Here is a 66342-nt window from a genome sequence, read left to right as displayed (position 1 = left end):
GTCAGAAGAGGTGGGAGAGCCAGCTGCAGGTGAGATGGCGTTTATCTGATTCTGTAATGCCACAAAAATGTCTTTGATGCCCCCGGCCCCCTCCCCACGAGGGGGGATCAAAGGCCTCGTGGAGAGGAGGGACAGCTCCATTCATCACGCCTAGCCGGCTAGCGGCCCCCACTCTTCCCCGCAGGGCAGAGGCCCCCGACTTGCCCCAGGGATGCCTTGGGACAGGTGGCACGGGCCATTCCGCATCAGGGACCAGTCCCCCTAGCACCACCATCTAGCTCCTCCACCAGCTTTTAAGGGTCTCATAGGAGTGGGGAAGGACAGAGAGACCTCAAGCCCCTGTGGCAGAAACTTAAGGCACAGAGGAGAAGCTCCTGGCTCTTGAGGGGTGGGGAGCAGGGAGAAGAGAACGGGGAGAGCGCCTCTGCCCACAGAGACAAAAGTCCCTGCATGGCGGGGAGAAGGCAGCATCCTGAGTTTCCTAGGCAATGGGTACAAGTGGATCATGATGAGGTTGGGAAATGAGGGGGAGGTAGCAAAAGACCACAGCAGGAGGAGGCAGATGTGGGAAGGACCAGCAAGCAGAGAAATTGTGGAGAAATGTTGCCTAGGTTGGTAAGGAAGCCTCTCGATTTGCTGGGAGCCCCCACCCCAGGGCCCTGGTGTGCAGGTTGCATAGTCCAATCCTGCAGGGTACAGACAGTCTGGTGAGGGGGCTGGGCCCTCAAGAGAGGGGAAAGAACCCTGGGAGGGAGAGGTTTGCATGGGTAGGGAGGAGGGGGAGATAGTGAGGTGGGAGTGGCCCGAGTGCGCCCCATTTTAGCCTATAACAGCATCCCAATGCTAGGTGCAGGCCCCTGCACCTCTTATGTCTATACATAGCTGCTGTTTCTGCAGGGCAGTGTCACCTCTGGACATTTGCACACTCTTAGGCATGCCCATGTTGGACACACACTCAGGCCAGAGGGTCTTCAACAGGCAGCTGGAGGGCACTGGGGGTCCTTGGAGGCTGCAGGTGGCCAGTGAGAAGCCCCCTGGGAGCCACTGCCTACTTCCAAACCCCCTGCTCACCCCTGCCCCCACCCTGCTACTGTTATTGCAGATTATGAAATGCTTTCCCTATCCTGCATTCTTCTCTGAGGCAAGAATTTTAATGTATTTGTCTTTGTCATCAGGGGACCAGGGCTCTGGAACCACCCTGCCTCTGCCTGAGGAGGCAGCACCCCAAATCTAGTCCCTGCTCTGCCTCCATCCCCCCACCCCACTCCACTATGCCCTAGCCCTACCCCTTGCCTCCCCCTCCTCAGACACAGTCTCTCTGTGGGGTGGATAAAGATGATGTTATTGAAACAACAGAATTGGGAGCAGTGGCAGGGAGCAGGGATCAGCTCAGGAAACTGGGGTGTTTGCCAAGAAGCGTTCTCCCCCGCAGGCGGCCTTTCTGCCCCCACCCCCCACCTTTCCTACAAACACACAGCCCGCCCCACTCCTCCTACAGCACTCACTCTGGCCAGATCTTGCAGTCCTCGTGCCCCAACCCCACTCCACCCCACCACAAAGTCCTGCTTCAGGGTTAGTTGGCCCAGCAGTGCCTGCAAAAGCATCAGGCAGGGGAGGGGATCAGCTGGAGTCTGTGGACAGACCTGCCGAAGCCTGAATCCCCAAGGCGTGGGTTCCAGGGGCATACTCTATCACTGCCCACTTCCCACCTAGTTGTTGACTGGCAGCTGGGCAAAGCCAGAGCAATGCTCTACTGGCCTCATGCCCCCACACCTTCAGAGAGATGAGTTTAGACGTTGCTGAAGCTCCAGTCCACCGCTCTCAACTGAGAAGACTTCCCAGGGAGCAGGGCCGGGGCACCAGAGGATACTGAGGATGGCACACAGAGACAGACCAGCTGTCTCACACGGCTGGGCAGGTTTCCAGATAACCTCACAGAAACCACAGGACACCCTTGTCTCTCCCAGTCAGTGGCGGGTGACTTTCACAGGCATGGATGGACACAGAGATGGGCTGGCTCAGGCTGAGACCCATGCCCTTTTCCCTGGAGAGCTCTCTCTCTCTCTCTCTCTCTCTCTCTCTCTCTCTCTCTCTCTCTCCCCCTCTCTCTCTCTCTCTCTCTCTCTCTCTCTCTCTCTCTCTCTCTCTCCTCTCTCTCTCTCTCACATACCCCCTGTGCATGACAGGCGTGGAGGGGACCACCCAGCAGAGACTGGCATGGGAACCCAGCAGCCCGGAAATGGGCCGCGCTATGGAGAAGTGCCAGATTGACCCCACATTCTCTGTCCTTTGGGCACGGCCCACCCCCACCCCCTCCATTTCTCTGTATTCGTCCTGAGAACCTTTTAACTCTGCTTCTAGACAGACAGGGAAGGAGAGATCTGGGTGTCTGGCTGTGGGACTGGGGAGGAGGGAGGGGCAGAGGTGGGGACTGGGAGTGGGGAGGCAGCTGGAAATAGATAACATCAGAATCGCTGCAGGGCGAAAGCAGAGCCTTCTGTCTCTGTCGCATTCTCTCCCTCTGTCTTTCTGTGTGTCTTTTCACGTGTCTACAACCTCCATGATTTCGTCTCTCTCTATTTGTGTCTGACTCTAAATCACTTTCTCCGTTTCTTTGTTTTCCGGAACGACTGAAGCTGCAGGAGCCCAGGAATTCGGGCCTGTGACCCTTCCCCTCCCGGTAACCTCCCCCTCTCCCTCCCTTCCCAATTCCCTTTCTCTCTCCCTCCCTCCCCAGCGATGGGACCTAACTCCCATTCCTTTAGGGTGGTGATAGGGCTTGAGAATTCGTAGGGGCCCTTGGTCTCTGGGTCCCAGGAGAACAGAGAGAGGAAAGGGCAATCTCCCAGAGAGATAGAGGGAGAGAGGGAGAGAGATCACGTCCCTCTTCCTTCTGTTTCCCAGCCAGCTCTAAGCCAGCTTTCCCCCAGGCCACCTGAACTCATGAGAATGTACCCTTCCAGCTAAGGGTGGGAGCTCCAGTGCCTGTTCCCAGCTTTCGGTTTTATCTTGTCTTGCAGCCTGAAACTCCCTCTGTGCCTTTGTCCAAGGGAAACCCCCACCGCAGGCCCTAGGTCCCCACAGAACCCACCTGTCACACATCTTCCACACCTCTCAACCCTATGCACGCCCCCAACCCTCCAACAAGCCCATCAGTCAAAGGGAGAAAGCACTAGGGGTAGGGGGGCTTGAAGGAGGGGGAGGAGCAGGGGCTGAGGAGGGAAGGGGTTGCTGCCAGCCCTCCAGGAATGGGCTGGGGGAAAGCCAGGGAACATTTGTTTCCGTTTAGCTCAGCCCCAGGAGACCCAGCTAGGAATGGTTGGACCCAGGAGCCTCTTCAGCTCAGCCCAGGCTAGGCTCCTGTTTTACTGACTGTAAGGTGGGCAAAAGGGCTGTGGTATATCCTCAGGTGTTCTGGGGAAGGCCAGAGCTCTTGCCTCCACCCTCTCCTCTTTTCACTGCTCTGTTCTTTTCCAGGCCATATCTTCAGTCTTCTACTTTCAGCTCTCATTTCGGGGTGAATGAGTTCTGAATCCAGGTCTTCTGGGCAGCAGCTGGCAAGATTTTAATTGAACACCTACTACATGCCAGGGACCCAGCTAGATCATGGGGAAACATTGGTGAGCAAAAGCAGACAAAAAGCCGTAACCTCCTGGAGCTGACATTCATTAATCATAATATGTCACCACCAAATGGAAAACCACGACTGTGCTAGGTGCTGTGAGAAGAAAGGAGGCGGTGGTGAGAGGCTCTGGTGGGAGAACTGGCCAGGGCAGAGAGGGCAGGGCAGTCTTCTTTCAGGAGACGTTCCAATGAATATATAAAACATCAGTAGGGTTGACTGGGAGATGTAAGGAAGGAAGACTATTTCAAGTAGGAGCAAAAATCTTTGTAAGAGCACTTCGAGAAGTATGGAGAATGGAGGTGGTGTGTGTGTATGCGTGTGTCTGCGTGCATGCGTGGTAACAAGGTTGGCATGGGCTTGAAAGAGTGAAAAGGAGCCTGGTGGAAGGCGAGGCTGAGGATGGGGACCCAGACCCAGGTAAGACCTTATAGGTGTGGGAAGGAATTTTTCGTCCTCTTCAAAGGACAAACATATTGCAAGGAGAATGAGAAAAGAAATAACAAACATAGAAAAAGAGCATTAAAAAAGGGTACAAATAGGTGCACAGGTGGCTCAGTAGTTCAGTGGAAATGTTCGCCTTTCATGTGGGAGACCCGGATTACATTCCCAGATCATGCACCAGCCCCGCCCACCCCGCCAAAAAAAGGTACAAATGAACACACTTGAAACCAACTCCCATGAAAGCAGACAGAACCTTGTCAGCCATTCTGTTCCATGTGAACCTTGTTCCCCACCCCAGAGTCACTGCTACTGTCACCTTGATGCTGAGCATCACTCACTTTTCTTTGTCATCCAGGCATGCGTCTCTAATACTGTAGTATGGCTTTGCCTGTTTTCAAATGTATATGTTTGTTGGGTGTACTTTAATCTGAAGGACACCTTCTGTCCTTTTCTCATTCTCCTTGCAATATATTGGTCATGAAGCACAGTATTTAATGGCTGGGTGAAGGAGGAAGAGGCTGCAAAGGAGAAGGGGCAGGAATTAAAATAGAGCACGGTGGGTTCACAGATGCCAGGGAAAGAGAGCATTTCTGCAAAAGGGAGCATGCCACCATTAACAGCCACTTCTGAGGGGCAAATGAGGAGGGAAGCAAAATGTGTCCATAGGACTCAGGAGGAGAATCACTGAATTAAACTTCAGACTAATTTTCCCAAAGCACCAATCCAGTCCCTTCACTTTCTTGCTGTAAGGCTTCCATTGGCACCTTTTGCTTACAAAATAAAGTTCATATTTCTTAGCTTGGCATTCGAGGCCCCCCAAAGCTTGGCTCCTGTTTGTCCTTCCAGCCTCGTTTCCACTTAGTCCTTACGAGAGCTCCAGCCTCACAGTGGCTCCCCGGTCAGGTCCCACACACTGGCCCCCGTGCCCTGCCTGCTCCCCGCTCACCTGTCCCCCGCCTCCACTCCCCAGCAGACTCTTGAAATTGCTTCTGAGTTTTCAGGCCCAGTTCACATCCCACTTCTAAGATCCCAGAGAGTTGGACACAATCCTTCCATTTCCCGGGAACTCATAGGACTTTGAACCTGTCTTACAGAAAGTTCAACATTTAGAATTTCTTTTGTCTGTATCTTTTTCCTCCACTTGCTTATGAGTTTTTTTGTAGGGTATGGCCATGTCTGGCCTGCAGTGGGCACTTCTTAAACTTGAATTCTGTTGAACTGCAAGAGAGTAAAGATATACTGCAGGGCAGGGCAGGACAAGGCTCAGAAGGCATGGTGGCACCTCTTCAGCAAAACAAGGGCATCTGAACTCAGGTGGGAGGTTGGGGCCATAGAGAGAATATTTAACATCCCTCTGCCTTGCCTGTCTCCACCTTTGACACTAAGGCACCTCCTCTAGGAGCCTGAGCACAGGGTCGCAGCGCCATCTCCTGGCAAGATTGGGACACTTTTCCTCAAGAGAAACCACTTGGGGCAAAGTGGTCTTCATATAGAGAAATGCAATTTAAAAACTGGAACCAGGAAGCACACCAACCTGTAAGATTAACAACAAAATTTTAGAAGGGGTAAAACTCAAAGCCGGCAGAGGTGTGGAGATACCCTTGGGTATTGCTGGTGGTGCTATAAATTTGACCAAGCTTTCTGGAGAGCATGTCAACAGAGCTTATCAGATACTTTGCTTGATTTCATTCATGGGGCGATATCCAAAGGAAGTTAGTCAAAAGGAAGATAAGAGCTTGCTCTGTGCATGCAAGTACACTTTCTGCGTTAGTGAAGAACTAGAAGCATCTGCAATATCTACCTACAGTAAGGTATGATTAAACCAAGTATACTTTGTCCACACGATAGAATATCATGCAGTCATTAAAATGACAAATATGTGATTGTATTGAAAAAGGAACAGTCTCTATAAAATAATGTCAAGTGAGACAAAGAGCATCCATAACGAAGAGTATGAAGTAGGAACACTACAACAATAAAAATCAGAAGAAAATTATAAATCTTTAAATTGTTCATGTTATCAGATGGTAAAGAAGCACTTTGAGTTCTTTTGCTTATTTATTTACGGTTTGGCTGCTCCTTGTTTTTATTGTAGAGACATCAGCATTCAGTGAAAAGAAATCAAATAAGAGGGAAAGTGATTATTGAAAGTTTCCACGGTTCATGGGGCACCAGAGTGTCCCTTGGGGCATCAGGGTCAGACGCCTGTCCCCAGGCATTTCTCCAGAGCCCTTTCTACCTCCTAGCATAAGGTCCGGCATATAATAGGTGCTCAGTAAATTTCCATGGATCCACCAAATGTACATGATGCTACGCCAGACAAGTGTCTCCCTGCTCGCTGCAATTCTTCTCTCAAGCAGCCTTCATCAGTTGCCCTTCTTTACTTGTCCTGGCTCTATGCGGCAGGCAGGCTGCCTCTGACCCAATAGACTGACCTTCCCACCTACTTTCAACGCCTCCACCAAAAAGTGAATCAAGGACTGGCCAGAAGTAAGTCCCAACTAACAAGATAACTCTCCCATTTTGGATTCGTATCTATAATCATTCAATCAAAACTGGTTGCATGTGTCTATTCACGTGGCATATAAAATGGCTATGTCACAGGCTGAGCTCTCTAGAAGCAGATGCTGAGATGGAGTCTGGGGCATAAGAGGTCTATTTGGGGTCAGTGCCTGTGAAAGGAAGAGGAAGGAAGCAGAACTATGTAAAAGAACAGGTCAAACGATGAGGCAGGCCTGACAAAGCCTCCGCTGATCTGGAGTGAGTTTTGCCCATCAGTGTCCCTCACTGGTTTAAACGGTAGGGCCTTTTCACCTTTCCCCTCCCTCAGTTACCAGCTGCTCAGGCCACCCTGGGAAAGGTGTGTTCTCTGTGGCTGAGACCAACCCTGAAGGAGCTGACAGCTGGAGACTGTGGGCTGACTCCATGTCCCATGACTGGGCAGCAAGTCCTGCCTTCAAACCCAGGCTGTGCATATTGCGCTCAGCACAGGACGTTTTACAGATGAAGAAACTGAGGTTCAGAGAATGACCTTGACTTGACTTGCCCAAGGTCATAACCAGGATTCCAGTGTGTGTTTCCAAGCCCTTCTGTTACCCCACAGCAGCCCAGCACTCATGCCACAGGAAGCCCTGGGCAGAGTTGCCCCCCCCAAGATGAGCTATCACGGAGGAATGTTGCTGGATGACACTCAGCAGGGCCAACGGCGTCCCCCAGGGCATCCAACAGGTAGGATCTGGAATGCCCCTTCTTACCCTCCCCTCCCCCACTAGGACAAGGGCTCACATGTTTCCTGACCTCCATAGGCCAGGATATACTGTACTTTCCCACGCCCCTATCACAGCACAGCTCACACTGCTGTAGTTGTGTGTCCACCGTCCACCTCCACCCTGCACTGTGAGTCTTTATGTGACACACTCTGTCCCAGTTGTTATTTCTTAACTGTAGCTTTTCACTTTGCACCATTTTGCTTTTTAAGGTGCTCATACACTGTGATGGTTATTTTTTTCAGTGAAGGATTCAGGGTGAGGATTATGTCTCCCTGCACCCAGCAAAGACAATGAGGACTCATGGGCAGTTTCTGGGGAACCAGATGTATCTGAATCAGCACAAGGAGGAAATATGATGTCTGTCCTTGGGCCTTTAGCTCATTGTCCCTTCTTTTTGCTCCCGTCTGTGTGAGTGTCCCTTTCACTCATGCATCTGTGCCAAAAGTGGGCGAGGCACCCACAGCCCCCACCCCCAGAGCTGCTCCCACCCACCAAAAAAGGGAGAATGTCATTTATCTCCTTGGGTCCTTGGTACAGTGCTTGCACCTGAGCAGGTCTCAGTGATATTTGTTAAATGCATCAGTGTTGTCAAGAGCTGGAAGGGACCTCAGCCATCAACAAATCCAACCCTGTCATTTTACATGTGAAGGAACTGAAGTCTGCCTCCCAGTAGGGCCCTGCCCGATGCAAACCCAAGTATGTGATGAAAGATCTAAGCCTGGAACCCAGGTATCCTGACCCCCAGTGTGGAGCCTTTCCCACAGGAGCTAGAAGGAGGAAGCTAAACTTTCTCTAACCCAGTCATTCTTTGGGGAGGGGACAGAGGGAAGGGAAACCCTTCAAGTGGGAATCTGAGGCATCTATCCAGTGCAGGGACAGCTGGTCTAAGCCAGGGTTTCCCAAAATGGTATATACGTACTACTTGTGCTGCTCAAGATTATTTAGGGTGGTTAAATGATTTTAATAAGCATTTATTTCAATGCATATTAGAAATACTATAACATCTACAATAAGGATATCAAGGTTCCTTTACAAATAAGCTTAAGTTTATTTGTAAAATGACTTAAAGAAAGTTAAGGAAATAATGGTCCGTGTGGTACATGGATATAGCAAAATCTGTGAAGGGGTGTGCAAACAGTGGCGTTTGGAGAAGCAAGACGTGCATAGGGCTTTATTGAATTCTCCATGCCCTGAGGGCATAAATTGAAGCATCACAGAGATGGCAATGGAGAGCCTCACTGAGTGTTCTCTCCTGCCTGCCTAAGAGTCCCTGAGTGCTCCTGGGGTGCGTGGGGAAGGCAGAGTCCACCAGCCCGGGAGTCCAGTCTGGCACCTCCGGTGTCTTCTCTGTTCTTTCTAACGACGGTGTGCTGGGAACTCCGCTGCTCCTAGAAGCTGACTTGCTTTGTGCTCTTGAGTAAGTCACTTCCCCACTTGCTGTCTCAGTCTCTTCATATTACAGTGAGAGAATGGAAATGGATGAGCTCTATAAGTTCAGGGTAGGTCCCACGCTCCTTTAAGGATTGTAAATCCTAGGAGCCACCAGAGGGCGCCAAATCCTAAGGAGCAGATTCGACTCCACCCCGCCTCCCTTCAGCCCCGCCCCTCAGCCCCGCCCCACCACCATCCAGTGGAGAACACGTCTTCAGGCTGAGATCAGGGATACCCATGGGGCTGACTGGAGTAACAAAGCTGTTCAACAATCTGATGGGGCCTCTTTGCTGAAAGCAGTCACGGAGCAGAAGAAAACTGTGGGGATGGGGTGAGCAGGGTTGCCAGGCCTGGCTCCAGACAAGGCACTTCATCTCTGGGCTGATAGCAACTCGAGGCCGTCCTGCCTGCACCCAAAGCAACGTCCCATTCTAGCACCCGGGGTGCTTGGGCGGGTCAGTAGTAGATTGCTCACCTGTCATTCTAGCACCACCTTCCCGTGGGGACTTTCCAGGGGGTTGGGCAGGATTTGAAGAAAAGACTTTCTTCTTTTTCTTTTTTCATTTCTGTTTACAAAAAAATTTAAAAAGTTTTACAATAACCCTTGGGGGAGAAGTCTGGCATCGTGTAAAACAATTGTGTTCTACAGAAGACTCAAATGCATTTTTACTTAATCTAAGTTCAAAATGAATTTGTCATTTCAATATGTTTCATTAGCATTCATTAGGGCATTACTGGTAACAATAAAAAATAGAAACAATCTGAATATCCATCAATAGAGAAATAATTATATTATAGCAAATAACTGCCATGAAATAGAAGCTTTACCGACAGGATCAAGACATGTTGTTCATGAAGAAAATGAAAACAATACATCTGGCATAAATCTGTAAGTGAGTAAATTTCTGGAAAGAAACACAAAAAACTGTTAACAGAGGTTATTTTGAAGACTGTGGGAAAAGGGAGCTTTACTTTTCATTTTCTCTATTGTAGCTTGGAATTTTCCAACAATGTTCATGCATTATTATCTTTAAAATGTCAGCAGGGATTATCAGATAGGAAGATTGTGGACTCTTTTTTTCCTTTGTGCTTAAAATTTTTTTTTGTAACAAAAAATGTTTTTTTTTTTTTTTTTTTGGCTTTTCAAAAGGGGAATCTAATAAGTTGCTAGTTTACAGTTCTAAGGCCGAGATAATGTCCCAATTAAAGCAAGTTTATAGAAATGTCCAATCAAAGGCATCCAGGGAAAGATACCTTGGTTCAAGAAGGCCACTGAAATTCAGGGTTTCTCTCTCAAGTGAGAAGGCACATGGTGAACACAGTCAGGGCTTCTCTCTCAGCTGGAAAGGCATGTGGCGAACATGGTGTCATCTGCTAGCTTCCTCTCCTGGCTTCCTTTCATGAAGCTCCCTGGAAGGCGTTTTCCTTCTTCATTTCCAAAGGTCATTGGCTGGTGGACTCTCTGATTCTGGTGGCTATGTCGTTCTGCTCTCTCCGAATCTCTGGGCTTTCTCTCTTGTCAATCTTTTATAGGACTCCAGTAAACTAATCAAGACCCAGCCAAATGGGTGGAGCTACGCCTCCACCTAATCCAGTTTAACAGCCACTCTTGATTAAGTCACATCTCCAGGGAGATGGACTAATTACAGTTTGAAACTGAGTAAGGATTAGAAGAAACAGCTGCCTTTACAAAATGGGGTTAGGATTAAAACATGGCTTTTCTAGGGTACATACATCATTTCAAACCAGCACGAGCATAGATGATAATGGACTGTAGTGTAATAATTTGAAAGTGGTGAGTATTTAGTATTTTATCATCTTTGTTTGTATATTGTTTCTTCAAATGGATGAAACCAGGGCATATATGACCTTGATTTTATTTTTGTTTTATTTTAAATGTTTTAATTAATGGACGATTTTAATCACCAACAAAGCAGGAAGAATACGTAAGAGTACATCGTTCAGCTGGAATGCCATCAGCTCGCAGCCATTCTTCTCTTATCCGCACCGTCCTCCCACCCTCAGACTCCCCCCACTGTAAGGTTATTTTGAAGCAGATCTGAGATATGTCATTTCATCCATACGTTTCAAGATGTGGCTCTTTAAAATGTCCTTTTAAAAATATATAACCATAATAACACCCTCACAACTACAAAAATTAATGATTCCTTAAATACCAAACACCTAGTTGGAATTATCTCACTCTCTGTTTTTTTTATTAGTGGATTTTTTTTTTCATCAAGATCTAGATAAGGTCCATCGTTGCAGATGATTGACATGTCTCAAGTCTCTTTTTAATCTGTAGGATCTCTTTTTCTATGGTCTGTAATGGAGTTTCCTAAATGCTGCATTTTTCTGAATGAATCCCCATGATGCAATTTAAGATGAGGTTTTTACCTTTATTAGGGAAGTGGTGGATTTAAAGAGCAATTGTACGTAAAATATAGGGTTCCTATACACCACCCCATCACCGATGCTTTGCATTGGTGTGGAGCATTTGTTACAACTGATGGTAGCACATGTTTATAACTATAGTATTAACTAAATACTCCATGGTTTAAGTTAGGGTTCACTGTGTAGTGCAGTTCTATAGATTTTTAAAAATTTTATTCTGTTATCACATGCACAATCTAACATTTTCCCTTTTAACCATATTCAGATATATAGTTCAGTGCTATTAACTGTGTTAGAAATGTTGTGTCACCATCGCCATCATCTGTTACCAAAACATTTCCATCAACCCAAATAGGAGCCCTGTACATTTTAAGTCTTAACTTCCCAGACCCTATCCTCACCCTGCCCCCTGGAAACTTGTATTTCAGATTCTAACCCTGTGAGTTTGTTTATTGTAATTGTTTTAAATCAGTGATATCATACAATATTTGTTCCTTTGTGCGGCTAACTTCACGTAGCATGATGTCTTCAAAGTTCAACCATGTTGTCGTATGTATCAAGACTCCGTTTCTTTTTTTTCCCCTTTTTTTATTACTTTACTTTATTTTATTTTTTTAAATATCAAAAAACCACAAAGCAAATGCAAACATTCCTATTTTGATCATTCTGTTCTACATATATAATCAGTAATGCACAATATCACCACGTAGTTGCATATTCATCATCATAATAATTTCTTGGAACATTTGCATCTATTTAGAAAAAGAAATAAAACGAAAACAGAAAAAAATTTATACATACCATACGCCTTACCCCTCCCTTTCATTGCTCACTAGCATTTCAAACTAAATTTATTTTAACATTTGTTCCCCCTATTTATTTTTATTCCATATGTTCTACTCGTCTGGTGACAAGGTAGATAAAAGGAGCATCAGACACAAGGTTTTCACAATCACACAGTCACATTGTGAAAGCTATATCATTATACAATCATCTTCAAGAAACATGGCTACTGGAACACAGCTCTACATATTCAGGCAGTTCCCTCCAGCCTCTCCATTACATCTTGGATAACAAGGTGATATGTACTTAATGCGTAAGAATAACTTCCAGGATAACCTCTTGACTCTGTTTGGAATCTCTCAGCCATTGACACTTTATCTCATTTCACTCTTCCCCCTTTTGGTCGAGAAGATTTTCTCAATCCCTTGATGCTGAGTCTCAGCTTATTCTAGGGAAGACTCCATTTCTTGTTACGGCTGATTAATATTCCATTGTATGTATATACTACATTTTATTTATCCATTCATCGTTTGATGAACATTTGAGTTACTTCTACCTTTTGGCAATTTTGAATAATCCCACTAGGAACAATAATGTGTAAATCTCTGTTCAAATCTCTGCTTTCAATCCTTTTGGGTATATACCTAGTAGTGGGATTGCTGGGTCACATGTTAGTTCTATATGTAGCTTTCTGAGGAACCACCAAACTGTCTTCCACAACAGCTGAAAGATTTTACATTGCCACCAGCAATGAATGAGTGTTCCTATTCCATACATCCTCTCCAACACTTGGTATTTTCCATTTTTAAAATAGGAGCCATTCTACTGGGTGTGAAAAGGTATTACATTGTGGTTTTGGTTTCCATATACCTGATGGCTAATGATGTCAGGTATCTTTTCATGCGCTTCTTTGGAGAAATGTCTATTTAAGACTCTTGCATGGTTTTTTTTGTTGTTGTGTCATGGGTAGGGAATTGAACCCGGGTCTCCGGCTGCATGTTTTTTTTTAATTGGGTTGTTTGTCTTTTTGTTGTTAAGTTAAACAGTCTCTTTATATATATTTTGTTTATTAAACTTATATTGGATATGTGGTTTCCAAATATTTTCTCCCATTGGGTAGGCTGTTGTTTTATTTTCATGATAAAGTCCTTTGAGGCACAAAAGTTTTATATTTTTATGAGGTCACATTTATCTATATTGTCTTTTGTTGCCTGTGCTTTATTGTTTTGAGTGGGTAATAAATTATAACATCCTGAAACTCAGGGCAATATAACAAAGTATATATTGAGAAGTCGTCATCCCATTTACACCCTACCCCTCAGCCAAATACTGTAGGTAGCCTCTTTTATTATTTCGTTTATCCTTCCAACATTTCTTTGTGCAGAATCAAGCAAAAATAAATGTATATTCTACCCCCTTTTCTTATACAAACCGTGGCACACTGTGCATACCGCTCTGCCCCTTGCTTTTTCCACTTAACATCAAGTCCTGGATAATATGTCTTTCTGTGTCCCCATGCCCCTTCTCATGTAAGCATTTAGTGCTATAAGTTTCCCTCTCAGTCCTGCTTTAGCTGCATCCCACACATTTTAATATGTGGTATTTTCATTTTATTTAGTTCAATATATTTTCTATTTCTCTTGAGTCTTTCTCTTTGACCCTTAGATTATTTAGAAGTGTGCTGTTTAGTTATCAAGTATTTGGAGATTTTTCTGTTATCTATTATCAATTTGTAGTTTGGTTCCACTATAGTCAGAGAACATACTCATATCATTTTAATTTTGTCAAATTTGTTTTATGCTCCAGGATATGATCTACCTTGGTATATATTTTGTGGGTATTTGAAAAGAGCATGCATTCTACCGTTGGGCGTGCTGTTCTTTAAATTCAATTAGAGTCTATTGATTGTTGGTATATTAAGTTTTTCTATAGTCTTGTTGATTTCCTGACTAGTTCTGTCAATTGTTGTGAGAAGGGTGTTGAGGTTTTCAACAATAATTATAGATTTGTCTATTTCTCCTTTCATTTCCCTCAGTTTTTGCTTTAAATGTTACGTCAGCTTTGATGTTTGGTGCATATACATTTAGGATTGCTATGTCTTCTTGGTGGATTAACCCTTTTATCATTATGTGATTACCCTCTTTGTCCCTGATAATTTTCTTTGCTCTGAAGTCTACTATACATGATACTCACATAGCCATTCTTCTTTTCTTTTGATTAATGTTTATATGATATATATTTTTCCATCCATTTACTTTCTTTTTTTCTGTTTTTCACTTTTAGCTCTGTAAAGTTTGTAATAAACTCACAACTGTAAAATTAATGCATTTTAAAACATTTTGATGGCAAAAATATGCAATGATCATGAATATCTACTGTAGATTTTACCAGGGTCAAAAGAATGAAAGACAACACAAAAAAAGTCAATCTTCAGCTATATCCTTAACAAAAACTCTCTCCTAAATAGTAAAATCATCATTTAAGAATATACATCTTTACATACCTGAACACCAGCTGCAACAAAATGGTGGGGGGAGGGTGATTAGATGATGCTCTCTCCAGGTTTTCTAGATAAAGATATGTTGCACCAGGAATTCAGGATTAAACTTTTAAACTGACATTTAAATAAAAAGAAAATGAACATTTCTAACATTTGACAACTGGATCAAACAAACTAAGTTACATTTTCTTTGCTTGATAAGCAATGAGATGGGGCATTTCTTTTTATTTTTAAATTTTTTTCATTGAGAAAAATCTCCATACACATACTTTCTGTACGTGCTGCACAATTAGTGGCTCACAATATCATCACATAGTTGTGTATTCATCACCATGATTATTATTTTAGAACATTTGCATCACTCCAGGAAAAGAAATAGAAAGAAGAAACTCATGCATACCATGCACCTTACCCCTCCCTCTCATTGGCCACTCATGTTTCCATCTACGATGGAGCATTTCCTGACAATAACACCTTAAAAATCATCTAAAAAAACATTGTGGAGATCCACCCCCGCCCCCATCCCTGTCATTAGTAGAAAACAAATATCTTCCATGAAATTTTCTTTCACAGTACTAAAATATGCTCATTTACTTGGGACAAGTAATGCTTGGAATACTTCTAATATTTGTTTTCAGAAGTATGGAATTGCCAGAGCTGAGATTTTTGAAACCATCTATGTATTACCAATATTTCAATCTTTGCAAAGAGTTACTAACCCTTTCACTATTTATTGACTAGATTTCCATAAGCAAATCTGATCTGCTATTATAATAGTGACACTGGTATAATAAGTGATACTCTCAATTTTTTCTTTTTAAAAATATGCAATCCATGTAACATTAAGTAGTAAATAGATTACAATGTACACTTTCTTGACAAGAAATGACTGCTTTCAGGGTCTACTGGGAAAATCAACCAAATAAACTGATAACAGTGTTTACGCCCTGTTTGTTTGTTTTTTTTTAACTTTTTGTATTGTATAGTACAACATATATACAAAGCAAAGAAATAAAAAAGCACTCTTCAACAAGTGGTTACAAATCCCAGAGTTTGTCATGGGCTACCATATGATCGTCTCACATTTTTCCTTCTGGCTGCTCCAGAATATAGAAGGCTAGAGGGCTTAAATATTTTTTTATCATCACAATCGATTTTTTTCCTTCATTTTTTGTGAACAATAACATATATACAAAACTATAGATTTCAAAGCACAGCACCACAATTAGTTGTAGAACATATTTCAGACTTTGACATGGGTTACAATTTCACAGTTTTAGGTTTTTACTTCTAGCTGCTCTAAAATACTGGAGACTAAAAAAGATAACAATGGAATGATTCAGCATTTATATTCATTTGTTAGGTCCTATCTTCTGTGTATAATTCCACCATCACCTTTGATCTTTCCATACCTCTTTTTGGAGTTGTTTGGGCTATGGCAATTCTAAATTTTTGATATTGGAAGGGTCTGTCACTAATATGGGATAGGGAGACAGAACTAGCTGATGTTCTGGAGAGGCTGGTACGCCCTGTTTTATTACCGATAAGCTACAACTAAAATTCAGATGATGGATAGTTTATGCATGTGATATTAAGCAAAAAATAAAAACCATTATAAGTTTACCTGAAGAAGCTAAGGAAAAGATGCGAAGAAGTTAAATGAGCACAACATAGGTCCTAGAGATTATACTATGATTCTCAACAGGATTTTTAATACAAAAGGCATCTACATAAATTTCCATGAGTATTTTTTACATTAAAAAGATGCAATCCAAAGCAAATGTCAGGTAGCCCAGTCCACCTCTGTCAAAATGAATATTCAGATGAAAACAGGTTACATTTGCTAATGTGCATCTGCTGAACGAATCTGCTCTGGCCCCACTACTAAAAGCAGTCCAAGAGGCGGCATTCATTCATGCTCATTCATTCTGGGTTATAAAAGAGTAACAGGGAACAATGGACTTTTTTCTTTTTTACCAGTCATACCACTTTCATTTACATTGTATCTGCTATTGCTATTCAGTATAGAAAAATATCAATACATCCATAGTATTCTCTTAGTTTGGTAATTTCATATTGTCAAATATTGACTGTTTTTATATTGGGTCTCCTTCTTACCCAATTAGAAGAAAAGAGGGAAATGGATCTGGCAAACAATTTCTGTAGTGTTATGTTATTGATATAATAGTGAGATTAATCAAAACACTAATCATAATAGTGATATTAATCATACTTCTTTTTTTAAACCAAGAATCTAAATTTGAATAGACTTCAAATGAAACCAACACTTAGTGGCACAGGGAAATGTTTTAAAACATTAATTCATTCTTCCTCCAAGACAAATTTTGAGGTAGATATCTTAAAAATGCCTCAGTGATCCAAGAGAAAATTTATATTCCTTATAAAAAAGAGTGTTAGTACTGAAAGAAATTCAAGTGGTAGACCCCACCACATCATGGTCTGTATGTACCCAAACAAAGCAAAATAGAGATCATATTAAGAAGTATACTGGAGAAAAGAAAAATCCACACTTAAAATCAGGTTTCTTTTAAAAATCCATGTTACAGATGAAATCAATGATTAGCTCTTGGACACAACACTTTCAATAAATGTGTCAAACTCACAAATCAACGCTACAAAATACAGCATTTCCCATCACTTTTAGTTATAATGCACATTATGTACGGAAAATATGTTACCTATCACACTAAATACAAATGAAATCGCTTGTTGAAAACCATAATTGACAACAATGCCATCTTGACCAAAAGGGGGGAAAGAAGTGGAACAAATAAGGTATCAGTGGCTGAAAGAGTTCAAATAGAGTCCAGAGGCTACCCTGGAGGTCACACTTCCAAAGCTTCAGTTAGACATTGCTATTTATCATAACTTGCCAAACCCCAACCAAAATCATTCTTGCCAATCCTAAAGAATACTTACAACATTATATAAGATCCTGCAAAATACTAGGGTAACTTTCCAGAAACCTACAACCTCCATATGGGTCCCTGGACCAGATAAGTCTTTTTTTTTTTCAATTTATTTATTAATTAAAAAAATAAAGAAACAAAATAAAACAATATGCATAATCAGTAATTTACAATATCATCACTTAGTTGCATATTCATTATTTCTTAGAACATTTGCATTAATTCAGAAAAAGAAATAAAAAGACAGTAGAAAAAGAAATAAAATGAACACAGGGAAAAAAAGAAAAAGAAAAAAAAAAAGATTATACCTACCATACCCCTTACCCCTTGCTTTCATTGATCACTAGCATTTCAAGCTACATTTATTTTAGCATTTGTTCCCCCTATTATTTATTTTTATTCCATATGTTCTACTCATCTGTTGACATGGTAGATAAAAGGGGCATCAGACACAAGGTTTTCACAATCACACAGTCACATTGTGAAAGCTATATCATTATTCAATCATCCTCAAGAAACATGGCTACTGGAACACAGCTTTACATTTTCAGGCAGTTCCCTCCAGCCTCTCCATTACATCTTGAATAACAAGGTAATATCTGCTTGATGCGTAAGAATAACCTCTAGGATAACCTCTCGACTCTGTTTGGAATCTCTCAGCCATTGACACTTTGTCTCATTTCACTCTTCCCCCTTTTGGTCAAGAAGATTTTCTCAATCCCTTGATGCTGAGTCTCCGTTCATTCCAAGATCTCTGTCCCACGTTGCCAGGAAGGTCCACACCCCTGGGAGTCATGTCCCACGTAGAGAGGGGTAGGTTGGTGAGACTGCTCGTTGTGTTGGCTGGAGAGAAAGGCCACATCTGAGCAACAAAAGAGGCTCTCTTGGGGGTGATTCTTAGGCCTAAATTTTAAGTAGACTTGACCCCAGATAAGTCTTGAAATGCAGAAGGCCCAGCCTTTCCAAATCATCAACTAGTTCCATCCCCCTATCCCATATTATTGTCAGCTCCTTCCAACTTGAAAAAGTTTGGATGACCATAGCCCAAACACCTCTAAAGAGTCAGAGAAAGATCAAAGTTGATGGTGGAGTTATACAGAAAAGATTAGGTTTAGCAACTGAGTATGATTGCTGAATCATTAAATTGATAGTTCTTTTAGTCTCCAGTACCTTAGAGTGGCTAGAAATAAAAACCTAAGATTGTGGAATTGTAACCCATACCAAACTCTGAAATCCGTTCTACAACTAACTGTTGCACTATACATTGACATTTATTGCCTTTTTTTGTATATATGCCATTTTTCACAAAAAAGAGAAGGAAGAGTGTAATAAAGAAGATAGGACTTAACGAATGAGTATGACTGCTGAATTAATATATTGATATTTCGTTTGGTCTCCAGAGCCTTGAAATAGCTAGAAGAAAGAAAAAAAAAGAAAAATTGTGGAACTGTAACCCATACCAAACTTTAAAACCTGTTGTATAACTACTTGTTAAAATGTACTTGGAAATGTATTGCTTTTTTGTATATATGTTATATTTCACAATAAAAAAGTTTAAAAAAACATAAATGGGACTTATAAACAGTGAAGAAAATGCAAAAAAAAAAGATGCCTCCTATGATTGCTGCAGCCTGAGAGATTTTTGTGCATTCTTCCTCCATTACTACCGATCCGGTGCATAAACAGAGCCCCACTGTTCCACCCACCTACGCCATAGGGATCCTCTCTGGCTGCCCAAACTATCATGGTTAGTTGAGAGCGATCACCCCTGCTGAGAACATTCTGCTGAGAACGTTCATGTGAGAGCCTGACCAAAGACGGATGAAGTAAAAAGCAACTGCTTTTTCTGAGGTATCGTATTCGTACCCCTTTCAACATCTCCTTGTCCGTTTGAGAATAGGAACAATGGACTTTTTAAAACCAAATATTTTATACAGTGGACTATAGAAAAAAAAAAAACCAACCCTAAAATACCATCTTTTAAAACTCCAGAGGGTAAGATAACCTTATCATTTATAAATACTGAAAATGTAAAGCATCCATAGAAATTAAGAGTTGTATTAAGTTTAGACTTGGACATTTACTCAATGTGCTCATCAGGTCTCTAGGAGAGAAGCAGTTATTTTCCTAATATATTTTGGCAATGGATTCGAAAGCAAAAGTGGCAGGGCTATTGAATTCCATGAAACTTTTTTTCTTTAAAATTAAATTATTCAATATCTTTGTTGTATTGCACTCATATATTGCCCGGAATATATCTACAGCAACCCAGCAACAGTGACTGCAACATAAGTGAGGTAAATTGGTTCACAAAGCATTTGGATTTCTCTTTAGATAAGAAAGTTTTCTTAGCAGAAATGGAAACAGCTGCAATTCAAATCAGATTATATATGCTTACCCATTATTTAACCTTATATAAAATTAAATCGAACCCTTACCAATGTAAATTTATTAAGAATCAGAAAAGGATTTACGGTACGTAAGATCTCTCCCTTGCTGCATCCCACTTTGAAGTCACTCAGATTTAAACAAAAATAGATTTTATAAAAGGGATTCTTTTAAATTACTGAATAGGTTATTTTTGTTACTAAAACAGAAGTATGTTATGCTTTTACCACTACAATTCCCTCTGAAAGAAATAATTTCTCTTTCAACTCCTAACAAATGCTGCATTTTTTTAGACCAAAGGAATTATCAGTAGGCATTCTTTCTTCTTGACTTAAGTTATTTTTCTCTGAAATATATCAAGCAAGCTTTTAAAAATTCAGGGAGAGGCAGCTTCAATTTTTTTTTGTTTCAGAAAATTTTGAGGTGGCTGCTCTGGGTTCATGTCCTCACTGAGATCTTTCTCTTTCTCTTCTTTGTTATCTTTTTCCATTTTTTCAACCTCCTCACTGTCTAGAGGCTCAGGAGGAAGCTGATGGCCCACAAACACCTACGTGTTAATTCTTTGTTTAGCTCTCTTCCCTTTCCTTTATGGTGGAGCCCTTCGCAGCTGTATCCCCTTGGTCTGCATTTCATCATTTATGAAATTTCTAAGTGTGCGATGGATGTAAATAGGTGCCATGTCCTGTAGATTCCTGACAGTGCATGGGGGAGTCCCACTCAATCTGGTCTGCCATTATCATTCTTAGCTGGTTGAACAAGTGGAGCAAATGAAACAGCAAGGATATTTTTACCTTTCCAAGGTCCTGTCCAGTTCGCATAATTTGTGTTAACTGATCCTTTGTAGGCATGACTAGAATACCTCCAACTTTTAGCAGTATTTTCATGGTTTTTCTGCACTTCCACTCCACAATAAATTCAATTATACTGATGGGTGTCAGATGCTAAATGGAGGCAATTACTAACCACAAATGCAGGTGGTTTTCTTTATAGGTGCATGTTGAAATACATTCATCTTAAGACGGGCGGGTGATTTTGTTCACAGCAGGGACCTTTGCCAACTCGCCTATATGATTCTTCTGATAAGCTGCTAGGAGATCAGGTTGACCTAGCCTTGCCCTGTAGCTTCCCTCTTAGATGGATAGTCTAGGTCTAGAAGCTGATTATCAAAGCTGTCACTATTTTTAATGAAGCTCTCCAGTTTTTCCTTGTCATATTCTACCACATCTCAATAAAGCTCAATCCCATGTTTTAATCCAAAGAGACCTCTGGCAGTCGGCCAGTGGGTCAGGCCCAAACTCAGGTCCAAGCACTGGGACTCCACGTATTGGGTGGCAGCTGGCCACCCGCCTCCGCCACCACAACATGGACGCATCCCTGGGGTAGGGATGGGCCTGAGCCATGGGAAAAACCCAATAGTCACAGCCTGAGGGCCTTAGGGGACCTGGGGATGTGCAGACCACTGTAGGCGCCCCATCTGTTTACTTTCAAGCTGCCTGTTCCATTATTTTTTAAGTGAATTTCTTGTAGACAACATAGAGTTGGGTTGTATTTGTTCATTCAACTCTACCAATGTCTGTCTTTTATGTGCTGTATTTAGATCATTTACATTTAATACAATTATTGATATGTCAGGGCTTAAGTCTGCCATTTTATTTTATTTTCTGTTTCCTCTATTTTTTGTTTCTTTGTTTTCCTTTTCCTGCATTCTTGTGTGTTATTTAACATTTTTAGAATTTTATGTTGATTTTTATACTATAGTGTATCTTTTTATATAGCTTTTTTTGGTGGCAACTCTAAACATTGCATTATATATACATAACTTATCACAGTCTACTACTGGTGTCAGCATTGTACCAGTCTGAGTGAAGTGCAGAAACTTTACCTCTTTTTACATCCTGTACCATTACCCATTTAAAATATAGTTGACTTATGTATTTCCTGTACAGACATTGAGAAAACATTAGAAAACTCAAGAGAAGGAGGATTTTTCACTCTTTCTGTTTTACTTTATTACCTCTTGCTGTTCCAAGATTCCTTCTTTTATCATTTCCTTTCTGTCTAGAGAATTCCCCTTAGCCATTATTTTAGATTAGATCTGCTGGTAACAGTTTCTTTTAGTTTTTCTTCATCTGAGAATCTTTATCCTTATTTTTAAGTAATTCTTTTTTATTAGAGAAGTTGTATGTTTACAGAAAAATCACGCATAAAAATAGAGTTCACATATATCTCCCCATTAGTGTGGTACATTAGTCACAATTACTAAAGAGTATTATTATAATTGTACTGTTAACTATAATCCCTAACTTACATTCGAGTTGACTGTTTCTGTGGTACAGTCTTTTAAAAAGAATTTTTTTTTATATACAACTAAAGTTTTCCTTTTTAACCACATTCAGCTGTATAATTCAATGCTGTTAATTACATCCACATGATGTGCTACACACCCATTATTAAAACTTTTCCATTATTCCAAACAGAAATTCTATACAATTTAAGCATTACCTCTCCATTCCCTACCACACCCAAGCCCCTAATAACCTGTGTTCTGGTTTTTGTCTATTAATTTGCTTATGCCAATTATTTCATAACAGTGAGATCATACAATATTTTTCCTTTTTTGTCTAGCTTATTTCATTCAACATTATGCTTTCAAGATTCATCCATGTTGATTCATATATCAGAAATTCATTCCTGTTCATGGCTGAATAATATTCCACTGCATGTATATAGCACATTTTATTTATCCATTCATTGGTTTGATTGATGAACACTTAGGTAGCTTTCATTTATTTTAACATTTGTTCCCCCTATTATTTACTTATTTTTAATCCATATTTTTTACTCCTTTGTCCATCCCATAGATAAAAGGAGCATCAGACACAAGGTTTTCACAATCACACAGTCACTTTGTCAAAGGTACATCATTATACATTCATCTTCAAGAAACATGGCTACTGGAACATAGCTCTACAGCTTCAGGCACTTCCCTCTAGCTTCTCCAATATACCTTAAACTGAAAAGGGGATATCTATATAATGTATAAGAATAACCTCCAGAATAACCTCTTAACTCTGTTTGAAATCTCTTAGCCACTGACACTTTATTTTGTCTCATTTCCCTTTTCCCCCTTTCAGTCAAGAAGGTTTTCTCAATCCCTTGATGCTGAGTCTCAGCTCATTCTAGGATTTCTGTCCCCCGTTGCCAGGGAGGTCCACACCCCTGGGAGTCATGTCCCACGTAGAGAGGGGAAGGGCAGTGAATTTGCTTGTCGTGTTGACTGAGAGAGGCCACATCTGAGCAACAAAAGAGGCTCTCTTGGAGGTGACTCTTAGGCCTAATTTGAAGTAGGTTTAGCCTATCCTTTTTTTGCCCACTTTTAAGTTGGATTGTTGTTCTTTTAGTTGATGAGTTGTAGGTGTTCTTAATATATTCTTGATATTAAATGTTTGTTGGATATGTGGTTTCCAAATATTTTCTCCATTCTATCTATTATCTTTTTATCTTCATAATAAAGTCCTTTGATGCCCAAAAGGTTTGAATTTTTATGAGATCCCATTTATCTATTTTGTCTTTTGTTCCCATGCTCCATGGCAAATGAGATCAAAGAAGGAAGAAAGAGCAAAGAAATGGTTAAAATGTAGATAAATCTAAATGAATACTAACTGCATAAAATGCTTTAAAATTACATTGTCCTGTAGGTTTAAATAATTAAAATACTGACAATGATAATATAAAAATGGAGTTTAAGTGTTTGAAAACCCTTGTACTATTAAGGAAGAAGGAAAAGGTTTTGCTTAACTTTAGATTTTGATATATTAATCATACATACAGTAATGTCTAGGAAAATCACTAAAAGAATGTAAACAGAGTTAGTAAATTCCAATTAACATGATGGGAAAAATGGAATAATAAAAGATAATATAAAAAAAGTTAAGAAATGAAAGAAAAAGAAACAGAACAGATGTGACAAAAAACACACAAAATTGAGAGAATAGATGTGAATCAGAGGGGGGCTTCCCTATCTCCAAGAAGGTATAAAGATCTCTTGATTTTGCAGGGAAGAGTAGAGCCAGATGGGAAGAAAGAGTGAGTAAATGTGAGTCCTGGGAAATAGGGTCTTGCCCCTTGCCCCTTCACTATCATTGGCTTGTGGTTTATTCTATAGAATTTCCTTTATTTTGGTGATGAATTCTCTGTTTTTGTTTGCCACAAAATGCATTTTCCTTTTCTTTTTAAATTTTTTCTTGGTATAGAATTATATGTTGGAATTTATTTCCTTTTAGCACACTATCTACACCTTCTGAATTCGATTTTCTCTTAAGGAGTCAGCTATTAGACTGTCACCTCTTTGAAAGTAACTTGTATTTTTTCTTCAGCTGCTTTCAACTTTTTTTCTTTGTCTTTGGTTTTTCTGTAGTTCTCACTTTGATCTTTCAAGATATGGGTTTCTTTTCAGGTATCCTCCTTGGGATTCATAGGCTTCCTGAATCTAGGAATTATCTTTTATTAATTCTGGAAAATCTCAACATCGTTTCGAATACTGCTTCTGTCCCATTCCCTGTTTTTCTTTGGGATGCTGTTAAATATATATTAGACTTTCCTATACAGCAGCCTCTTACTCTCTTTTATGTGTATTTTATATATTTTTTAACTCTCTGCATTGCACCTAATGGCCAATTCCCTCTTTAGCTATGTCTAATCTGCTGTCAAATTTATTTAATTTTTTACTTCCTTTTATGTATTTCTCATCTCTGGAAGTTTTATTTGGTTCTTTTTCAAATCTGTTATGCTAACTTTTTATACTTTTTCAAGCTTGTGCTACAGTTATTTAAACGTAGTAAATATAATTATATGTTATATAATATAATATATGTATAATTTATATAGCGAGTGTCTGAAGTTTCTATGGGTCTTTTCTGCTGGTTCTTGCTCATGGTTCCTAGTTTTCTTGTGTATCTAATTATCTTCAACTATGTGCTGGGTATTGTGGGGATATCTTGTGGACTTGGAAGAAGGTGATTTTCTCCAGAGAGCATTTGTATTTGTTTCTGACAGGCCTCTGGGTCTGAATTACCCATTCAGCACCACCTTAAACCATCCTGAAGTTTTGACAGTCTCTGGGTCATTTAGATAAGGCCAACCTGCGCTGTAAATCCGTGGAAGAGCTACTTTACGTCTGGACTGACATGTGCCCTGAAGGTGTGATCTTTTGAGATCCCAGCTTTTTATGGAGGGTCCTGGAGACCAGCCCATATGGATCCTAAAGTGAAAGTTTGCTAGTATTGGCAGATGCCTTAGAGGAAAAGCTGCTTCTGTTCTCACTAACTTCACTGTTTGTATTTTCTTTTCACTTGAAGCCTAGAAAGTCCTTACTCTCTTGTCTTTTCAGCACTTTTAAGAGTTCCTTTTTATATTTTATTCAGCATTTTAACTTATTTTTAGTGGAAGAGTTTTTCTGAAAAACTTATCCTGCCAAGATTTCCAAGTCTTTGTCTAAGGTATTCCCTTTCCTTCCAGAAGACCTCATTGTTGTAACTCAAAAGACAGATGATGCTCCTGTTTGCACTGGGGCATTTCTTCCCTGAGGCATTAAACTAAAAAACTTCAAACTTGAAAGGGAAAAGGGCTATGGGGTAGAAAGAAGTAACTTCCCCATTTTGGTTAATATTTCAAAATATTATGCCACCACGTACGTCAACTGCTTAACCCTGTGCCCAGCACGTGGTTAGGACTTGGTAATTGGTTGCTGTTGTCTTGATTCTTTCCATAATCACTCACCTTCTGTAGGAAGCCTTCCTTCATTAACACGCCTTATTTCAATCCTCCTTTTACTCTATCTTCCCCAAGTACCTTTTACTCCCCACTGACACCCTATTGATTTACTCTAATTGCTTTTTCAAATTTGCAGTTTTTCGTGGGAAAATGTAGAGACCTCAACACCACCCCAGAAGCCTTTGATGGTGACTATGCCTTCTTTATTAACTCAAGTATCAGTAAAAACTTTTTCAGCTGTAGGTGATGGAAGACCTAATTCAAGCTTCATTAGACCAGAAAAGATTATATTGGTTCATGGGACTGAAAAGAATTCCAATGGTAGCCCTTCAGCTCCGGTTTGGTCCAGGGCTCAATGAACGTTAGGGGCACCTGGTCTTTCTCATCATAGAGGAGCAGCTGGCCCTCTACTAATGAAGTAACTAAACTTCTAATGAAGTTTTGGCTTCATTCTCGGGCAGGCCCTCTCTACATGATAGCCTCCAGAATCTCCACACTCACATCTTCACAAGCTCCAAATCCAGCAAGAAAGAGCTTCCTTCCCATTAGCTCCAGCAAATAGGGGTTCACTCCTATTGGGCCAGTTTTGTCAGTGCCCCCTGCTGTGGCCAGGGGAATTTGGTGTGCTGATTGGCTAACTCTGAATCAGAGATGTGCTTCCTGGAAACCAGGTGACCCCCTCCAACATTAAGCACGCTGAGATTGGGGGTATTATGGTTCCCTGAAGGAAAACTTGGGGTTTGCCATAAAGGAGTAAATAGATACTGTGTAGACAAAAGCACCATCTGTCCTCTACAATCCCCAACAGCTTGTAGAAAAAAGGCTCAATAATTCCATTAACAAGTAGCTGGCTCTGTACAGGTCCTTGGGATACTGGCACAGATACCACTCTGTTTCAGCCACTACAGATGGGGCAGGAGTCTGGGTAACTGATGTGAAGGCTGATCTCTCAGCCTCCCAACTGCTATTACACAGGGGAGCCCCATTTGTGATTTATCCATCATGGACCTCATCCAGACCATTTCCTTGGCCTCCTCAAGCTGTTTTCCTCCCCATCACATAAAAAATAACATCTAAGCAGGATCTCCAACCCCCTGGGCTAGACCAATCAGCTATTCAGAGATGGCAGCCAAATCCACCCCAAGGTCAGGGTGCAGGGTCCTTATTCGACACCCTGACAAGAGAGAAATAGGGTTTCAAGAAATATGATTCCATGACCAGAGGCTGAAATCAATCACCCAGAGAGTATTTATTACCCCTCCGAAGCCAGTACCTTCCGCTGATTCTCCCTGCCAAAGAGGATGGGTGGGGGCTGTACTGACACCAAGAGATGACACCAAGAGATGGGCAGGGCTGGGGCATGGCAGAATACAACTTCTTCAAAACAGATATTGATCAGTGCTGGGTCTGCCTCCAAGCTGAGACCCCCTGCACCCCACCCTTTATGCCACCAGGAGGGAGTTGACTGCCCTCCAATGCTTGCCAGTTTTCAGGACCTCGGAACTGGAGTCTAGGAGCACTGCAAAACAGGTGGCAACAAAATAATAATTTATAATTACTAGTAACCATTCACTGAGCACGTATCACATTCCAGGCTGGTGCTCTACGTAAAACCTAGTGTTTAGGGGTGTGACCTCTGAAGTCCAGAAACCCTGGGTTTGATTCTCAGCTCCATCTCACTTCCTTGCAGATTTTGATGAAGTTGCTTAATCCCTTTGTGCCTTGGTTGTCTCATCTGTACAACTGTAATAATACAAGTATTTACCACATATGGGTGTGAGGGATTACATGAGATAGTATACATAAGGGTTTTTCACAGTCTAGTCTAGATACTAAGCACTGCATAAACATGAAGTGTCCTTATGCACATATGTAACTCTAATCGTATTCTGAGCCTTCAAGATATATTCATTAGAGCAAGACTTGGCTGCTGTAGCAAAGACGTAAATTATTAGTGGCTTCAAGAAAATGGAAATTATTTCTCTCCAACATAACAGTTCAGAGGTAGGAAGGCCAGCCAGGATTTGGGGAGGTTCTGTGATTTTCAATCTGTATATTCCACTCTTGGGTTCAAATGGCTGCTCCAGCTCCCACCATCGTCTCATAATTCCAGCCAGTAGGAAGGGGAAAACCTGCCCCATCCTTTTGAGGTCACCTTGTGAAAGCTTCACGCAACACTGCTGCTCAGACTTCGTTGGCAGAACTTGGACACAATGTCACACTATCTGCAAAGGAAAATGGAAAATATAATCTTGTATTCAGCTAAAATTGTAGGGACTTACTAGTCAAAGAAAGGAGAATGAAAATTGCTCTGCCAAAGCCCACCTGTCTGGCACTCCACACAAAGAACACATTTGCACCCCCAGAACGGGAGGCAAGTCAAAATGCCATCTGGGAACAGCACCCAGCTCAGGGTCCAGGATCTCTGAGGGATGGGCAGTTCTGCCTGCCAGGTCCAGGTGGGGGTCCTCATGGCTTGGGGACCTAGAAACTCAAAGGCAGGTAATCTAGCCCTCCCAGAAAACAACAGCAAGAACAGTGGATTAGGAGATCAGTTAAAACATCCACTAGGAACAGGAAAGAATGGCAGGCTCCTGGCAGTCACTGGCTTCTAACAATTACTAAATCCATCTGGGCAGGAATTGCAAAGCCCCTTCTGGGCAGTGGAATGAGCTCTTAGTCAGTTCATCTGGCCAACCCTGGTTCTTTTCCACTCTCCCACTTGGCCCTCAGCTTCGCCTCCTGGGGTGTTTTTCTTATCCAATATCCTCTTGGCTGCATTGAACGTGACCTTGTTGTAGCCCTTACAGCTTTTACAATACTCTTCCTGCTGGTACAGATCCAGAGAAGCTGGAGCTCTTTGAGGGTGGAGGGGATGGAGGGTGTTGTCAAACCAGACTTTGCTGATCAGGTTTTTGTTTGTTTTCAATACAGTGTCCTCAAAATCTTAGAGGACTTCTGATTATTTCCATGTTTGAGTAACTACAGCCTATGGTCTTGCACAGACATTATTTTTATACTTGGATATTCTGGACTTGGTGTTCTTCCTATTCTCCTCTTTCTCAAACCTTGAGGCCAGCTCAAAATACATGTTTGGCTGTGAAAGGAGCTTCCTTATTCTGATTTCTGCCCATTGGACCAGCTCCCACTCTCTGCTGAACAGGATGTGCTTGAAAAAGTCTGGAGACCACAGGTGCAGCGTTAGCTGAGGCTACCTCTTCTGAATCGCCTCTTATTACTGAGGCATCTCTCTCATAGGACTTCGCTAGTAGCAGCAAGAAGCAGCCAACACACCAACAGACTGTGTTTTTCCAGTCAGTTCTCTTAGTCACAGGCTGTGTTAGCATCTGATCTGCCTTCCAAAGCACTGCAGATGACAGACTTATCATAAGTTTGCTGGAACATAACAAGGGTCACCAGCTTATCAGTATGCAATATTTTTTTGGTTTTGTTTTGTTTTTGGCATGGGCAGTCTCCGGAAATTGAACCTGGATCTCCAGCATGGCAGGTGAGAATTTTGCCACTGTGCCACCATTGCACTGCCCACAATATTTGTTTTTGCTATCTGCTGTCCAATCTTTAAGCTAATGCCAACTTGTTTTAGGATTTTAATGCAATGCTACTTCCAGATACCAAAATTCTGTATTAGTTACAACACGTTTGGTTGTCATAACAAAGCCTCAGTTTAAGAATGGTTTAAACAAGAAAATGTGTTTCTTCTCACCTAATAGTGTATACATAGACAGACTAAAGCTGATAGGCTGACTCTGCCACCCTCTACAAGCATCTTCCATCTTGGGTACAAACTGGCTGCTCTAGCTCCTGCCATCACAATGCCATTCCAGTCAGTAGATGGGGAAAAAGATAACTCAAGCCCCTTTTCTTTTTTTTGTTGATACTACACAGTCCATCTGAAGTATACAATCAATGGCTAACACTGTCATCACATAGTTGTGTGTTCATTCCCCTGATCATTTTTAGAACATTTACATCACTCCAGAAAAAGAAAGAAGGAAAAAAACATATATCCCACACCCCTCATCCCTCCCTCTCATTGACGACTAGTGTTGCAATCTACCCAATTTTTTTACCCCTAACCCCCCCATTTCTTTATTTATTTTTTGTCCTCATCTGTCCATACCCAGGATAAAGGGAGTGTCAGCCACAAGGTTTTCACAATCACACGTGTACATTGTATGTAGTTATACAACCATCTTCAAGAAGCAGGGCTACTGGAATATAGTTCAACAGTTTTAGTTATTTCCCCCTAGCCACTCCAATATACCATAAATTAAAAAGGGATATCTATATAATATATAGGAATAACCTCCAGGATGACTTCTCAACTCTGTTTGAAGTCTCTCCACAACTGAGACTTTATTTTGTCTCATTTTTTCTTCCCCCTTTTGGTCAAGAAGGCTTTCTCAATCCCATGATGCCAGGTCCCAGCTCATCCCTGGGTGTCAGATCCCACATTGCCAAGGAGTCATGTCCCACTTAGTGGGGAGGGCAGTGAGTTCACCAGCCAAGTTGGCTTAGAGAGAGAGGCCACATCTGAGCAACAAAAGAAGTTCTCTGAGTGTGACTCTTAGGCATAATTATCAGTAGACTTAGCTTCTCCTTTGCAGGAATAAGTTTCATAGGGGCGAGCCCCAAGATCAAGGGCTCAGCCTATTGAATTGATTGCCCCAATGCCTGCAAGAATATCATGAATTCCCCAGATGGGGAAGCTTAATATTTCCTCCTTTCTCCCTAGTCCCCCAAGGGGACTTTGCAAATGCTTTTTTATTCTCTTAACAAGTTTACTCTGGGATGTATCAAGGCATTACACTAACCTGTACAAACCAACAAGATCTCACTCCCTATTCAAGATTCTATGTAATTACAGTGTTTGAATAAACTGACTATACAAGTTATATTAGATAATGTGTCAAGCCTCTTTTCTTTAAGGCCTGACCTGGAAATCACTCACATCACTTTCTACTCTCATCTTATTGGACAGAATTTAGTTACGAGGTCATATTTAGCTGCACCAAGGAAGGCTAGGAGTCTAGGTCTTTATTATGAACAGCCATGCCAGCTAAAATTTAGGTGATACTAAAGGAAGAAGAAAAAAGCAGATATTGGGCAGCAACTGGCAGTCTCTGACACCACACATTTTTATCCACGTTTTACATGGATATAAAAAAAAACAATACTTTGCAAGGTCATATGATTAGCAAACCAGGACATGAATTTTAATCAGGGCAACCTGACCTCCAAGCCCATAGGCTTTTATAACACAGCAAACATATTTTGGTCCTCAAGGTGTCCGCAGTTTAATTGGAGATTAAAAATATTGACATGGGAAATAGTTATTTGAATGTCAGCCCAGTCTACGCTGAGATTTGCCGACTGGATATGCAGTGAGAAGGGTGTGATCAGGAAAAACTTCCTGGACCGGCCCTGCAGGGTGGAACACGCCTGAGGTGGAGGGGAGAAGGGAGCATTCCAGGAGAAAGCAGCGGTGCCAGCTGAGACTGGTTTGTATCTGGCTTCGCTGTAAAGGTGGCTCTGAGCAGACAGGAGCAGGAAGGAGTCAGGGAGGGAAAGGCTTCCTGGCCTCTGCATTGCACCCTTGCAGAGGTGGTCCACTCAGTCTTTTCACCATGTGAGATGTCCCCATTAGTCCTTCTTTAGAAGTTCCATCATCTGGGACCAGAGAGGGACAGGCCACAGGAATATCCATTAAGTCAACCGGGGAAGTAGGAGAGCTACACTCACCCCCTGTCCTGTCCAAGATACACAGGCAAAGACACAGTCCCTGCCCTGCTCTGGTCTCCTCCACCCTCCCCACGGCCGGTCCGGACCCTTTGAGAGATGATGGGAAATTCATTTAACAAATTCAGCATGAAAGGCAGTAATCTACTTCTGAGTGTTCTCTCCAGGGCCAGGGCCTGGGGTGAAAGAGGCTGGAAGGAGAGGAAGGGAGGGGCAGGGCGAGGGGAGCTGGAGCAGCTGGGTCAGCATTTCCAATCTGGACATTGACTCAGGCCCCAAGAATGCCAAGAAGGGGGGGTGGGGGGGGGGTGGGCAGCCGCCAGAGCCCGGCTGGGTTCCTGCTGGCACCAGAGGTTGTAGGGAGAGCATGCACAGCAGGGCGCAGGGAATTGCCTTCCAGGCCCAGGTGGGTGAGCGCAGGCCTGGAGTCTTTTAAGCCCATCTCACACCTTTCAGGGGACCCTCACAGCTAGCCTTCCCACCCCAGCCTGAACGACCCACACCCCTGGGGGCCACCTCCTCTTCCAGAGAGGGGCCAGTCTCCTGGGACTCAATTGGGAACATCTGGATATACATTGGCTGCTTTCCTGGGAGGATCCACAAACTCCTTGCCCTGTCCCCAACCCTGAAGTCACAGCAGCTCGCTCTTCCTAACTCCACACCACCCTCTAACATGGTTTATTCAAGGAAAAAAGTTAAGCTCGACTGCCTCCACTCTTGCTCCCTTCGGGGTCTGACAAAGACAAGTGACACCCTCAGTAGGAACCTAGGACCCCAAGAGCCTACCTCTCTCCAGCCCCCACACCCCCACAGCGCTCCAAGTGGCCTCCCCACGCAGCTTGGTCTGTCCTAATCTGTCCTCAGAGAGCCAGGAGGCAGCTGACTGCCAAGTCCCTGAGACCCCCCAAGGGCGCCCCTTCCCTCTCCTCTCCCCAATCCCATGCCCCCCTCCCCGTCCCCTCCCCCCCAGCCTCCCTCCCAGCTGCCTGGCTGGAGCTGCTGAGCAGGTGGACCCCTCCCTGCCCACGGCCTGACAGCCAATCAGCAGGAAAACAATCCGGGGGAGGCAGGGTGCCAGGCGCCGGCCCAGAATAGCCGGGCCCAGCTACAGTGCACACTTGCTCTCCACTGGTCGGGAGCTGGCGGATGGAGGGCACCGGGATCCCAGGGGCCCAGAGCCGGGGCAGCTGAGGCTGGAGGCTTGAGAGCACACCGTGTGAACTCAGACTGGGTTATCTCCGTGTATGAGTATGTGGGTGTCTGGGAGTATATTTTGTTTGTGAATGTGCTTCTGCGTGTATCTGGAAGGGGTTGGGTACCCTTGTTTCTGCATGTGCATAAGTACTTGAATATGGCTGTGTGTGTTTCCTTCTTTGTGTGTATATAGGTTTGTATATGAGCGTGTGTGTGCATGTGTGGTGGGGAGGGCAGAACCTGTGGCTTGGGAACTGAAGGCATTTTTTCTCACCCCTGCTCCCCACAGACCCCATCCTGGAGAAGCCTTAGGGGACCTGAGCATTAAGGTAGGTGTGGCTGCCCCCGCTTCCCGTGGCCCTAACTTTTCCCACTTCCTTTGTCCCCAACACCTCTGGGATCCCAATTTCCCCCATCTTAATAGCCTGGCCTTTGTCTTTCCCTCCCTTTCCTTCTTTCTTCCTCTTCCCCCTTTCCCCAGTCATTATTCCCCTCACCTCCTCTTTCCTCTTTCCAGAAGAAGTGCAGGAGGTGGGGTTGGGGGAGACACTGGAGCCTGAAAGCTTGGACCTAGCTCTGACTTCACCACTTCCTAGCTGTGTGATTTGTGGCAAATTGCTTAACCTCTCTGAACCTCAATTCCCTCATTGGTAAAACAGGGATGATAATAATGCCCCCTTATAGAACTGCTAGAAGGTTCAAAGAAAACATTTTGGAGAAAACACTGGGAAGCTTGCAAATATTAAATATTGTTTTTATTAGCCAGGGAGTTGTATTGCTCCCTAGTAACCAAACAGGCCCCATACCCCTTCCAGAGATGGACTTCCTAGAGCAAGGAGATAGTGCCTCATGGCCATCATCGGCCATGACCACCAGCTCAGAAAGAATCCATGGGAAACGTGGGGCCAAGGCCTCAAAATGGACAAGGCAGGAGGCCATGGAGGAAGGGGAGCTGCCAGGCCTGGGGGAAGGTGAGAACAATGCCAGTACTGGGGAGATGGGAGAGGGACCAGTGGGAAGTCTCAGGACCTGGGGTGGGGGGCTCTGCCCTGGACCCCTCCATCAAACAGAGTTGGACCCAACCTTCATCATGTCCTTTCATTCTCCCCACGTGGGAGAGGACAACTGCACTGCAGAGCCAGGGGCCCAACATGGCTAACGCAGAAAGTCGGGACAGAGCCACTATCTTGCTTGCCGCTGTCTTGGTTTTCTCACCTGCAAAGTGGGGGGGCGCAGCATCCAGGTCTCCCAAAACTGCCTGAAGATCAACTGAGACAGCCAATGAGAAAGCGCTTTGGAAGATGAAGTTACTGTCCCCGTCCCCCAACAGGTCTCCCGTCCAGGCCAGCTGCTGAGTCCAGCAGGCCGGATGCCACATTCCCCAAAGCCACACCCTTGGCTCAAGCTCCTCCCTTGGCAGCGGCAGGCACCCCACCAGCAGGGTGGGGCTTCCTCCCCACTGACTGTGCCTCTGCAGCTGCGGGCTCCAGCACCGACCATCTGGATCTGGGCCTCGGGATCCCGGCTATAGCAGCTTGGGGGTATGAGCTCGAAGGCCTGGAGGAAGAGAGGCCCGCCCCGTGCCCGTGCCCACAGGCCCCGCTACCCTGGCTGAGCTGGGACGACGAACTGCAGAAGCCGGGGGCCCAGGTCTACATGCATTTCATGCAGGAGCACACCTGCTACGACGCCATGGCGACCAGCTCAAAGCTGGTCATCTTCGACACCACGCTGGAGGTGAGGACGCGGCTGTGCCCCACCTGAGCTCAGTCCCCATTCTCATGGTGCCCACCCCCTCCAGGACACCCCAGAGAGCCGGGCCCCTCTGCCTGCCCCCTACAAGCACCCCTTCTTAACACCAAGGGCACAGGTGCAGAGAGGGAGGGCTTTTACCCTGATTGTCATTCCACCTCTGCCACTTACTCTCTGCGGGACCTTGGGTGGGACCTTTACCTCCCTTGTCTCTAAAACGGGGACAGGAATGCCTACCCTGCCCCCCGGGTTTCAGAGCATTGTTGGCGCTGCCTCGCGCACAGGGGATGGGGCGTGTGAACCGCATGTGAGCCATTGCAGAGTCGCTTAGGAAAAGGACTAGGGGACTCTTGGTAACAGGAAATAGGAGGAGTTGTGGTCCAGGCACTTCCACTAGGGCACGCTGAGAAATGTCCATGATTTTGTCCTTGTCATCCTTCATAGCAGGACAGTGTTTCCCAAAACAGGTGCCACGGTACCCAGCTTCATTCTAGTGGTACCTGAACAATCGTTTTTATTTTAATGTGTGTTAGAAAAATGCAACCAACCTGTTTCAATCTTATTGCTTAGATCGAAGGTTTCAATGAGTTTGATTAAAGTTTATTTAAGAAACACAGTACGTAATTATGTAAATATATAAAGATCATGTAAATAATTATACCTACAGGACTTAGATTAGCAAAAAATGATAATGACTGCACACGTGGTTTGCAAGCAGCGCTGAGTTAGGGTTTCCTACATCCTGCTGTTGTCTGTTGAGGGGTCCCCTCAGTGCCACTGTCACAGAGGCACACTGAACAATGATCAGGTTTAGTGGGTGCCATGACATGAGAGAGGTAGGCAAGCTCGGGTTGAGGGGCGCCCAGGAGAAAGGGCAGAGGGGACAGCTGGCAGGTGGTGGGGACTCACTGGGGCAGTGAGAGAGGAGGGCAGGGGCTTCCTCAACCCTCAGCCCTCTGTGGCTCTTTCCTCACCGTCAGATCAAGAAGGCCTTCCTCGCCCTGGTGGCCAATGGCTTGCGGGCAGCACCCCTGTGGGACAGCAAGAAGCAGAGCTTTGTGGGTGAGAAGGGGCTGGGCAGGCAGGGCTGGGAGGGGACGGGAAGGAGGGACCAGGGCTCTGGGGCCAAATTCGGCTGTAAATCAGGCTGGGCCAAGCCTGGGCCAGTTGGGAGAAAGTCCAGTCCCAGGTCTGGGGGTAGCCAGTGGGGAGACCTTGGGGCTTGATTTCCCTGTCCATGGAACAGGGGTGAACAGCTGATCCCCTCCACTCTGCTAACTGTGGTCCCATCTCCCAACGCCACAAGCTTTAAGAGGGGAAAAGAAAAAGGAAGCGGGAAAAATAAGGTGACTAGAACAGGGCAAGGGGAAAGGAGGGAGGTTGGAGGGGAAAGCATAAAAGGGAGGCCCAGCTCCCAGGCATGGGAAGGGCTCCCATGCTGCTCTCTTTCTGTCCCCCTCACTGGGTGTCAGCACGAGGGCCCCGCTGGGGTGGGGTGGGGGTGGGGTGGGGAGTGCTGGTCCTGCCACCGCCTCCCTCCTAAAGGCCCCGGGCTGACGTTCTCCCCTGTGCCTGCCCCTCCCGCCCTGCAGGGATGCTGACCATCACCGACTTCATCTTGGTGCTGCATCGCTATTATAGGTCCCCCCTGGTGAGGAGCGGGCTGGAGGCCTCGGTGGGGGAGGCTGGGGGAGTCCTGAGGGAAACAGGTGGCCACAGGGCCCACGTCTGACTTCCAGGTCCAGATCTTTGAGATCGAAGAACATAAGATTGAGACCTGGAGGGGTGAGAGGGGACCCAAAAAGGGGCTGAGAGGTGTGGGTGTGGGTGCGGTCAGGAAGGACTAGAGGGAAGGCAGTGGGGGTATCCTGGAGGGGGAGGGGAAGGGCGATGGGGAGTCTCAGGGTGCCCAAGGGAAGGGGAGCCCTCGGGGGGCTGCAGGGCAGGGCAGCTCCTTTGGCCTGATTCCGCTTTTCCTGCAGAGATCTACCTTCAAGGCTGCTTCAAGCCTCTGGTCTCCATCTCTCCCAATGACAGGTGAGCACCCCCACCCCACTCAGCTTGGAACCCCCCCTCTCATCCTAGGAGGCAGGCAGGGCAGACTGGGGTCCGTGTCCTCTCTTTCAGGGGAAGGGATGGAGGGACCTCTCCCCGGGCTGCCCCCGGGCTCACTGCGCTCACCTCCCCCAGTCTGTTCGAAGCGGTCTACGCTCTCATCAAGAACCGGATCCACCGCCTGCCTGTCCTGGACCCCGTCTCCGGCGCGGTGCTCCACATCCTCACGCACAAGCGGCTGCTCAAGTTTCTGCACATCTTTGTGAGCCTGGCCCCGGGGGTGGGGAGGGGAAACGGGAGGGAACAGGGAGCAGCCCAGGGAGGCTTCCCACCCTGGGGACTGGGGAGGGAGGAGCTGGGGGCCCGCTGCTCACTCCTGATGGGCCCCCCCTCCCCACCCCGAGCAGGGCGCCCTGCTGCCCCAGCCCTCCTTCCTCTCCCGCACCATCCAAGATTTGGGCATCGGCACATTCCGAGACTTGGCGGTGGTGCTGGAAACAGCGCCCATCCTGACCGCTCTGGACATCTTTGTGGACCGTCGCGTGTCGGCACTGCCTGTGGTCAACGAATCTGGTACCTGCCCCAGACGGAGAGGCTCTGGCTAGGACAAGGAAGGCTCTGGTGGGAGAACAAGGAGGGGGGATGGGGGCAGGCGTCTCTGCGGCATCAGCTTGGGGACCCAGAGTGTAGTGGAAAGAGCTGGAGTTGGGGTTACAAGTCTACCTGGTTTGAGCTTTGGACCCATTATTTAGCCTCTCTGTGCCTCAGTTTCCTCATTTGTGAAATGAGAATCTTAACAATACCCATCCTTCTGATGTCACAGAATGGCGTGAAGGGTTATGTGCAAAAAAATGAGCACGATGTGGGGAAACAACAGGAGACGAGGTTTTTAGTTTTAGTCCGTCCTGAAATGGTTTGTGGTACTTTGTGCTCCAGCCAGAGCACCATTTCTTGTTCTGAGGTTAAAGGGATTATGAGATCCTTTCTTTGATGGCAAAGTGTTAAAAACCATTCTAATGATTCTAGTTATCAAGAAGTTTCTAAATTATGAAAAAATTAGGAAAATTTCCAAATAAATGAACATGGTAAAGGAAATTGTATAGTGATCTGCACATATCTGGACTAACCACTGTCAACACAATGCCAAAATCTGTTCAATTTTTAATCTAAGTAAATTGCAGACATCATGTCATCTTACTCCCTAAATACTTGAGTTTGCATCTCTTAAAATAAGCATGTTTTCTACATCACCTATCAAAACCAGGAAAAATTTATTAGTATCATCTAATACCCAATCACTCTTGTCACCCTATTCTTTTTTCCCAAGACTTTTAATTTTTTTATAGTTGTTTGCTGAAGCCAGGATCCAATTAAGGTCTATTCTTTGGATGCAGCTCTTTTGTCTTTTTTAATCCAAAACAGTTCCTCCATCCCTCCCCACTTCGCTTTCATAACATCAATGAATTGAAAAGGCTAGGCAGTTGTCCAATAGAATGCCCCAGCTCTGGGATTTGTGTGCTTACTTTCTATAGGTGACCTTTACCTTGTCTTTCTATTCCTGTGGTTCCTAAGAACTGGAAATTAAATCGAAAGGCTTGGTGGGACTCAGGCTACTCACTTGGGGATAGAACATTGCAGAGGCAAGGCCGGGTACTTCATAGCACGTCACTTCAGGAGGCCCAGTGTCAGCTTGTCGCCCCCTCTCAGTTTCTGGACTTGATCTGTGGGGTCCAGGTAACATCAGGGCAGCTTGATGCCTCCTTTTACGATGGTGGGGGTTGTGGAGGAGTCGATCAAGCCTGCCCCTGGCCCCTCTCACCCTCCTGGTTCTGATCTGAGCCTTCTCTTTCTCTCACCCCCTCACCCCACCCTGCCACTCCCTGCAGGTCAGGTCGTGGGCCTCTACTCCCGCTTTGATGTGATTGTAAGTCCTTGGGGAATGGAGAGGAAGTGGGAGTGCGTCAGGGAGGCTGGGGGTACAGAGAACAGGGGACCTTGGCGAGTGCCAGGGGGTGTTATCAAGGGCTGTGGGGTGACACAGAGCGGCCCATCTCTCCCTGCCCCCAGCACCTGGCTGCCCAGAAAACCTACAACCGCCTGGACATGAGTGTGGGAGAAGCACTGAGGCAGAGGACACTGTCTCTGGAGGGAGTCCTTTCCTGCCAGCCCCACGAGAGTTTCGGGGAAATCATCGACAGGATTGCTCGGGAGCAGGCACGCATGCGCAGTGCCCCTCTCGATGGGCAGCTCCAGCCCTCCCTGTGCCTCGGACACCTGCCCTGTCCTCCCCTTTCATGGCCAAGTTCTTGAGGTCCTGAGTGGTCTTCGTCCAGCCCTGCCCATAGGCCCCTTGTGCCAAGGGCTACAACCAGCTGCAGGGTCCCCTGGGATGGTCAGAGCCTAACCAGGTCCTAGGAGACACTCTCTTGCTCCCCCAGCTATGTCAAATTGTCTCCCCTGGTTTTTGGTGCTGTGGCCCCATGCCCTTGCCCTCACTGGGCCTTGTGGACCACAGGTACACCGGCTGGTGCTTGTGGACGAGACCCAGCATCTCTTGGGCGTGGTCTCCCTCTCTGACATCCTTCAGGCCCTGGTACTCAGTCCTGCTGGCATCGATGCCCTCGGTGCCTGAGAATATCGAAGCCCTCCCTTCCACTCCACCTTCAACACCCGGAAAGCCGACGAAGGGAGCTGGGGGACTCAGTCCTCCTCTTCCCCCTACTCCCTTTGACCCCTTCAACTCCTGTTCAGGTAAGCTCTGTCCTGGGGCACTGACCTCAGCACCAGCTTCTCAGTCTTTCTGGGCTCCCAGATCTCAGATTGGGGCACCCTGAGGATGGGAGTGACTTAGCTCATAGCTGAGCAGCCTCATGGAAGCGACAAGCGTAACAAACTCTCCGTGGGCCCTCAGGACCCAAGGCCACTGCTTTGTCACATTCTGAGCTGAGCTCACAGAGGCCCTCAAAAGAAGAGAGGGCAGAGGCTGGGGTAAAAGCAGGGGCAGCAGTGTGATTTCAGGTGCTCCGTGAATAATTGCCTGCTCTCAGATAGTTCAGTTCCCACATGCTGGAAAGTCCACTGGAAGAAAGCAAGTTGATAAACCTCTTTTGAGTGGGATTTCCATCCTCAGTGGGAACACAAATACCTTGGAGGGGCGTGGATCTACCTGAGTGACCATCTCAGTAAACTTTGCATCTCAGACCTTGCTAGGCGTCTGCAGTAGCATGGAGCACAGACTTGCCTATTTGGCAGTGGATAGCAACACTCAGGTTCCCCAGTGGAGAAGCAATTTCTCCTCCCCGTTTGGTTACCATCTTCCCTTCTTTCCCCCACACAGGCTTCTCCAGCCCTCCCCTACCGCTCTTGTCCTGGCTGTGTTCCCAGAAGCCCTTGAGAGTGCCCAGTGCAACATGGGATGATGAAATTAAGGAGAACAGCTGAGTCAAGCCTGGAGGTCCTTGAGCCAGGGCCACTGGGACTATCCCAGGACCAACTGTGTCTTGTGGCCACCCACAGCCCTTTCCCTCCACCTGGGTCATCACTCGCCCCCATGGGGCAATGAGCCCTCAGCCCACAGTTTTTTTCAGGGGCTCTGGGTTCCTTGGCTTTCGTACTCTTGCTCCTGTCTCCAGCTCCTGGGATTCCAGCTGTTCTTCTCTCAAGGGCTCTGACCTTAGTGGTTCCTCACACTGCTCCTACTCCCCTCCTCCTCTCCCGGCATTGGCATTGCAAGATTGCTGAGGGTCGCCATGGAGATTTCAAGCCACTTCTTTGTAAAAGAAGTCTGTTGGAGTGGGGTCCCTCCTCCATTCTTGTCCAGACAACTCCTTAACTCTTACCAGCGAACAGGGTTCTCGACCCCCAGGGACGACCTTTTACTCAGATCACTGAGAAAGAGCAATCAAAAAACTCATAAACCAGAACAATCACCCACTAACTTGGATTTTCGAGGTTTCACTCAGAAAATGCTACAGTCATTTGTCCTGCACTTGCGCCAAGCTCTCTGTGCTTTCTGAATTCAAACAGGAAGGAAGATCTGCGATGGACAAATGCTGCAAATGTCAACAGTTTCTTTTACACATGTAGTGTTATTCTACCCACATTCGTTGTTCATCTTTTATTTATAACAAAAACACGAATAAAATATTAATGATAGTTACTCATATAGTAGATACAATTCAGTTCACTAGTTAATCTGCAGAAAACTTACCTTTCTTCACGTTTTGAAAAAGTGAATGCAATTTCGTCATGGACCCCATTTCACCGGGTGGCAGAAATTAATCCCCCAACCTTTTCCTGGAGCTGAGTGTGGGGTGGGGAAGACTTTAAGCAGTGTAAGACTTTGTTCCTCAGTCTTCCTTATCTATCCATGCCAACATCTGCTAAGACATCCTCATTCCCATCTAGTTGCCAATGGGTTAGTCATTGGTACATGTGGTCACCGCTGGGTACTCTCTCATTTCCTACCCCCAAGCATTTGGGAGCTGGTCGGCTCTTGGGGCAGGACATCAGAGTTCTGGGTCCTGCACCTTCTGGGTTTCCAGAAGCTCTTCAAGGCTACCCAAGTCCATCCCCTGAGATGTACAGCAAATAGCCTCTTCTACTTCAAGGATCCTGATGCTTTCCCAGGCTCTTCTCAGGAGATAGGGGCTCAGGACTCCTCTGCCACCAAAGCCTCCACACTGACCTGGGCTGTCTGTCATGCTCAGCCCACTTCTCAGGGCCCTTTACTCAGACACCCCAGCAATGTCCATCCTTCCTTTCTTTCCCACCAGTCTGTGGGATCTTTGCACAGTAGAGACCAGGACAACTATAATTTTTTTTCTGTAAAATGTAGAGACTTGGGACTAATGCTACATGATGAGAATGAAAGCCTGCTAAGAACTAAGGATGTCTCATTTTCATAATTAGTAAAATCATTTTTTCAAGTTATTGGATCTACTTAGTTATTACCTTGACTAAGAGCGCTGGCTAACAGCAGTGGTACAGCAGAGAAGATATGTGATTTGTTAGCATTCTCACCAATCTTCTCTCAAACATCCTTAAATATAAAAGAATTTAATACAATATAATGGCATGCATATCTATTTTATGATGTGTCGAAGATTTAATTGGACATATATATTAAAACTGGGATCATAAATAATGATGTGGAAATAAACTCCTGTTATCAAGCCAAAAGACACGAAAAGCTAAAATTTTATAGAACATAAATATGTAAACAGCTAGGAAATATTAGGTACCCTGTCTGTGTTTATTGACCAAAGTGCTGCCTGACTGTTTAAGAGGACACCAGTCAAAAATATATATCCTATTTTGGCCACCAAATTCAAATGAGCTGGAACTGGAGTAATAAAGAGAAAAGCCTGCTTTGCTATGTGAACATTCTTTCTAGTCAAAGGTGGATTTACTATGCTAAATCAATGTCTACTTTTGTGCAATTATCCTCAATCCATTACTGTTCAACCCTCTTTGTAGAGGCATGTCGGGTAGGGTAAATCTCACTGTGACATCCCGTCACTCCCACTTTTTGGGGCATCCCAGAGTCCCTGAGACTCTTGGAACTTGGAGGATTGCCCCAACTCTGACCACCACCAGTGGAATTTGTGCCAACTCCCAAAGAAGTGCCGGTGCTTTCCATCCTCCGGAAAAAAGCTCAAAAGGGAAGAAACTTATGCCATTATATCACATCTATTCTAGAGCTATTATATTGAATGAAACACTGTGAAAGAAAGTTATTTCTTTATTTATATTGTCAGCATTTTCCAAGCATTGTAATGAAATATGAACATGGACGCCAATTTCAGCTCCCAAAATAATGAAGTAAATTCATGTACACTTATGGCACATGCAGTTTTTTGTAGATATAATATACTTCAATAAAAATATTTTTTTAAAAACTTCTTTGAAAAAAGGATTTTGCTTTTGGTTTTTCTCTGTTTGGAGTGAGAGCCTTTGCTTCCCTTGCTTCCAGTTTGTATCTGTGAGCTCCCGGGAGCCCCTGGAGATGAGGCTTCTTATTTGTGTTACCTTTTTAGACTTATACCTTGTTGTGCTGTTTTGAAACTGTTATGTACCCCCAGAAAAGAAATGTTCTTTTAATCCTAATCCAATCAGGGACAGGCCCATCATTTGGGTGGGGTCTTTTGATGAGTTTGTTCCCATGGAGATGTGATCCACCCACTTGTGGGGGGGGGATCTTTGATTAGATTATTTCCACAGAGATATGACCCCACCCATTCAAGGTGGTTCTTAATTAGTTTACCAGAGTCCTTAAAAGAGCTCACAGCCAATACAGAGAGCAAAAACCAGGACACAGACATTTTGGAGATGCTAAGCTAAGAGATGAAATCTAGAGTTTGCCCCAGAAAGGCTAAATGAGGACTCAAAGACGCTTAGAGAGAGAAGCTAAATGAGGACCCACGGATGCTTAGAGAGCTGTTTGAAACCAGAAGCTGGGAGAGGACAGCAGAATGTGACAAAGAAGCTCTGTATGCTGGCTGCCTTTCCTCTAAGAAGGTACATCTTTTTGGTGCTTTAATTTGAACATTTTCATGACTTTGGAATTATAACTTGTAACTTAATAAATGTCTGTTATGAAAGCCAATCCATCTCTGGTATATTGCATTCTGGCAGTGTGGTAGTTAGATTCAGGTGTCAACTTGGCTAGGTGAAGGTGCCTAGTTCTATTGCTGTGGACATGAGCCAATGGCATGCAAGCCACAGCTGTGGCCAGCGTCATGGCTGGGACCTCTGGCAGAAGCCCCAGGAAGGCAAGGCCAGGCTCAGCACTGTCTCTGCAGGAAGTGCAGGCCCACTGTTCTAGTTTGCTAGCTGCCAGAATGCAATATACCAGAAACAAGGGGAATTTAATGAGTTGCTAGTTTACACTTCTAAGGCTGAGAAAATGTCCCAATTAAAACAAGTCTATAGAGATGTCCAATCAGAGGCATCTGGGGAAAGATACCTTGGTTCAAGAAGACCGTTGAAGTTCAGGGTTTCTCTCTCATCTGGAAAGGCACATGGCGAACACAGTCACAGTTTCTCCCTCGGCTAGAAGGGCACATGGCGAATACCGCATCATCTGCTAACTTTCTCTCCTGGCTTCCGGTTTCATGAAGCTCCCCAGGAGGCGTCTTCCTTCTTCATCTCCAAAGGTCACTGGCTGGTGGACTCTGCTTCGTAGTGTTGCTCTCTCTGAATCTCTCATTCTCCAAAAATATTTCCTCTTTTATAGGACTTCAGAAACTAATCAAGACCCACTCAAATGGGTGGAGACATGTCATCCCCTAATCCAGTTTAACAACCATTCTTGACTAAATCACATCAACCAGGGAGATGATCTCATTACAGTTTCAAACATACAGTATTGAATAGAGATTATTCTACCTTTACGAAATGGGATTTATATTAAAACATGGCTTTCCTTAGGGGGGATATATCCTTTCAAACCAGCACACCCACCTTCTTGTGGGGAACCAGGGACGATGCGGGCCACACTCTGCAACTCCCCAGTCTCAGGGGACAGGACCACCTCCTACCGCTGGACCAGCTGGGGCAGGGGGAGAACACACAGGGCCGTGAGAGTCTGTGCTCTCCCCCGCTGCTCCCTCTGGGCTCACCTCCCCACCACCTCCAAGTGCTTCACCCTCCTGGGCCCACGCACCCCTCCAGCCTCTGCCTGTCTCACCCTTGCCAGCAGCAGCTGCATCTCCAGCTCAGCAATCCTGCGGCCCAGGCACGCCCAGACCCCATAGCCAAAGGGCACCGAGCCGAATGGGTGGTGGATCCCAAGGGCACCCGACTGGGTCTTCCTCAGCCAACGGTGGGGCTGGAAGCTCTCGGGCTCAGGGAAGGTGTGGGGGTCCCGGGAGACCACGTAGTGGCAAAGCACAAACTGGGTCTGCAGTGGAAGAATAGACAGCAATAAACTGAGGCCATCCTTAGGCCGGGGGTCTCCAGGGAGCGCGGGTTCTCAAGCGCACTCACGTTCTTAGGGAAGAGGAAGCCACCAACTTCAATTTCCTTTTCCACAATCATCCTGGAGTTTGTGGGCACGACGGGATAGAGGCTGCAGGGAGAAGGGAATCCAGGGGGTGGATCCCAGGAGGAGCAGGTGCCCACTCCCTCTGCCCCACCTCTCTGATCCGCCAGGCTCCTCTTCCCATTTCAGCCTGCCTTACCCCAGCCCGCCAACCCCCCCTTCCCCTCCCATCACTGACTTCTCACCCCCTCCCCGGGAAAACACCCTACCGCAGGGTCTCCTTCAGCACAGCCTTGAGCAGGGGCATGTGGGCAAAGTCCTTGTGCTGGGGCACCTGCCCGGTGGGCACCACCCCCACCACCTCCTTGTGCAGAGCCGCCTGCACCGCTGGGCTCCTGGACAGGTGGTACAGGGCCCATGTCAGCGTGTTGGACATCTGGGAGGTAGAGTGGGAGAAGAAGTGAAGGGATTTCTATGAATGGGGCCAACTCAGAAGCAGGAGGGGCTGTGAGTGGGTGTGTGCAGAAGGAGGAGATAACCTAAAGTGCCACCAGAATGATAGAAAAAGTCACAGGATCTGTGGGGACCCTGGCACTAACCATGACTCCACAGTGAAAAAACATCAGAAAGGCACGGACAGGTGGGGGATAGTGGGTAACAAGTTCAGGATGGCAGCTGGGAGCCCCCGGGGTCCACATTGGTCCCCCTCATACACTGAATCCACTCTGGCCAGGAGCAGCTCAGGCAGGCTCCCCATGGCCTCCCGAGGGCTGAGCTGTCTGCTGCTGAGCAGGAAGTGCAGGTAGCTAGACACGTGGACCCCACCTGGCCCTCCTGCCTGCAGCTGGGTCTCCACCTCCTTGACTTTCTCATCGATCAGCTTCTTCCCTGTGGGGCGAAAGAGGGATGGACAGAACAAGGTTCAACTCAGGACGCCATTGGACCAAGAGCCACTCTGGTGCTAGAAACATGAAGGAGAAGGTCTTGGGAGAGATTGCTCACAACCCAACCTCTAGTCTGGGACTACTCACCGAAGGAGACGATGGTGTCCCAGCCATGTAGGTAATGCCTCCAGAAGGGCAGCAGGGGACGGGTCCACTTGGGGAGGAAGGTGTCATAGAGTGAGTTCCGGAACATGGCCCTCAGTGTCTTCAGGGATGGAAGCCGCCAGGGAGCCGACATGTTATTCAAGCAGGATGTAGCAAATAGCTGGACATGCCAGGGGTCAGGAGTTGTGCACCCAGGTCATAGCAGGAGGCAGTGCCATGGCACACAGAGTCCAGGGGCCTTGAGGATGTGAAGCGACCACCCTACTCCTGACCCATTCCCACTCAGCCCTTCTCCCCAGCAAGGATACCTTCTAAGGCAGCATGGTAAAAGAGGTTAGCCATGTCGGGCACCTGATCCCCTGAGGGGCTCTGCACCCGTAGCTGGTCCAATTGAGCTAGAAAGTCATCGGCCACCTCAGAACATCTGTGTAGAGCACAGCCTCATCTGGTTTCAGGAAGCGCTGGTTCAGAGCCTGGCGCAGCCTGAACTAGTTGTGCCCTTCCCTGAAGGGAAATGGAGAAGCAGCACAAATGCAGGCATGAGATGTGTTGGGTAACATGGGCTCCCTCTTGGAATGTGTTACAAACTTCTCTAGGATTCAGTTTCTATGTCCATAAAATGGGGGAATAATACTATCCACTTCATGGACTTCTAGTGAGGGTGAAATGGAATAATAAATGTAAAGAGCTTCTCCGGATGCCTAGCATGTCACAAACACATCATTATTATCATGGTCACTGCTAGGACTGTCACCAGGATCAACTGGAACCCCTTAAGAAGTGACTAAGATGTGGATATCAAGCAACTAGGAAAAAGCGTCATTCATTGTCTTGGAGGTCTGCTGCCCTACTGTAGCAAAAGAAGCCTGGAGTATATCTGTGCCAGTGTGAAAGTATTACATATCTCAGAAAAACCATGTTTTTGTCCTGATCCAATCTTGTAGGGACAGCAGTATCTTTTCATCTCGATTCAATACTGTGGGTTGGAAACTTTTGATTAGATTGTTTCCATGAAATGTGACACATCCGATTGTGGGTGTGAACGTAGACTAGATGGAAATGTGACTCCACCCATTCCATGTGGGCCTTGATTAAGTTCACTGGAATCCTTTAAAAGAGGAAACATTTTGGAGAGAGTCAGAAATGACAAAGCTGACAGAAACTTCAGAGCAGAGCTGGCACAGGTGCCGACACCTGAAGAACAAAGACACGGATGTCTGGAGATGCTTGAAGCCCAGCCGACGTCGCCATGAGATGTGAACAAGCCAGAATCTGGAGAGAACCAAGGGAAGCCAAAAGGTAGAAGCCAGCCCTGGAGAAGTAAAGTGAGGAAACACCACAGAAAAAGAGGCTGAAATCAATGAAGCCCAGGAGCAAGGGACTAGCAGATGCCAGACAGCTGACAGAGGTGTCCCTGACCCATTGGCCTTCCTTGAATGAAGGTATCTTTCCCTGGATACCTTAGTTTGGACATTTTATAGGCTTAGAACTGTAAACCTCTAACCTATTAAATTTCCTTTATAAAAGCCATTCCATTTCTCGTATATAGGATTCTGGCAGCTTGCAAACTAGTACAATACCCAATTTCAATCTGTAGTATTGCGAATGGTGACCCACAGTGATGCCCAGTGACCTACTTCAGTTGGAACATAAGTCAAGTATAACATGCTCAGCCCATCATTCAATTCATCACTGCCAAATAATCTTAACTTTGTTAGGTATACTTCGAGGTTGTAACCTATATCTATCCCCATGTGTGGAGCTGTCCATGAGAGCTACAGTTAAAAGAATTGAACGCGTGATTTAGGAACATTTTTTAATTTAAATTTAACCCTCTCAACTAATATGGTGACGATGTCTTTTCAACTATAGTCACACGTGTTGCACTATGATTTGAGTTTATCTTTTTCAGCCATATAGTAGAATATGGAGCCAGAAAGGGTCTTAGAGATACTCCAATCCCAACTTCCCACATCACAGATGAGAAACATAAGTTTAAGGAAGGGGAAACTACACATTGGCCCAAAGCCACAAGTATGTTAAAGGAAGAGCCAAGGAATGGTGCCTGGGCTTCAGCCCATCCCAATCTCTGCTTTCTAGCCTCAGTATCAGGCCCACTGGACACAGGGAGACTCCCTCCTGTCCACTGTCCATCTGGCCACTCAGATCCCACTGTCCTTGGGCCTGGCCCCCAGCTTCTTGCTCCTGTCCTTTTAGGCCCTGGCTCACATGGTCAAAGCCCATAGGCCAGGCCACGCTGGTCCAGGTGCTCCTTCCATTGCACCACGTCGTACCTCAGAGGGTACTTGCCCTCCTGCCACATCACTTGCTCCAGGAGTGGGGTGCTGGCCAGGTTCATGTGGAGGTGAGGATATCTTCTGGATATTCGCATGGGCCCATACTTGGCCTTGTACAGCACGTGTGGGGTCCAACCAAAACTAAGTAACTGGGACCCAGCCAGGCAGGTACCTGGAGAGAGGAAATAGAATGGGGAAGCATCTAATAACCACGCCTGAGCAAGTAGGCTGGGAAAAAATATACTGCATGGGAGGTGGCACAGGGATGGCTTGTGGATTCAGAGGATATGCAAGGAGTTAGAATGCTGAGGACAGTGAGTATCTGCTGGAACTGAGATTCCTAGAGAAGTGAGATTTAAGAAAGAAATTGTGGATGAGGTATGTTGAGGTGTAGATATTTGGGGTTCAAGATTTTAGGGAAATGATCCTCTTAGTGAGGTATGGGAGAATGAATATGACCCCTTCTACTTCTTAGCACAATAAACTGCAGCTTGTTATCGCTAAGATGAAAGTAATTGACTTTTGTGATCAACAACAGCAAAATGGAACAATTAGAGACTCCAGGGAAAACAAGAAGCTCAATGAGACAATTTCAGGGCCCAAATATGAAGCAGGTGAAATGGTATGATTTGGGGCATGCCATGATTTTGATGGCCTGTAAACTACAGTGAGTCTTGGAAGCCAACATTTATAAGTTTCTGCTGGGAGTCTTAATGACACAGCCTTATTTGGAGGATAATTTTTATAAAACTTATAAATGAATTTACACAGCATGATCCATCCACATGATGAAATAGTATATTCCCTTAGAAAGGAATCAAGAAGTTCCCCATGTACATTAAGGAAAAATATCCAGAACAGATGTTTTAAGTGAAAATATGATTCCTTTTGCATAAAAGGGGAGCAAAATAACAGTATACAGTAATTGTATTTGCTTCTATAAAGAAACATGGGATGATACATAAGAAACATAAAAGCGATCGCCTTTAGGAGATTGGGAGGAAAACATCAGTAGTAAGAAGATTGCTCAATGTATATATTGTTATGTTGTTTTGATTTTTGAACTATGAGAATGCATTACCTATTCAATAATTTTCAATCTAAAGTGAAAATAATTATTGCTCTCTGAAATAAGTCAACCCTCCATTGAGCAGTTAATTCCAGAAGACACAAAAACCTAGTTGAACTTCTGAATTCATATAAGAGAGTCCCAGTCATATTCATTTTTCTATGAGTTTTATTTATTTTCCTTAAAACTTCCATTTTTTGAATACTTCACTTCTAGGTCTATTTTTCTCTATTAAATCCCAGGATAATTATCCTAAAAGTAAGGTTGACAATGTTTCCAGTTTGGTTCACTGAAAATATCAATAATAAGAGTATCAAATATTGACTATCCCAAACCTTTTACTTATATTAGTTCATTCAATCCTCACAACAATGGAGTTAAGTAGTTTAATTCTACTGTAATTTTGCAAATAAGGAAACCAAAGCCCAGAGAAAGGTTGCCCTTTTTGTCGGTAAATGGCAGCCTCAGGATTCAAACTCAGATCACGTGACTGAGGCCATGTACTCAACCCTTATTCCACTGATCCCTGAGAAGCTGTCTCTGCCCTATTAACTGGAAATGAACTTAAGCCCTTTAAATAAAAACACACGCTATTTAAAGCAATCTTAAATATAACAATACCCAGAGTTTCTCAGCCAGGAAACTATTGACTTTAGTGGGGGGTGGCGTCCTGTGCCTGGGAGGGGGGCGGCATCCCTGGCCTCCCCACTAGCACCCCCAGTTGTGACAATCAAAAATCACCCCTCATTGAGAGCTACTGCGATAACCCCAACCTTTCCATCTGTTTCAATTCTTAAATTTGAGGACTCCTCTTAAGAAATAATATCTCCTTTTGAAAGAGCATTTGTCTGAATTTGGTTTCTTTTTCTTCTAAGTTCAATAAAAATATATGTAATGTTTTTATCAATATATGAATAGCAGTTATCTCAGAGATTACTTTCTTCTTTATGCTGTGATGTCTTTTTCAGATTTTCTACAAAGAAGTCAGAATCAGGGGAAAAAAAAAAAAAAAGAAGAAGAAGAAGAAGTAGGTTTGAGAAGACTAGATAAAGAGCTCCAGGCAGCAGATTCTTTCCTGGGATCCAAAGCCTCAGATACCATTTCCCGCTGTCAGTTTGGAGGTTCCTGGGACATTTTCTCTTTGGCCTAGACCAGACTTCTATCCTCTTCCTTCCGACTCCTCTTCCAGTTAGTTTACTTGGGGGAACTTAGTAAGGATCTGCTTATGTAAGAAGTTTATTTTAGAAAGACACTGAATACTCGCTGAGAGCTGTGCTGGGTCTGTAAACCTGCAAGCGATTAGGTTGTAACCTGAGTCAATTACAGCCCAGGTTTTCACATGGGTCCTTCTTTAAGCACCACTCTGCTGATCAGAGGCTCATAAGGATCAATTTCCAGGATGTAGGAGAGGGTTGGCCCCTCCTGGTGCGATCCCAAATGTGTAAATCATTGATTCATTCAACCTCCATTAACTGAGCTCCTGCTCTCTTCCTCCCGCACCGCTCTAAAAAGTGGGGTGCAGCAGTGGATGCCACAAGCCAGGCCAACTCTTAGAGCATGTGGTGGAGAAGTTGATTGCATGAGTTCCTAAGTTGTTCTTTCTTTATCTCATGGGTGTATCTTGTCTCTTGGACTAGACACTGAAAGTTTCCTGAGGGTAGGAACCGTTTCATAATTATCCAGTGCATCACACATTGCTTGACACACAGGTAGGCACAGTCTTGTCCGTTTTTAATCAAGTGAAAAAAAATTAGTCAAAGAGACAGAGAGACAGAGAGAGAGAGAGAGGTGATGGGGAGAAGGATTCACAAGAAACCAAAAACAGCTTCTGCAGTGGTCATTAGAGAGGGGTGGGGGGAATGGATGGAGGACAATGAGGGAAATCTTTGCTTCTTTTGTATTGTTTGAAGGTTTTCCAGGAAGGTATCCATGTCTTAAAATTTGTTCATTTTTAAAGCCCAGCAGAACTTTGTGGTTACATTTTAACTTCTCAGAGCCTCATAAGGAACTGTTGTTGCCAAAACATCACCCCATGGAAAACAGAAATCAGAAAGGCACTGAGGAGTGTTCTCCCTGAAGTCGGACCCTTCCTTGGGCCCAAGGTTTCCTCTTATGTGGATCAAAAAGAAAGACAGTCTGATCAATATTTCCTTTCTCTTCTCAATTCCAAATCCAGGACTAAAGATCAAGCTTTAAGAGGGTGTTTGTTTATTCATTTATTTGCTCTCAGAGGAACTCACTGGTGGAGACAGTCTTTCTACAGTAACTAGAGAGCATCCCCAGACCCACTGCGGCAGCAGAAAGCAGGCAGCGAGAACCTTTAAGAAAAAGCGAAGGGCTTCCTCAGCTTTGGCCCACAGTTAGAATGAGGCTCCAAAAAACAACAGAAACTGCAGGGCTGAGAATGGGTTCAAAGCTCTACAAATGAGCAAAACACCGAGAAAGCCTTACATAAAGTAAATAAGTCATAATCAGTAGAGAGGGAAATACTATTTGTATTTACTGATAGTAAGTCAGTGGATTTGGAGCACAGGCAGTTCTGTTTCTGGACATCAAAGCCTACTTGCATATAAGAGGGAACAGATAAGAAATTATACAAATGCTGTTAAAGCAACTAGTTGATCATTTGTGGGGAAAATATCCTTAGAACCCATCACCGTGGTCATTGCTGGATTAAAGTTGTCCTAAGGAAGTTTTTGAAAAGTACCTGCTCTGGGTGGAAGGGACTCCAGTCAGGCCAGGCCACAGGTCCTGGTAATCAAGGACCTCGCCCCTTGATTTGATCTGATTACATAAAGTTATAAAAACATCAACCCAGAAGTATGTTTGCACTCTGTATAGCAAAGGGTTAATACCCTCCTTATATAAAGAAGGAGTTGAAATCAATATGAAAAAAATATAAAAGCCGCTTAGAAAAATTGACCCAGGAGCAATAACAAGAAATCAAAAAAAACAGTAAATATGAATAAGAATATATGTGGAAAATCAGTTCATTTTCACCAATAAAGGCATGCACTATATATCATAAAGTATACCATTTCAATTGATATTTGCAGAGACTTTGTAGCAATGGCCACTGTTGTGGAAAACCACTGAATTTATAATTTATCTGGAGGACAATTTGTCAATACAAACCAAAGAACTAAACAAGATCCTTTACCACAACAATTCTGGTTTTGAAAGAATGTAAAGTTTATAGTAGTTTTGTTTGTTTGTTTGTTTGTTTGTTTTCCAGAACTTAATCTTTAATGTACTTTTAAAAGTTTGTAATTTTAAGATACTTATGAAAACAAACAGATATTTTTCAAACTCTGATAAAATGAATTTTATGATAACATTTTGAATTGAACAAATATGATTTTATTCTGCTTGGGTATGCCCTCCCTAAATTTATAAAAGCTTACTAATAAAATAAGCTAGTATTATAAGACATTCTCAATATTTCTCTTAAAAATAGGCTAACTAGACAGGGTAGGTTACATGAACTGAGAAGCCAGAAGAGAGGCACGGAGTGGAGTCTCCACTTTAAGAGGAAACATGGCCCTGCTGACACCTTGATTTCAGACTTCTAACCTCCAGTGAGATGAAACAATAAATATCTGTTGTTGAAGCCAACTGGTCTCTGGTACTTTGTTGTAGCAACCCTGGCAAACCAGGACACAGTGGAATTGCTGATTTATATGGTAAGGGTATGTTTAACTTTTTTTTATTGATTAAAAAAAAATTAACAAACAAAACATTTAAATATCATTCCATTCTACATATACAATCAGTAATTCTTAATATCATCACATAGTTACATATTCATCATTTCTTAGTACATTTGCATCGATTTAGAAAAAGAAATAAAAAGACAACAGAAAAAGAAATAAAATGATAATAGGGAAAAAAAAAAACTATATGTACCATACCCCTTACCCCTCGCTTTCATTTACCACTATTTCAAACTGAATTTATTTTAACATTTGTTCCCCCTATTATTTATTTTTATTCCATATGTTCTACTCTTCTGTTGATATAGTAGCTAAAAGGAGCATCAGACATAAGGTTTTCACATTCACAGAGTCTCATTGTGAAAGCTATATCATTGTTCAATCATCATCAAGAAACATGGCTACTGGAACACAGCACTACATTTTCAGGCAGTTCCCTCCAGCCTCTCCACTACATCTTGAACAACAAGGTGATATCTACTTAATGTGTAAGAATAACCTCCAGGATAACCTCTCGACTCTGTTTGGAATCTCTCAGCCATTGACACTTTGTCTCATTTTACTTTTCCCCTTTTGGTCGAGAGGTTCTCTCAATCCCTTGATGTTAATTCTCAGTTCATTCTAGGGTTTTTCTCAGTCCTTTGACGCTGAGTCTCAGCTCATTCCAGGATCTTTGTCCCACATTGCCAGGAAGGTCCACACCCCTGGAAGTCATGTCCCACGCAGACAGGGGGAGGGTGGTGAGACTGCTCATCATATTGGCTGGAGAGAGGCCACATCTGAGCAACAAAAGAGGCTCTCTTGGGGGTGACTCTTAGGCCTAAAATTTAAGTAGACTTGACCTATCCTTTGTGGGGTTAAGTTTCATATGAACAAACCCCAAGACTGGGGGCTCAGCCTATAGCTTTGGTTGTCCACACTGCTTGTGAGAATATCAAGAATTCAACTTGGGGAAGTTGAATTTCTCCCCACTCTCACCATTCCCCGAAGGGGGCTTGCAAATACTTTTCCAGTCACTGATCAAATCATTCTGGGATTCATCAGGGGTATAGTAGTTTTTTGAGACCCCAAGATTTCTGCAGCAGCAAGGAAACCATTCACCTGAAAAAGTGAAAGCAGCCTCGAGGCCAGGGACTTCGTGGGCAGTTTTACAAACAGAAAGAAAGATGTGGGCTAGGTTTAATCAGTGAGGACAAGGGTGGGTTAGTCTTCTAGGGTGGATTGAGTGGAAGCAGGGCTTTATTTTTAACTGGGCTGGGTGGGCTTAACTAGGGATTTAATTGGCTTTTCAGGGTCCAGCGTCTTGAGAAGGACTTTCTGGAGAGGATTTTTCTCACATAATTCTATGTTAGTTTGAGGTATTTAAGTTTTTGGTTGGCTCTGAGCTATTTTTTACTATATTTACCATCATTTTAGGGGTTTATTTAAAGGAAAAAATTGAGGATGTACAGAACATACAGCAACAGATACCTTTAGCAAGTCTTTCTATGCAAAAAGAAAAAAAAATTTAATGTGTAACAATAGAGTTGAGTAAATTGCTGTAACCATACTGTGGAACCCTATTCAATCATTAAAAATATCTTACAGAAGTGTGTTTATGATATAGAAAAATATTCACATTTTTTTTTAGTAATAATGGCAGGTTACAATATAGAATATATGGTATGTTTTATAGTTATATATATATGTATATGATAAATGGGGTAATGTAGAAACCTATTCACAAGATAGGACAATACTTAAAGAAACTGTATATTTATGAATTGCTTCACAAATGCTTATTAAGTACCTATGTGTACAAGGCACTGTGCTATGTGCTAGGTTTTCAGATTATGGGATATTTGAATTTTCTACCTTTTGCTGCTCTTTATTTTCTGATTTCTCTACAATAAACATTAGTTCTGTAAATTATTTCAACTTAGTCTAAATGGCATTTTCTCTTAAATGTGGTAAGAAGTCACAAACATTTGGCATGTAACTCATATTTCTGTGATGTTTTAAACAAAGGTATTTATAGAAAAAAATTGCCCGTCTCCTTGTCTGGTGTGTTTCTATCTCAGATCAGTCATGCACCACTGGTGGTGCCAGCTGAGGGGTCACGGGCCGCTTGCCAGATTTTGTTCTAGCTCCAGCCAGAACACTAACAGGCATTGTCACTTTGTTCCCTGTGGGGAAGCAGCTCTGCCCTGGCACCCTTTGTACCCTGCAGGTGTCCACACAGACAAAGGCTGGAATCTCACCTCCTTGAGTCTGGACAACTGAAACCCATGACATCCCGCGAACACCAGAGGAGGGTCAGCCTAGGCAGCTGCTGCACGCCCACCTCCCCTCGTCTCTCTAGTGCCCCTGGGAGACTGTCATGAGACAGGTTCTCATCATTGCATCCCAGGTTCTGAGAAGCTGTGGAGCTTTCTGCCCTGGCACCCTCCAGACAGAGCTGCAGAATGTAAAACCATGTAGCTGCCTTCTAGAAGCGGCTCCTCAGCGACAGGGTATTCCACAATTTGCAGTGTAGTCACTGGCCCCGTTTATTTACGTGTGTCCTTTTGGTGGGTGGGACAAGGTTAATGGGGAACTGACACCATTGGCTTATTCTTCTCTTCCTATGTGAGTACTAAACTGCCTAAAAGTGGCTCACTGTATCTTTACAAGTGGAATTATTCAGGTTTTGGTAAGTCTTTTCTCGTAAGTCTTGTCCTGATAACTGTTCATCAGTTAAACAAGGAAATTGCATCCCTAGTTTGGTCTCAAATGTGCACTGTGGGTTGCCCATACGTTAAGGGTTGATACCCCAAGGAAGCCGATGGTAGACATTACCAAAATTGCATATAGGCAGGAGGTATGCTGATAGGCTTGAGTTCAACACAGGGGAGCTGAAACTTCACACAATGTGTAACAGTAGACACGCAGATTTAAGACACCTAGATTGGGTGAAACTCTTCAGCTTTGCTGGTGAGAAGTGACATAGTTTTTATATTTTCAAAGGTCTGAAGTACCCCCCACCCCCAGTTTTGGAAGTTCAGCCCTGAGTTACGTGTGTTTTGAAAACTCATAAAGTTGTGCTGGCCCCAAAGTGGAAAGAAACCAAATGTCCATCAACTGGAGAATGGATCATTCTCATTTCATAAATGCTGTCAGAATACAATATACCAGAATCGGAATGGCTTATTTAAAAAGGGGAAGTGAATAAGTTTCAAGTTTACAGTTCTAAGCCTATAAAAATGTCCAAACTAAGGTATCCAGGAAAAGATAATTCATGGAAGGTTGATGGGTCAGGAGCACTTCTGTCAGCTGGGTAGTCACGTGGCTGGCATCTGCAGGTCCCTTGCTCCTAGACTCTGTTGCTTTCAGCCTCTGTTCCTGTGGGGGTTCCTCACTTTGCTTCTCTAGGGCTTGCATTCATCTCCTAGCTTCCCTAGGCTCTCTCCAGGTTCTAGTTTGCTTAACATCTCATGGAGATGTCTGTGGGCTCCAAGCATCTCCAAACATCCGTGTCTCCATTCTCCAAGTGTTGGTATCTGGACAAGCTCTGCTCTGAAGCTTTTGTTGGCTTTGTCATTTCTGACCCTTTCCAAAATGTTTCCTCTTTAAAGAATTCCAGTAAACTAATCAAGACCCACCTGGAAGGTGACACCCATAATTGGGCATGCCACATCTCCATGGACATAATCTAATCCAAAAATTCAAATCTACGGTATGAATCAGGATTAAAAGAAATAGCTGCTCTCACAAGACTGAATCAGGATTAAAGCACGGCTTTTCTAGGGTACATAATATTTTCAAACCAGCACAAGATAAATGTGGTATATCCATACAAGAAGATGTTATTCAGCCAAAAAGGAATGAAGTACAGATTTATGCTATAACAAACATGGATAGATATTGAAAACATCTTTAAGTGAAAGAAGCCAGTCACAAATGACCATATATTTTAAAATTCCATTTATGTGAAATATCCAGAGTAGACAAATGCACATGAATGAAGGAAGATTAACGGTTGCCAGGGGCTGAGGGAGAAAAGGGAATTGGATGGGGGGGAAGTAACCGCTAATACTGGGGTTCTTTTTGCGATACTGAAATATTCTAAAATCCATTGTGGTGATGGTTGCACCACTCTGTGACTATACTGGAAACTATTTAATTGTTAAATGGGTGAATTGTATGATATGTGATTGTATCTCAATAAAGTTATTGGAAAAAAAATAATGAATATCAAAATCCCTCTAAACACCATAAAAATTGATACTACATTTTGATGTTCTATTGTCCCAACCTAATGGTCTGTTTAGCTTACTGATCACAGTCTCCTAAAAAGAAAAGGACCTCTGAATTGACTCAAGGAAACAGTCCTGAGGATAAATCACACTCATAAGCACTAAGTCTTATTTTGCCAGTGTCAACAAACCTACCACTAAAAGTTGACACCCAGCAGCTGGATGGACAGAAGGAGAGATGAGACTTCAGGCACAGGCTGCCCTGCTGACGATGTTGACAGATGTGAGAAGCAAAACCCATTTGGGGTCAGAGGTAAGGAAGAGTCCAGCTGGGAGAGCCAAGCCTCAGTGCTGCCCATCGTCAGGAGTTTAGTCCCAGCCCTCTCATGCAAGTGGCATCCACAGTTCCAAGTGGCAGGAGGTGCTAAACAATTAGCAGCAGGGCAGGGTTGTCCTTCCTCCAAGATTAGACCAACCAGTGGCATCAGCTGGCTCCTCATGAGCAGGGTCACTTGTAGTTTTCATTATGAATATTTTAACAGAAAACTTAAAGAAAATGCCAATGCAAATACCCGTGTTTCCACCCTCAGAATTAAGAAATGTTGCCATTCGTCATATCCACTTCAAATCATTTATAAAAATGAAAATGTATCACATGCAAACTCTTCCCTTCCACCCTTCCCCAGTCCTGTTGTACACCCTCCTCAGAGTATCCACTTTCTTAAACTTGAAGTACATCCTTCCTAACAATATTGATATAATTTTGTTTCATATATATGTATCCATAAATAACCTGTAGTATTTTTAGGTGACTTTCATTTGTCAAAGTGGTATTCTACATTAAATAGATATCACATTTTAGTTTTTAGTGTACTGGAATAGCTACAAGGAAATATCTAAAACTGTTCAACTGTAATCCAGTAGCCTTGATTCTTAAAGATGACTGCATAATTATATAGCTTTTACACTGTGACCGTGTGATTGTGAAAACCTTGTGGCTCATGCTGCCTTTATCCATGAGTGTATTAGTTAGGGTTCTCTGGAGAAAGAGAATCAACAGGGAACACCCACAAATATAAAATTTATAAAAGTGTCTCACGTGACCGCAGGAACGCAGACTCCAAAATCCACAGGGCAGGCTGAGAAGCTGACAATTCTGATGGAGGGTCTGGACAAACACCACAGGAGAGTCTCACCAGCCAAAATAGGAAGAGCCTGTCTCTTCTGAATCCTCCTTAAAAGGTGTGGTAGTTAGATTCAGTTGTCAACTTGACCAGGTGAATGTGCCTAGTTCTGTTGCTGTGGATATGAGCCAATTGTACATGAACCTCATCAGTTGCTGATTACATCTGTAGTCGGCTAGGAGGCGTGCCTGCTGCAATGAATGATGTTTGAGTTAATTGGCTAGTGCTTAAATGAGAGAGCTCAATGTAGCACAGTCCAAGCAGCTCGGCATACCTCATCTCAACACTCACATTCAGCCCAGGCCTTTGGAGATGCAGAAAGAAATCACCCTGGGGAAAGTTGTTGGAACCCAGAGGCCTGGAGAGAAGGCCAGCAGAGATTACCCTGAGCCTTTCCAAGTAAGAAAGAACCTCAGATGAAAGTTAGCTGCCTTTCCTTTGAAGAACTAACAAAATAAATCCCCTTTTATTATAAACCAATCGTCTCTGGTGTGTTGCATTCCAGCAGCTAGCAAACTAGAACAAAAGGCTTCCCCTGATTATATTAAGCATTACTCATTGCAGAAGACACTACCCTTTGGTTGATTACAAATGGAATCAGCTGTGGATGCAGCTGACATGGTCATGATCTAATTCTATGAAATGTCCTCATTGCAACAGACAGGCCAGCCCTTGCCCAACCAGACAAACAGGTACAACAACTTGGCCAAGTTGACACATGAACCTGACCATGACAATGAGTAAAAATATTACATAAAAAAACAAAAACAGATAAAAATAAAGGGGACTAAGGGGTGAAACAAAATTGGGTAGAGTGACTTCCAGGCCAAGATGGTGGCTTAGCAATGTGCGCGTTTTAGTTTGTCCTCCAGAACAACTACTAAATAACCAGAAACAGTACAGAACAGCTCCTGGGGCCACGTCAGTGACTGGACACACAGCTTACCCCAGTCTGGACCACCTGGACTGGCTGTGAGTCCCCCCAGAACCGTGAGTTCCCCAAAACATGGTTGCCGGTGCCCCTCCCCCACAGGCTGCTTCCCAGAGGGGAGAGGAAAGAGACTTTATCAGCAGCAGGGGCTGCGCCCAACCAAACGCCAATTGTGGAATTAAATAACAAATTCTGACTACTAAACATAGGCCCCCAGTTCAGGTGAACCTGGTCAAAGTGGAGGTTGCTCATTTTTGCCCCAGCACCAAGGGGGTAGGGTTGATGGAAAAAGAAAAAAAAAAAAAAAAGGAAACAGGTTTTTGTGGCTGTGTTTCTACAAAGGCTTGACTGCCTTTGAATACAGTGTCAGGGTTTCTCAGGCTGCAACTGCCCCAGACATAGGCAGAAACAAGCTCATTTGTGGGCTTGTCTGGAGCCTGTGCCTTCCCCAGGGGAGGGGTGAAGCCGAACTCAGGTAGAATCCCTCCCTCAAGGAATGCAGACACCAGGGCTTGGTAATTTGAAGCCATTAAAACCAGCCTACAACCTCTCCTCTGTCTTCACCAGCCCACAGCAGGGAGAGTGTGCCAAAGTTAAAGGTACTGCATCATCTAATGCTGGTGGGACCTGCAGGCAGACAAGCACCACATACTGGGCAGGATAAGAAAAACAGAGCTCAGAGACTTCACAGGAAAGTCTTTCAACATGCTGGGTCTCACCCTCAGGAAAAACTGATACAGGTGATTGTTTCCTCCTGATAGGAGGCCAGTTGGGTTTGGGAAAATCTGGCTGGGGTCTATAATACCTAAGTAGACCCTCCTAAGGGTAGGGGGAAAAAGGCACCATATAAGCAGGGCAAGAAACAAGAAAACAAGAACTGAAAAATTCTCCTCTGTTAAACAAAACCTAAGCTAGAGGTCCAGAAAAAGCTGAACTGAAGGTCAAAGAACAGATAGACAACAAATTCATCTAGCAAGAAAACCCTAGGTAAAAGAAGTGAAAGCAATCTCCAGAATAAACTAATTGAGGTAATTAAATGCCTAGATGCCAGCAAAAAATAACAAATCGCACTAGGAAAGTTGAAGAGATGGCCCAGTCAAAGGAACAAACCAACAATTCAAACGAGATATAGGAGTTGAAATGAATAACTCAGAATATACGAACAGACATGGAAAACCTCATCAAAAACCAAATCAATGAATTGAGGGGGGGATATAAAGAAGGCAAGGAATGAACAAAAAGAAGAAAGCAAAAGTCTGAAAAAACAAATCACAGAACTTATGGGAATGAAAGTCACAGTAGAAGAGATGGAAAACAATGGAAACCTACAATGGTAGATTTCAAGAGGCAGAACATAGGATAGTGAACTGGAGGATGGAACATCTGAAATCCAACAAGAAAAAGAAAATACAGGGAAAAAATGGAAAAATATGAGCAGGGACTCATGGAATTGAATGACAGCATGAAGCGCACAAATGTATGTGTTGTGGGTGTCCCAGAAGGAGAAGAGAAGGGAAAAGGAGGAGAAAAACTAATGGAGGAAATTATCACTGAAAATTTCCTAACTCTTATGAAAGACTTAAAATTACAGATCCAAGAAGTGCAGTGTACCCCAAGTAGAATAGATCCAAATAGACGTACTCCAAGACATTTACTAATCAGAATGTCAGAGGTCAAAGAGAAAGAGAGAATCTTGAAAGCAGCAAGAGAAAAGCAATCCATCACATACAACGGAAGCCCAATAAGACTATGTGTAGATTTCTCAGCAGAAACCATGGATGTGAGAAGACAGTGGGATAATATATTTCAATTATTAAAAGAGAAAAACTGCCAACCAAGAATTCTATATCCAGCAAAACTGTCCTTCAAAAATGAGGGAGAAATTAAAACATTTTCAGACAAAATATCACTGAGAGAATTTGTGACCAAGAGACCAGCTCTGCAAGAAATACTAAAGGGAGCACTAGAGACAGATATGAAAAGACAGGAGAGAGAGGTGTGGAGAAGAGTGTAGAAACGAAGATTATGAGTAAAGGTAAAAAGAAGGAAAATTAGATATGACATATAAAATCCAAAAGGCAAAATGGTAGAAGAAAGTACTACCCATGTAGTAATAACACTAAATGTTAATGGATTAAACTCCCCAATCAAAAGACATAGACTGGCAGAATGAATTAAAAAAACAGGACCCATCTATATGCTGTCTCTACTCAAAGGACATGAGGGCAAGGACACAAATGGGCATTTGCACACCAATGTTTATAGCAGCATTATTTACAATTACCAAGAGATGAAAACAGCCAAAATGTCCATCAACAGACAGGTGGCTAAACAAACTGTGGCATATACATATGATGGAATATTATGCAGCTGTAAGATGGAATAAAGTTATGCATTATGTAACAACATGGATGGACCTTAAGGACATTACGCTGAGTGAGATTAGCCAGAAACAAAAGGACAAATACTGTATGGGCTCACTGATATGAACTGACATTATGAATAAACTTGGAGAATTTCATTGGTAACAGAGATCATCAGGAGATAGAAATAGGGTAAGATATTGGGTAATTGGAGCTGAAGGGATACAGATTATGCAATAGAACTGAATATAAAAACTCAGAAATGGACAGCACAATACTACCTAATTGTAATACAATTATGTTAGAACACTGAATGAAGCTGCATGTGAGAATGATAGAGGGAGGAGGGCTGGGGGGATAAATGAAATCACAAAGAAAGATGGATGATAAAGATTGAGCTGGTATAATCTAGAAATGCCTAGAGTGTATAATGATAGTGATTTAATGTACGAAATTAAAAAATGTTTTTGCATGAGGAAGAACAATGGAATGTCATCACTGCAGGGTGCTCAAAATAGATGGTAATTAATATTTTAAAATTTCACCTTATGTGTGAGACTAAAGCAAAAAATGTTTATTTGGTACAAAATTTATATTTTGACTAGTGCATTTCCTAACATAACTTATGTAGATGGCTTGGTTGAACACCGTGAGTGCTTGGAATCTTGGGTAGGACATGAGATTTTGTTGGTTTGTTCAGAGTGATGCCCCAATGCATCCCAGAGTGATTCTATCAGTGAGTGGAAAAGTATTTGCAAAGTCCCCTTCGGGAAATGGTGAGAATGGGGAGAAATTCAACCTCCCCAAGTTGAATTCTTGATATTCTCACAAGCAGTGTGGACAACCAAAGCTATAGGCTGAGCCCCCAGTCTTGGGGTTTGTTCATGTGAAACTTAACCCCACAAAGAATAGGTCAAGCTTACTTAAAATTAGGCCTAAGAGTAACCCCCAAGAGAACCTCTTCTGTTGCTCAGATGTGGCCTCTTTCTTCAGCCAAAACAACAAGCAAACTCACCACCCTCCCCCTGTCTGCGTGGGACATGACACCCAGGGGTGTGGACCTTCCTGGCAACGTGGGACAGAAATCCTGGAATGAGCTGAGACTCAGCATCAAGGGATTGAGTAAAGCCCTAGAATGAGCTGAGACCCAGCATCAAGGGATTGAGAAAACCTTCTCGACCAAAAGGGGGAAGAGTGAAATCAGATAAAGTGTCAATGGCTGAGTGATTACAAACTGAGTCGAGAGGTTATCCTAGAGGTTATTCTTATGCATTAAGTAGATATCACCTTGTTATCCAAGATGTAATGGAGAGGCTGGAAGGAACTGCCTGAAAATGTAGAGCTGTGTTCCAGTAGCCATGTTTCTTGATTATGATTGAATAATGATATAGCTTTCACAATGGGACTGTGTGATTGTGAAAACCTTGTGTCTGATGCTCCTTTTATCTACCTTGTCAACAGACGAGTAGAACATATGGAATAAAAATAAATAATAGGGGAACAAATGTTAAAAAAAATTCAGTTTTAAATGCTAGTGATCAATGAAGGCAAGGGGTAAAGGGTATGGTATGTATAATTTTTTTTTCTGTTTTCGTTTTATTTTTTGTTGTCTTTTTTATTTCTTTTTCTGAATTGATGCAAATGTTCTAAGAAATGATCATGATGATGAATATGCAACCATGTGATGATATTTTGAATTACTGATTATATATGTAGAACGGAATGAGCATATGTTAAGAATGTTTGTGTTTCTTTTTTGTAATTTTTTAAAAAAATTTTTATTAATTAAAAAAAATTACAAGAAACACAAACATTCCCAACACATACACTCAGCAATTCACAATAATCATCACATAGTTGCATATTCATCATCATGATCATTTCCCAGAACATTAGCATCAATTCAGAAAAAGAAATAAAAAGACAACAGAAAAATATAACAAAGAAAAAAATTTTACATGCCATACCCCTTACTGATCTCTTTCATTGATCACTAGCATTTCAGACTAAATCTGTTTTAACATTTGTTCCCCCTATTATTTATTTTTATTCCATATATTCCTCTCATCTGTTGACGAGGTAGATAAAAGGAGCATCAGACACAAGGTTTTCACAATCACACAGTCACATTGTGAAAGCTATATCATTATACAATCATCATCAAGAAACATGGCTACTGGAACACAGCTCTACATTTTCAGGCAGTTCCCTCCAGCTCTTTCTTGTAATTTTTTAAAATTAATTTTCAATTAATTAAAAAAATTGGGTAGAGTGCAATACTTTCTTGTAATAATTTTTTTAATTAATAAAAAAATTGGGTAGAGTGATCAATGAGAGGGAAGGGCTACAGGTATATGGGATGTATGGGGGTTTCTTTATTCTTTTTATTTCTTTTTCTAGAGTGATTAAAGTGTTCTAAAAATGATCATGGTAATAAATACACAACTCTGTGATGATACTGTGCGCCATCGATTGTATACTTTGGATGGGCTGTATGGTGCATGAAGATATCTCAATAAATATATATTTTTTAAAAAAGTATTCTCATCTGCTGATTTTCTGACTTGTATTCTTATCTACTGATTTTCTGACTTAGATCCCACCCTGATAGCTGATAGTGTTAAGTTAGCCGAGTATTTAATGACACTTTCTCTATTATGTAATCCCCGAAGGAGTACTCTGTACTTTCTGTTTCTGAGGACCGAAGGATGGGCAGTGCCTTAAGCATGCACAACTTCTAGTCTTCATAGATGTGATCTTGTTCTCACTTGTACTCTTCTTGATCACCTAATGAAGTCAGCTGCCCAAGTCAAGATGTAACAACCTTTTAAGTAAGTCTATTGGTTCCACATAGAATGCAATGCATACATCTTCCAACTCACTGCACTGGCAATTCAAAAGCAGGTGCCAAATACAGCATTCCAGCCTGGTGCCTTTTAGTGCACACAAAGTGGTCAGTGTCCAACTTTACCCAACCACCCACACTAAACCCGAAACCTCCTGATGTTCTCATAGATGTCTGCAGGGTGACATTCCTTCTTTAATTTGTTCTGTGATGTCAGTGAACAAAGTTTGCGGGGAAAAGGGCATTTAATAGTACTTGACTGTCCCAAATCCTACTATTTTTGTAGGTCCTATTAAATAAGTTTCTGTGAACCAGTCATTGAAACAGGTCTCAGGTGAATGTTTATATTTATGTTTCAACCGCAGCAATTGCATGCATTATTAATGATTGACTTTTACCCTGAAATAGTGTAGGCTTGTAACACAATGAAATAAATGAAGAAACTACTCCTTGGCTTAATTTGTATAGGCAGAAGAAATAAAATAGAGCGGTTTGTCAGGTTGCCAAAAATGTCAAGATATAGTCCTTGGACAATTTATAGCACAAAGTTTTTTGCTTTTTGTTTTGTTTTGTTTTAAATAACATGTAAGTGGTTGCATGTTCTTTGGAAATATACACTTTTGTAAGAAAATTGAATTTCAGTAAAATCTGTTTCAGACTATTAACAGGAAGCATACTGTTTGCCTTTATTTAAAGTTGTATTTTATTTATTAGTCAGATGCTTGCTAATGACATACTTGAATGTTAACCTTTTAGAGAATTTCACAATTTTACAGAAAATAGTGTTAATTCATGTATTATGTGGTTTATTTATCTTATTAGTGGGCATTTAATATATTTATGAACTTTTGATGTGGCAAACAAAGGTTGCAAAAAGTATTTTTGTGCATGTGTACAGCCATACATAACTTTGATAATCAGGGAAAAAAGTGTTCTTAAGCAAAAAGGCAGAACCGTCATAAGTAACAAGGATATGTATCAAATAATTGAAAAAGTAAGATTTCTCTTTGGTGTTCAATCTAGACAAACAATGAGATGAAGGTGGTAGAAAAGTCCAGAGTGTTCCAAGGAAAGGCTTTTCCTGGGATGCCATGAGGAAAACCAGAAGCACATCCTAAGGACACCTCAGTCTACAGGCAGGGCTGGGCTGGAGGGGAACGATGAGAGTATTCCAAGAACAGGGAGAGGGTGGTCGGCAATGGATACAGAGCTGATATAGACTCAGAGATGGACATGAAAAATAAGGACCCGGAGCCAAATAGGGTACAAGACAGAAAGGGGTGTCAGAAGACCTCAACACATGAGGTTGGACTAGGAGGCATTTGGTCAGCTACGTTTTTATCTCCAGACTTCAATTCTTTTGCTATGCCTGTTTGTTTTGTTTTTTAATTTCAAAAGGCAATACATACATGTACACTCTTAAAATGCAAACTGTACAAAAGGTATTGCAATGAAAATTAAGACTTCCTCTTGAAGCAGGATAAAACAGGACACCTGTTAAGTCCCTGGTTTCCTGTTCAGCTCTGAAAGAGTTAACAGACAACTGCAAGTCCCTTTTTTCTTGTTTATCTCCAAAAGAACTAATACAGAGCTGCAAACTTCCTGGGACACAAATTTCCCTAAAGCTCCAAAATCTCCAAAAATGACTGAAACCTCCCCAAACCATAAAAGTTTGTAAAATTCTGGACCCAAAGCAAACTCTCAATTAATAATAGGAAGGATAGGTTTGTAAAGATTGCCAACCATTTGCCCAAGGACAGATTTTAGGTCTGTGATGACAAACAATGACTTCTGCTGGCCATCTCCTTCTAAAACAAAGAAACTGCCTGCCTGACACCCCAAAACTATCATGCGAACCTGCACAAAGACACCTGCTGCTCAAAGGTTACTATGGAAACCTACCACCAACCAAACTTTCCTATAAAACTAGCCAGCCCACTCCGCTCAGGGAGTGTCCCTCCCTTGGAGACACTTGGGCAGGTCCATGTTAACCAGTTTAATTTGCAGTCTCTCTCCTTCTCTTCCATAAAATTTAATAGTTATTTCTGCTGGTCTCCTTATTTCTAAATTCTTTTAGTTTCGTGAATAATGAAGCTGAATTAGGGCTCAGGTGGCACCATTGCCAGAAGGTCACTGGTTACACTCCTACCCCTCGCCTCCATACTCCCAACCTTTATACAGAGGCAACAATGTTAACCAATTTCTTGTGGGTCCTTCAGAGATATTTTTTCATATAAAACATATATATATATATATATATATATATATAAAACTATATACCCCAGACTCTTTTTTATTCACAAATGGTGGCATAGTATAGTTTTTCCACATTGCTTTCTACCCGTGTTTTGGCTATCGATTCATGTGCATGTTTATAAATATGCCACTATTCTTTCTTA

At 43.5% G+C, this 66342-nt stretch overlaps 1 protein-coding gene and 2 pseudogenes across 5 annotated transcripts; 1 reads left to right on the top strand and 2 right to left on the bottom strand.

The window, feature by feature from the left end:
* Positions 1-20097: 20097 nt before the first annotated feature.
* Positions 20098-20645, bottom strand: LOC143676560 (protein-L-isoaspartate O-methyltransferase domain-containing protein 1 pseudogene; annotated as a pseudogene).
* An 11756-nt stretch (positions 20646-32401) lies between these two features.
* PRKAG3 (protein kinase AMP-activated non-catalytic subunit gamma 3) lies at positions 32402-42161 on the top strand. 4 transcript variants are annotated; one of them, XM_077155162.1, is made up of 14 exons: positions 32402-32535; positions 32777-32816; positions 33303-33458; positions 33818-34224; positions 35220-35301; positions 35832-35890; positions 35979-36024; positions 36222-36276; positions 36430-36556; positions 36702-36867; positions 38181-38218; positions 38362-38508; positions 38810-39045; positions 39632-42161. In XM_077155162.1, the coding sequence occupies exons 3-13, from the start codon at positions 33305-33307 to the stop codon at positions 38924-38926; spliced, it is 1398 nt and encodes a 465-aa protein (XP_077011277.1). In that variant the 5' UTR covers positions 32402-32535; positions 32777-32816; positions 33303-33304; the 3' UTR covers positions 38927-39045; positions 39632-42161. The 4 variants fall into 4 exon arrangements, with proteins under 4 accessions (XP_077011277.1, XP_077011279.1, XP_077011276.1 ...); XM_077155164.1 differs by having other exon boundaries at positions 32402-32541; positions 33965-34224; XM_077155161.1 differs by having other exon boundaries at positions 32402-32541.
* Positions 42162-43784: 1623 nt separating this feature from the next.
* Positions 43785-47771, bottom strand: LOC143676559 (sterol 26-hydroxylase, mitochondrial-like; annotated as a pseudogene). The gene is made up of 8 exons (XR_013172175.1): positions 47560-47771; positions 45636-45835; positions 45310-45487; positions 44994-45166; positions 44548-44714; positions 44284-44365; positions 43985-44197; positions 43785-43846 (listed from the first exon to the last, which is right to left on the bottom strand). The product of XR_013172175.1 is annotated as a sterol 26-hydroxylase, mitochondrial-like (transcript).
* Positions 47772-66342: the final 18571 nt, after the last annotated feature.

Source organism: Tamandua tetradactyla, chromosome 3, assembly GCF_023851605.1.
Source record: "Tamandua tetradactyla isolate mTamTet1 chromosome 3, mTamTet1.pri, whole genome shotgun sequence".
In the NCBI taxonomy this organism is placed as follows: Eukaryota; Metazoa; Chordata; class Mammalia; order Pilosa; family Myrmecophagidae; genus Tamandua; species Tamandua tetradactyla.
This window is presented reverse-complemented; position numbering and strand designations above follow the sequence as displayed.

Bases quoted from the DNA above. Each gene is read 5' to 3' on its own strand.
- PRKAG3 (XM_077155162.1), top strand. From the start codon at position 33,305: ATGGACTTCCTAGAGCAAGGAGATAGTGCCTCATGGCCATCATCGGCC. The intron at 35,891-35,978 runs GTGAGGAGCGGG...TCTGACTTCCAG, and splicing joins GCTATTATAGGTCCCCCCTG to GTCCAGATCTTTGAGATCGA. The intron at 36,277-36,429 runs GTGAGCACCCCC...CACCTCCCCCAG, and splicing joins TCCATCTCTCCCAATGACAG to TCTGTTCGAAGCGGTCTACG.